General features: G+C 40.8%; 5 protein-coding genes across 5 annotated transcripts; all 5 read right to left on the bottom strand.

Annotated features, from left to right (window-relative positions):
* Positions 1–14,357: 14,357 nt before the first annotated feature.
* On the bottom strand, positions 14,358–21,052 carry LOC114583112 (vomeronasal type-2 receptor 26-like). Its single transcript, XM_077918198.1, has 5 exons — positions 20,891–21,052; positions 19,600–20,436; positions 17,319–17,546; positions 16,423–16,549; positions 14,358–15,259 (listed from the first exon to the last, which is right to left on the bottom strand). Exons 1-5 carry the CDS (start codon positions 21,050–21,052, stop codon positions 14,358–14,360), a joined length of 2,256 nt encoding a protein of 751 aa, XP_077774324.1.
* Positions 21,053–25,328: 4,276 nt separating this feature from the next.
* LOC114582400 (vomeronasal type-2 receptor 26-like) lies at positions 25,329–34,910 on the bottom strand. The gene is made up of 6 exons (XM_028703406.2): positions 34,651–34,910; positions 32,005–32,296; positions 29,254–30,105; positions 28,745–28,972; positions 27,330–27,456; positions 25,329–26,230 (listed from the first exon to the last, which is right to left on the bottom strand). The coding sequence occupies exons 1-6, from the start codon at positions 34,908–34,910 to the stop codon at positions 25,329–25,331; spliced, it is 2,661 nt and encodes an 886-aa protein (XP_028559239.2).
* Positions 34,911–37,990: 3,080 nt separating this feature from the next.
* Positions 37,991–44,157, bottom strand: LOC114583115 (vomeronasal type-2 receptor 26-like). Its single transcript, XM_028704462.2, has 5 exons — positions 43,810–44,157; positions 42,065–42,919; positions 41,094–41,321; positions 39,610–39,736; positions 37,991–38,892 (listed from the first exon to the last, which is right to left on the bottom strand). The coding sequence occupies exons 1-5, from the start codon at positions 44,155–44,157 to the stop codon at positions 37,991–37,993; spliced, it is 2,460 nt and encodes an 819-aa protein (XP_028560295.2).
* A 2,791-nt stretch (positions 44,158–46,948) lies between these two features.
* LOC114583116 (vomeronasal type-2 receptor 26-like) lies at positions 46,949–60,847 on the bottom strand. The gene is made up of 7 exons (XM_077918197.1): positions 60,842–60,847; positions 58,993–59,096; positions 57,887–58,262; positions 55,158–56,009; positions 53,785–54,012; positions 48,540–48,666; positions 46,949–47,850 (listed from the first exon to the last, which is right to left on the bottom strand). The coding sequence occupies exons 1-7, from the start codon at positions 60,845–60,847 to the stop codon at positions 46,949–46,951; spliced, it is 2,595 nt and encodes an 864-aa protein (XP_077774323.1).
* A 141-nt stretch (positions 60,848–60,988) lies between these two features.
* On the bottom strand, positions 60,989–69,035 carry LOC114583117 (vomeronasal type-2 receptor 26-like). The gene is made up of 6 exons (XM_077918196.1): positions 68,815–69,035; positions 66,769–67,060; positions 64,776–65,630; positions 64,215–64,442; positions 62,652–62,778; positions 60,989–61,890 (listed from the first exon to the last, which is right to left on the bottom strand). Exons 1-6 carry the CDS (start codon positions 69,033–69,035, stop codon positions 60,989–60,991), a joined length of 2,625 nt encoding a protein of 874 aa, XP_077774322.1.
* Between the last annotated feature and the right edge of the window lie 2,111 nt (positions 69,036–71,146).

Raw genomic sequence — 71,146 nt, 5'->3', positions numbered from 1 at the left:
TTAGCGGATCAGCTGATAAGCGGCTTAGCGGATCAGCTGATAAGCGGCTTAGCGATCAGCTGTTCAGCGGCTTAACGGATCAGCTGATAAGCGGCTTAGCGATCAGCTGTTAAGCGGCTTAGCGGATCAGCTGTTTAGCGGCTTAGCGGATCAGCTGATAAGCGGCTTAGCGGCTTGGGAAAAGGGGGGGGGGAAGGAAAAAAACCCTGCAGGAACTCGCAAGACATTTTCGTCTTGCGAAGCAAGCCCATAGGAAATTCGTTTTGCGAAGCACCTCCAAAACGGAAAACCCTTTCGTCTAGCTGGTTTTCAGTCTTGCGAGGCATTCGTCTTGCGGGGCACCATTGTATCTCGTGCTAATATGTGGGAAGTTTTTTCAGCGTGAACTGTAAAAATCTGATCTGATATTTTAAGCAGTGTAGTTAATGTGTTGTTTGTTACGTTGCTTTATGTGTGATGTGCAACTTGAACATGAATAAAAATATTGTTAAAAAAGAAGATCACGTCTATATCTATGGCTATAAATGTGGTTTTCTATCTAACTACATATATTAATTAACATGGCAAATTAAGGCCAATTATGTTACCACTAATTACTTTTGTTGTGAATGATCACTGTGTTTATGTTCCATACTTTAAACTCAACCACTTAAGATATTTTCTTTACAATTAATTGGCATGCAAATTCAGTTAAATGCATAATAAATTCATAATAATATTATATACTTTCCATAGTCATTTTACTCCAATGTTTAAAACATTTTAAATATTAGTATTGCTACCTATATGACTTATTAGTCACTTACTACAAGAAATCTCTAAACAACTTATAAAAATGTTAAGGCACAAATGTGTAGCACAAAACCGTAACAATACATTTCAGTAACACCATTTCAATAATCCATAAACAAACCCAGCAGAACCCCCTCCCTGCAGAATATTTCATCAAATTGGCCATTATCCAGCTAATCATAATCCATCAGGTTTTAGCTTAGTGCCAGAAAGATGGTTTATGATGGTGCCAGGTGGACCCCTAAATAAATTTGTTAAAGTGGTCCTGGATTCTTCATTCTTTTAGCAGCTTCAGGTGTTTTAATAAGACATTAGTATTAATAGGGGGTCTTGCTTCTCAATAATCATGCATAGGATCACATTGTACACCTAACTATTTTAACGCCTGCAAAACAGAACCTTTTCCAGCAATGTACTTTTTATAAGATGCTGCTGTTTCTTTTTCTTTTTAGTGATTGTAATTTTAAAATCGCTTTTAATGCTGTATTTTAAATGGCTGCAACCTAGCACAGGGAATTAGAGCAAAGGGTGGTTTACAAAGAAGAAGAAGAAGAAGAAGAAGAAGAAGAAGAAGAAGAAGAAGAAGAAGAAGAAGGGGAAGAAATGGAGACGAGCTAAACTTGGTGCTCAGGTTTCCGAAAGAAATGTATTGTTGGTGTCTGTAAGAGACTTACGATTTGCCCAGCCTCCCCACCTAGGGATTAGCCTTCCTCCATGAATCCCAATGTGCCAGGATTGGCTGCAGTTACTGAAGAAAAAGTGCTGTTTGCATGTACTCAGGAGTACTGTTGCTTGCAATATTTCCATGAGTCCGAGGTGAAGCTGGGCAGGGGGAGAGGGAAATCATGCAGAAAGGGACGGCCCTTTATTTTACTTTTTTACTTTTTGCATTTATACGCCACCTCCTGCAAGGTCACAGTGGCCTGTATGGCTCTCCCTGCCCACTGGCCGAGTGGGGATTCGAACCCTGGTTCTCCCAGTTTCTAGCCTGACTCCTAATTCCTCTTCCCCTTCCATCTCTCCTCTGAGGAGTCCCAGCAAGAGGCCAGCATCCTGTTTTCTTGCCTCTGGGGAGCCCACAAGAAGAGCACCAGAGTGGGGGGGGGATGATGCAGGTGACCCCACAGGACTTTGCCCTCCAGCCCAAAATAGCTGCCAAGAGAACAACAGTAGCATTAAGTTCTATTTAAGGAAAAAAGGAGAAAGGTATCTGATCTGGCTCTTCCTTTTAAACTATTATCAGTGCAGCCCCTACAAATGTTTACTCAGCAAGTAAATCCAACAAACTTCAACCAGGTTTACTCATGGGGAAGTGTGCATAAGCTTGCAGCCTGGCTCCTCCAACCCTCTCCCTCTAGTCTAGTGCGAAGGCTGAGGAGAGGAAAGAAAGCAGACCGTACCATTAGCAGCTCATGATGCAGGGGATGCCCGGTCTTTCCCCAAACAGTGTCCTTGAGCTTATTCACCCCTGGAAGCACAACTTTAAAGCAGAAAGCTTCCAGGGGCGAATAAGCTGAAGAATAGTGTTTGGGGAAAGACTGGGCATCCCCCGTACCATGAGCTGCTAATGGTATGGTCTCCCAGCAGATCCTGTAGCTGGACAAGGCCACCTCACTCACTTGCCCTATGGGGAGTTGCGGGGTGTGTGTGTGTGTGTTGAATGTGACAGGCTGAAGGAGGGTGACATTTGGTGTCACTTTGCAGCTCTGCCGTTCACTGCGTTTGGGGGAGTAGCAGGCAGGGGGCACGCCAAATGGTACCCTCCATCACCCTGTCACCGGGAGTGCACCGCCCCCCACGAGCCCTGTCACTATGCCCCTGCATCCAGGGCTGGGCAATGGGCTCTTGCTAGAGTGGTACATACTCTAGTTATCTCTCACTTGGATTATGGCAATGGGCTCTGTGTGGGGCTACCTTTGAAGGTGACTCGGAAACTACAAGTAATCCAGAATCCAGCAGCTAGACTAGTGACTGGGAGTGGCCGCTGGGAGCATATAACACTGGTCCTAAAGGATCTACATTGGATCCTAGTACATTTCAAAGCAAAATTCAAAGTCTAAAAGACCTCAGCCCAATACAGTGGTACCTCGGGTTACAGATGCTTCAGGTTACAGACTCCACTAACCCAGAAATAGTACCTCGGGTTAAGAACCTTGCTTCAGGATGAGAACAGAAATCGCGTGGCAGCAGGAGGCCTCATTAGCTAAAGTGGTATCTCAGGTTAAGAACAGTTTCAGGTTAAGAACAGACCATAGCTGCCAACGTTTTCCTTTTTTTAAGGGAAATTCCCTTATTCCAAATAGGATTCCTTGCAAGAAGAGGGAAAAGTTGACAACTATGGCACGGACTTCCAGAACGAAATAAGTTCTTAACCCGAAGTTGCACTATATACCCAAAGGAGCGTCTTCACCCCCTTTTTCAGCCCAGCTACTGAGGTCCAGTTTCAAGGACTTTCTGGTAAGATGTGAAGTTACACTTAACCAGGCAGTGGGCCTTCTTGCTAGTGCAACCTGACATGTGGAACACCCTCCCATCAGATGTCAAGAAAATAAACAAATATTTGACTTTTGGTGACACCTGCAGCCCTGTATAGTGAGCTTTGTGGTGTTTGATATTTTATTATATTTTTAATATTTGGAAGGGAGCCACCCAGAGTGGCTGGGGCAACCCAGTCGGATGGATGGCATTATAACTAATAATATTATTGTTACAGTTACAGTTACTGTTATTGATATTCAGTCTCCCACCTTTCTTATCAGAGATCATCCCTTCTGGACACAGCACACAATCATAGCAGCAAAATTTCGCTCCCTCCTTCTTTTTCCTGCTGTAGCCAGGATAGCAGTTGTCATTGCACACAGAAAGTGGCAGTACCTGCGCAGACACATGATGGATGTTCAGAAATAATGTAAAGAGGGGGAGTTTTTTTGTGGTTTTTTTTTTTTTGAGAATGGTATGTTTACAATTAGTGAAGGGAGCTTTACTTCATTTACTCTTATAGTACTGACCATCCACTGAAGCTATGGACTGATCTTCAGGGGGAAACTATAAGTGAGGGTGGTATGTGATTCCATGTCTGAGCTATTTCTTTTCCTATTTGGACATGATTTACCAATGAAATGACATTTATAAAGCCAAAACCTATTCAGAGCTGCAGTCCCCACACCCAGTTAAACATGATTAACTAGAATAATGCTCCTTAGGATGACCCTTTAAACTATATTGCTGCTCTTATGCCCAGAACATAGACATAACTAGCAAGGTGAAAAAGGCCCCTTTTAATTGAGAATGAGTTTAGGAAGCATGAAGAGATTTCAGTGATCCTTTTCAATAAGATTTAACAAAAAAAATTGAATCTGCTTCATATGACATGACCTGGTTATACAGGAGCAATTCTAACACAATTTGCAGAGGTGTGTGTGTCAGGGTTTCCTGTTTTCTTTAAAAACTGAGATAATGCAGTAATCTGGAAGATTCTCTGAAAAATGCATGTAAAGATTAAAGAGATATCACTACTCTGTCTATACGTCTTTAGAAAGATAGGGAGGATCTTTAGAGTAGCAAGCAAATTTTAGTATCTAAAGAGGAGTCAGAAGAATGAACTGATCCGATGAACGTTTTGTCTCTTACTGTAAATACTCAATAGTTTTTCAATATGTCTCACCTGATTAAAGCTTTGGTGCCAGACAATTTGGTCATCATGAATGGTTAACTCTTTGCCTCGAGGAGCCTGAGGATCTAGTGTTCCAACTTTTACTCTAACCACTGACGCATTCAGAAACATCATCCAATTTGTAACATCAAAGCCTGTTACTAATTCTCCATTGTCATCAAAACGTATTGTTTCTCCAACACTGTTATTGAATGTGATGAGCTTTAGAAAGTGATGGATCTGTATTCAAAGGAAGTACTAGGTTTTGAAACAATTTCAATGAGCTTCACAAAGGCCTATCATACTACTCTTTCTTTTCCCCTTTTCTTTTGGACAGCATATGCTGTGATTGTGATTGCTAGTAGCCTTCATTTGTCGCAATTTCAACCTTCACTATTTTATAATGAAGCTAGCATTAACTAGCCATATGGATTCATAAATAAGAACAGCATAAAACAGAAAACACCAAAATATTTTGAGTGAATAGTTTTATAAATTTTGGTTCATTAATGAGCTTTTAAGAGAGAGAGAGAGAGAGAGAGAGAGTGAGAGAGAGTGTTGTAATAACCTGCCATGGTTGCACCTTCTGAAACACCAATCTCCAATCTTCTAACAACCTTCTCTGCTTCAATCTCAACCTGTATAGGTCGTGCAAAGCATGTGCCACAGCATAGACAGCATTGTAGACACTGTAACTATGGCCAGTCATCTTCATTTCAAACAAAATACCAGGAATGCTCTCCAGCTTCTCTTCCCCAGTGCATGTTTCCTTATAGGCTTCCTCCTGCTTCTTTAATGAACAGCTGAATGCCTGTTCCCAGAAGTCCTGGATAAATCCATCTCCTTTCACTCCAAAAGGTGTTATCTCTTCAATAAACTTTTGGAAGCCTGGTGGCTGATTTGAATGAGCAGTGAAGGATATGGAACCATGGAAGGTTTGCATATCCCATGTCTTCTGAATGGACACTGATGTGAAATCCCAGTGAGATGTAATAATCCACACTTTACCAAGAGGAGGCAATTCCATATAGGTTGCTAGGAAAATAAATATCCTCATAATCTGAAAGGATGGAGGTTCTCCATATACAAAAAATATATTGGCTTTTTCCTGAAAGATAACTTCATATTTTTTAAACTGCTTTAACACCAAGTCTATCATCTCATCCACATAATCCCATTTTGGCATTCTTATTATGGAGGCATAACAGATTCCATTTTGAGCAAGCATTGGCATCATTGTCTGTAAAAACCTGTCCCCTTTGTCATCATTCACAGCACCAACCCAAACCCATTTCCATCCAAAATGCTGAAGTAATCTCACAACTCCCATTTGCTGGTAGGATTCAGTTGGGACCATTTGGTACAGAAAAGGGAATAGCATTTTGGAATCTTTTAATGGCAAGAATGATCCATAAGGGAGCTGGAATAAAATGTAAAATAATTTTTGGAATTAATCTTATCCCTTTGAATTATAGAGTTGTACTGGATTGCATTTATCCAGTTGTCATTCATGTATGTTAACGAACATGGTCATTTGGGTTTACAAATGCAAGCAAAAGGAATTTCTGGAGTTTTGTATTTCTGGATCAGAAACCAGGCATTGGGCTGGAGTGGGATTGTCTCAGGGAGGGTTCGGTCTAATTCAGATTACTATCCAGATTACAAGAGGGGGATGCCCAGCCCTAGCAGCTGATGAACAGGAATTGAGTAAAGTTTTCAAAGGAGCTGTGAGTCCGCCTGCAGTTATCATAATTAAGACTCAATTTAAACAGTGAATGTGAATGAGGGTGTAATTTCAACTGCATCACACATCATTTTCTGGGAGCAAAGGAAAAGAAAGAGCGGAAGTAGTGATGCTGTGCAGGACATGATGGAGAACGGGAAGAATGAAGAAACAACATGGATAAGATAAACATCACACGCAAGAAATATATGGGATAAAGAACTTTTTTTCAGATCTAAAAGCTATTAAATGTGTCAATACGATTGGAACACCAAAACTCTGTAGCTGCTGATAAGGGATCAAGATCAAGACTGAATGTTGTTGTTGTTTAGTCGTTTAGTCGTGTCCAACTCTTCGTGACCCCATGGACCAGAGCACGCCAGGCACTTCTGTCTTCCACCGCCTCCCGCAGTTTAGTCAAACTCATGCTGGTAGCTTTGATGTCCAACCATCTCGTCCTCTGTTGTCCCCTTCTCCTTGTGCCCTCAATCTTTCCCAACATCAGGGTCTTTTCCAGGGAGTCTTCTCTTCTCATGAGGTGGCCAAAGTATTGGAGCCTAAGCTTCACGATCTGTCCTTCCAGTGAGCACTGATTTCCTTAAGAATGGAATCTGTCCTTCCAGTGATCACTGATTTCCTTAAGAATGGAGAGGTTTGATCTTCTTGTAGTCCATGGGACTCTCAAGAGTCTCCTCAAGCTCCAATACTGGATTAATTAAGACTTGGGAAGCAGGGTGAAATAAAATTATCTCACCTTGAAATGTAGCATGCGGGAGGCCACAAAAAATGTATCATTGGCTTCATAATTGATAAATACTTGAATCTGAATAGCAATTTGAGATTGATAAAATGTGTTTCATACTGGCTTTTAGTAATAGAAAATTAATAAAAAATATTTACAAAAAAAGTCTGGATTTAAATCATCTACTTACCAAAATATCACCAGGAGCATGGTTAAAATTGCTTTCATAAGAGCAAGATAATATGCCATATGTGCATGCTTCATACCCTCATACACACAGCTTACCTGTGGAGTTTTGTGGGTTGCTGAAATGAAAGCCATATTGACAGAGATCTCTGAGAAACATCCGCCAATGATAGCTATCAATTGGTTCTGCTTGTCACAAGTGAAGTTGGGAACAAACATCTTTTGTGTGGAAAGCAGGCTCAGTGTGGCCTTATAAGTCATTCTTGCAGTCAAGTAACTATTGAGGATGCGGATACCCAGAGAGACGTTTGGCAAGATGTTGGGATTCTCATTGATCTCTTTGACAGCAAATGCTAAGGCCAGGATGTGCTGGTAGTTCTTAGGCACTGAACTGTAAAAGAAGTGAAAGCTGTTTAATAAAATCACTACCACTACCACAAAAATGCATTTGTACTCTTTAGCATATTTTATCCAAATGTTTCCAAGATGGTGGCAAACTTTAGAACCACTTTAGAAAATAATAGATTTAAAAAGAATTGAGAGAAAACAGAAATTGTCTTACACAGGTTCATCAATCAAGATCTGTGTAGGCTGTTCCTTGAAATTGAGGCTATTATAGTTTAAGAAGACTTGGGAAACCATCTCCCCAATGATGAGGTCACCAGGCTGGTTAAATTCATGTGGAATAGGGAGAGGATCATCATATATGCTGCAGTTAATGGAATACTTCTTGCATACAGCATGAGACAGAAGTACAAGCAGCAACACCACCAGAAGCATATTCCTATTGAAAAAGTTTCACCTATAAATGAACATTCTCGTGTTTACATCTACAGCAGTATATGTAGCTATTTTCTTTTTACCTACAGACTGACTCGAATGTATCTAATGATATCCGTAAACCATCTCCTGGTTTTATATTCTATAATGGTTCTCTTTAATCGGTGTTTCCAAATAGCATACTCTATTTATCGCCTCACTTTCCCATCTGTATGAATTCAAATCTTCATATATTCCTGGTCAAGTAGAAATATCAAAGGTTTTCATTGGTGTACAAATAAAGTGTAACCTTGAAGATTCTCCATGGGTTTGTTCAAAAGAATGTGAATTGCATTATAAGGAGGTGGTCTTATGGTTCAGAATATGTCCATGTGATTTTATTCGTACCTAACCAAAGAGGTGAAGATTTGCCCAGTCAATATTTGGGAACTGGATTATTCAGTTGGCAAGGAGAAAGGATGAGGACAGGAATATTCCCACTATACTTTTTGGCGTTTAAAAGTGTGACAGAATCAGTTGATGAGAAACATACTCTAACATGTATAGGGGAAATTATCATAAAAGAAAATGAAAGAGCCCTGCCTATGCCTATATCCAGTGATCAAGAATATAAGGTATTTATATGTTCTTTTCCAGATTTTGATTGTTGAACTTGCTGAAGACACCCGTACCTCCAATCTTTAAGAGGATGGATGCTAGTAATTTTGATTATGATTGGAGTGATTAAAATCTCCCCTGTGTATTGATGTTCCTTGAAGTTGTGCCATGAATAACAAAAGCACTAAGTGTATTTTTCTACCTAAACTCTACAGACATTATTTTCTTTTCTGAGGGGCAACAAATGGCCAGTGGCCCTTAGCCAGAAAGTTGTACCCTCCTTTTGTCCTGGACTAGAGTTAAATTCACACAAACAGACCACTCGCTTAAAGGCCAGGAAATCTAAAGCTCAATGTTTTCATGATGGGAATATCTTTTTCTATTAGATTACTTCAAATTCTTCCTTGTCCCATTTATTGTTGTCATTACTACAATTTTTAAATTATTAACAGTATGTATTTATCCAATACTATATATGTTTGTTCATTTCTTTAATACATTTATATACCACCTTTATCTTCCAAGGATCTTAACGTGGTGTACATAGTTTTCCTCCCCCCCCCATTTCATCCTCACAACAATACTGTGAGGTAGGTTAGGCTATAAGATGGTGACTAGCCCAAGGTCCCCCAGTGAGCTTCATGGTTGAGTAGGGATTCAAACCCTGCTAGTTCCTAGTCCAACACTCTAACCTTTATACCACACTGTGTGTCCATTGCATAACGTCAGGAAGAAAGATTTTCAGTCCTAAATTTTGACTCTGTGTATGTTTCAACAAAGTTTCAATTCCTTGGGGTTTCACATAAATCATTCTATGCATTGACAAAATGAACACACATGGCTGCATGGGCCCAATTCAAAGTACTAATTTTGACCTATATAGCCTTAGGACCACAATACCTCAAGGACCACCTATCTCTTTCTGGATCCTGTGGTTGTCATCTGAGGCCCTTCTTCTTGTGCCACCTCCACAAAAGCTCTGCAGTGGTTCCTCATTTGTGGAATGCTCTTCCCAGGGTGGTTTGACTGACACTTTCATTATACACCTTTAGTGTGCGATGAAAACATTATTCATCAAGCAGGTCTTGGACTGATTAACATCCTATAGCCTTTTAAATGTGTTTGTTGGAGGGGGTGAGGGTGGTGAGAAAGGAGGTTGTGTATCCATTATTGTTTTTATTATATGTATTGTGTTTTTATCTTGCAATTTTATGTTGTCAACTGCCCTGAGATCTACGGATGAAGGGTGGTATATAAATATAATAATTCCAAGGTCATGGGATTATGAAATTGTAGAGCTGGAAGGAATCTTGGGTGTCATCTGGTCCAACCTCCTGCAAAGCAGGTCCATTGACTGTGCAGACCATGGGGGAGTATTGCAAAGGCAGGTGAGTACATTGCATGGCATCAGTTATTTGTCTGTGACAGATTGTTTGTCCACATGGTCAAAGGAATGGGGAAGGATTTAGTTTGCTCTTTGAGTACTGGAAAATTGCCAGAATCTTGGAAAGCAGCATATATTACTGTCAGAGACTGCCTCCAGGTCCCAGCTCACAGAGGACCAACGCTAGTAATAATGTACAAAAGTCTTTATTGAAGTACAGTTTCCATTTTCAAACCCTAGCGTGCATCTCTACGTCTAGAGGTTAGACCGGCGTAGCTCCATCTGAGTCTCCGCCCCCTGTACACCAGTTTAAGACTCTAACCTTACTCCACCTCTTCCGTCTCTCCTCTCTCCTCTGGGTCCTTCTACCCCCCGGGGTCCCTTCCGTCCTGGACTCTTCTGACGCTGACGCTGACCCCCCTGAGTCTCCTCCCTCCTTTCGGCGGGCTTTAGGACCTGGCTCCCTATCCGGGCTGCCCACTGCGCCGCCCTCTTGTACATTTGAACTTGGCACGCGCGCCCAGTCTCCGACCTTCCTTTTGACCGTTTCCTCACTCTCCGATGGAGGTGTGGCCAATCCTGACTCATGTCCTCCCGCTGGCGGTGCGCCGCCTGATCCCGATGCCTGGGACTCCTCCCCCCTACTGCGCTCTGGTGGAGAAGCTGGTCCTGATTTCCAACTGCTGCTCTCTGAGTCCCCTCTTGCCCCTTCTTCCTTGGGTGTCCCCCTAGGCACCCCCTTGCTCTGACCATGGGGGCCCCTTTCTGTGAATCCTCCGAGTCGCTGGAGAGACTCAGAGACCTCGGACGGCTGTCATCGCTAACATTTCCTTCAGATTCCTCCCCCTCGGTCTCTATTTCCTCCCTCTCCTGTGCCTCTGCTCCTGAGCCCCTGACAATTACGTTCATTCTGAAACAACGTTCATTCTGAAACTGCTAACTCTCCAAGCATCACCTCTTCCAATATGAAGCGACCCAGACATAAGGTTCTTTTTAATGTGCCCCTCCACTGGAGGGTGGCAACACAAGTATGGGCCTTTTCTGTGGTGGCTCCCCATTTGTGGATTGCTCTCCTTAGGGAGTCTCTCCTGGCACCATCAATATATATCTTTAGATACTAGGCAGAGGCATAGGAAGGTCAGGTGGTACCTGGTGCAGAAAATTTCTTGTCACCCCACCCCCAACATTGTTTGTTTGGGGCGGTTTTTTTGGCTGAAAAAAATGATTTTACCTAAAACTCTGCAGAAGCCTGCACCAGAGAATTATATAGTTGGAAGGGACCTCTGAGGGTCATCTAGCCAAACCCCTGGGGCAATGCAGGAATCTCAATTAGACCATCCCTGACTGATGGCCATCTGTCTTCTGTTTTTCCCCTCCACCAGGACACACAACAACGGAGACTGGAGGTGGGGGAAAAGATAAATTTTGACAATGGGTCAGATTTGTCAGGCGCATGCAGGAACATCTTGAAGACTTTACACAGAGAGGAACCCCACACTGGTTTCCCCGCATGTTACATTACAGACAGGGAGCCAGCTCAGACAGAGAGAAAGACATGGGGGAGGACAAAAGAGTACCAAAGTCCACTTAAAAAAAAAAAAAATAAAGTCTTGTGTCTAGGAATATTTTTCTGCAAAAGCATCAGACTGGTTGTCAAAAGTGTGAACTTCATTAATAGACCCTTTTAAAGAAATTGGTCAATTAGCCACAGAATTGCTTTGCTGATTTTTCTCATCTTCTTTGAATTACACAACTGCTTTTGGGGGGTCCTAGCTTCATGCAGGGGAGGCTGGGGGCACAGGGGAGGCCGGCCTGCCGAGCGCCCAGGGCAGCACTGAGTTGCTCCTCCTGGCACCACGCATGGGCAAAACGAGTGGCAGCACTGCCATTGTCCAGTTCACTCCACTTTCTGGGGCAGCAGAGGCTTTTTGGAGGGGGATTGAAGCAGGACAGGCAGCGGCCTTGGCAGGCTTCCCCAGTAGCCCGGAAAGTAGGCCTGAAGTGAAATTTCAGCCTTCACGACATAGGAAAACGGCCAAGTAAACAGCTATTTTCGCGGAGGATGGTGAAGATATTAACTGATATACATGAAATTTCATATATAGCTATATAATCATTAGTGTAGTAAGAGAAGACCTTAGGAGTAGGCATTTTTTTAAAAAAAGTTTTTTTATTAACCACCCTAGTAGGGCAGTAATTGTTCTTTGATAATTTGTCACCTTCCTCCATGATGGCACCTAGGGTGACCTGCCCACCCTGCCCACCACTGGTACTAGGCAAAAGCTTTATAACCAGGCTTTGGGCCTTTGTCTGTGGCCTTTTAGAGTTGGGCAGGGTGTTTTTAATGTATTTCTTTTTCCTCTCGGTTTTATTATATCCATGGGTGTGTTTTTTTTTGTTTTTTTTGTATGTCTATTTGTTTGCTTGTAAATCACTTAAAGGAGACAAGACAGAGGTGATCTTAATCAGTTGGAAGGTAGAAGAGAAAATCTGCAGGCTCCCTTGTTAGAGCAGCTCCACTGACTACCGGTCTGTTTTCGGGCACAATTCAAAGTGCTGGTTGTTACCTATAAAGTTACATGAAAGATAATTCCTTTATATGAGACTTGATTTGTCTTCTATATCTCACAATGAACAACATTCCACACTAGAACTTTAAACTTTTTTATGTTGATACCTGGTCTCAAATCAATCCCCTACTACATTTTCTGGGACTTTTTTTTTGGGGGGGGGGTCACTGCTGGATGATAACATGGGAGTGATTACTTATCAACTAATTCTGGTTTGAATGCATTGTGTTAGATTGGAACGAGTGATATTGAAAGTAACTTGATTGAGTGAGGTTGCAAACCTCTGCATTCTTATTTCAGCCTCATTAAGTAGAACTTTCTTCTAAGTACAGTAGGATTGAAATATTATTAATTAAAATTACAACCACGTGTTCTTAGAGTTCTATTTATTAAACCTTCAAATGTCAACTTTCACCTAAATATAGGAGATAGGTGTCAGTGTTTTGGAGTGGAGGTTAATTACTGATGAAAAATTATATTCATCTTTGGTATGGGAGAGTAGACAATACAGAAAATGAAGGCATGCAACCTGCTTAAGGTGGGTTGTGCTTGGCTGATGGCTACTGAGAATTTTTTTTAGCAGATATGTTTCCTTGGATCCATTCCAGTATCGTTTAAGGCCTGGTCAAGACACAAAAACTGCCTTGGTCACCCTGGTTGATAACATTTATCAGGAAAGAGATGCAGGAAGTTCCATCCTGCTTGTTCTCATTGATTTCCCAGTGCATTTTGATGTTATTGAAGCTTCAATTGTCCAAATTGCAGCAGCCAGATTGTTGGCTGGGAATTCCTTCAGACCTGATACGACCTCTGTTTTAAAACAGCTGAACTGGTTGCCATTTTGTTTCTTTGCCCAATTCAAGATGCTCACATCAGCGTTTAAAATCCTGAACTACACAGGACCCCATTACTCATTCCCTACATACAATCTCTGGTACTGAAATTGGCATATGATGCCCTCTTGTTAATTCCACCAACCTTGTAAGTTTGGTAGCTGACAGCCTGGGTAAGGGCATTCTGTCTTTTCAAAATCTTTTTTTTAGGGTGCCTCTCCACTACTGCAGAAAGCCTGCTAGACAGATACAACAAGAACTGAAACTGGTGAGGTTTCTAGCACCGGCTTAATGCAGCTTTTGGCAAATGCTGGAGTTGTACCTGTTCACGCTGGCTTTTCACACTGCAGATGTCTATTTTTAGGACGCACCTTATCTTTATAATTCTGTTTTAAATGGTTTTTCATATTGTATATGATTGTGTTTTAATACTATTGTTGTGTTTTAATAGTTGTAACCAACCCTGGGACCCTAGGGTGAAGTGTGGGTTATGTAGTAGTAGTAGTATTATCATTATATCTCCACCTCCATCATTCAGCCTGGGCATTGAGGTCCTCCTCTGAGGGTCTTCTGCTGGTTCCCTCACTGTGAGAAGCAGAGTTACAGGGAAGCAGGCAGAGGGACTTCTCGGTAGTGGTGCCCTACCTGTGGAATGCCCTACGTTAAGATGCCAAGGTGACAAAGAACTATACAATATAGGCAGCCCTGTATTGGGAAGGTTTTAATGTTTGATGTTTTACTATGTTTTTATATATATGCCTTAAGCTGCCCAGAGTGGCTAGGGAAACCCAACCAGATGCATAAGGTATATCACAAAATATTAGTAGTAGTAGTAGTAGTAGTAGTAGTAATAGAAGAAGAAATAGGAATAATCAAGCACCCATGCTTGAATTCACATGAGATCCTTAGCAACAGCATTTCCAATGATACATTTAAGTAGTATTACAATAAAGAAATGGATATATGCTTTCATTTTGTTATTCCTATAACTCGCCCCCTACTGTTCAGATAAGGAGCAGAATTTAGAGAAACTAATAACGGTGGATTTCCAATAAACTGCATCTAAGAGAAAAATAAAAAGATGAAGACAGAACTCTTTCATATTTTCCTTTGCATTATATGTTCTTTACTATTTAGGTCAGGCCTCAGCACAATGATGTAGCATTTAGGGAAAAATATGCAACCCAGTAACCCAGCAGTGGAGCATAAGATGGAGAAGATCTCCACAGCCACCATGTATTTTCCTTTGGTGCTCAGATAGGTGGGAACAAAGGATAACCACACACTACAAAACAGCAACATGCTGAAAGTGATGAACTTGGCTTCATTGAAACTGTCAGGTAACTTCCTGGCTAGAAAAGCCACAATGAAACTGATAATGGCTAGAGAGCCCATATAGCCCAAAACACAGTAAAACATGGTAGCTGAATTCTCATTACAAACTAGTATGATTTCCCCATAGAATGAATATGGGTCTGTATCTGGAAATGGAGGAGCGGTACTTAACCAAAGAGTACAAACACCAGCTTGAATAAAAGTGGAGAGAAGGATAATAGAATTTGCTGTTCTTTTGCCAACCCATTTCCTCATTTTGGCACCTGGTTTGGTTGCCATGAAGGCCAGAACCACGGTGATAGTCTTTGCCAATACAGAAGAGAGGGCCAAAGAGAAGATGATGCCAAAGGCCGTTTGTCGGAGAGGGCAGGTTGCCTTTCCAGGCTGTCCGATGAAGAGCAGGGAACAGAGGAAACAAAGGAGGAGGGAAACAAGAAGGATGTAGGTGAGGTTCTGGTTGTTAGCTTTTACTATTGGACTCTCCTTATGCTTCATAAAAATTCCAAGAACTAAAGCTGCGACAACAGAGAGAGAAATAGCCATAATAAATAAGATGATCCCCAAATCTTCGTTGTAAGTAAGGTAGCTTATAATCCTTGGAATGCACTGAGTTTGGTTTTCATTGGCATACTGGTCTTCAGGACAATTGATGCAGCAATCCATGTCTTCAAAAATAAAAATTAAAGAAGAGGAAGAGTGATTTTAATATTCTCAAATGCAGAACAACATCTGTCTGAGGAAGCCTTAAAACCTCATGAGAGGTTTTGTTCTTTTACAATGATAAAAAGTTGTACTGTGTTGTTTTAAAAATATTTATTTAAAATTTAAAACACCATTATATTCATGCAGTTTACAGTCTCCTAAGAAATAAATACTAGATATCTTTTGTTATGAAAATGGCTTGATATTTCAATATATATATATTTATTTTTGGGAGGGTCTAGCATTTTCTAAATTAGTTAATTTTATAAATTGTTTTTAAGGGGAGGATAGGAAGGCTGCTATGGGAGTAAGTCCTGGTCAGCAGAATGGCTGGGGCAGGTTCCGGTAGGGGAGTTTTATTGGGACATCTGATCACAGTGATCACAGGCAGGAGGAGTTGTCTGAGGGCCAGATCATGTCATTACCAAGGAGGTAGGTTTAGTCATTATCTGAAGAATATTCTTACCTCTGGGTCTGACCAGAAGGATGCATGTATTAACAAGGGTGTCCCATATGACCTTAAAGTGGCACTGTGCAATGCCAGGTCAATGATTCACAAGACCACTGCCCTCCAGGGTGGGCAATGGTCCCTTACCAGAGTGGTACATACTCTAGTTATCACCCACTTGAATTACTGCAATACGCTCTGTGTGGGGCTACCTTTGAAGGTGACTCAGAAACTACAACTAATCCAGAATGCAGCAGCTAGACTGGTGACTGGGAGTGGAATCTACATTGGATCCCAATACATTTCCAAGCAAAATTCAACATCTAAACGGCCTCGGGGCTATATACCCAAAGGACCGTCTCCATCCTGGCTACTGAGGTTCAGTTTCACGGGCTTTCTTGTACGAAGTGAAGTTACAGGCAACCAGGCAGGGGGCCTTCCTGGTAGAGGCACCTCCCATGTGGAATGCCATCCCATCAGATGTTATGGAAATATTTGACTTTTAGAAGACACCTGCAGCCCTGCATAGTGAGGTTTGTCATGTTTGATTTTTTTTGTATTTTTAATATTTTGAATGGAGCCACCCAGAGTGGCTGGGGCAACCCAGTCGGAGGGGTGGCATATAAATAATCATCGTATTGTTATTGTTGTTGTTTTTGCTATTATTCTGTCTCTCACCTTTCTTATTAGAGATCATCCCTTCTGGACACGGCACACAATCATAGCAGCAAAATTTTGCTCCCTCCTTCTTTTTTCTGTTGTAGCCAGGATAGCAGTTGTCATTACACACAGAAACTGGTAGTACCTGCACAGAAACATGATTGATGTTCAGAAATAATACGAAGAGGGGGAGTTGTTTGTTTTTTAAGAATGGTAGGTTTGCAAATAGGGAAAGAAGGGAGCTTTAGTTCAACCAGTCTTATAGTTCTGTCCATCCACTGAAGCTATCGGTAAAGGACTGAGCTTCAGGAGGAAACCATAAGTGAGGGTGGTATGTGATTCCATGTCTGAGCTATTTCTTTTTCTATATGGACATGATTTACCAATGAAATGAAATGAAATGGCATTTATAAAGCCTAAACTTTTTCAGAGCTGCTCTCCCCACACCCAGTTAAACATGATTAACTAGAATAATACCTCTGAGGACAACCCTTTAAACTGTATCGCAGCTCTTATGCCCAGAACATATACATAACTAGCAAGGTGAAAAAGGCCCCTTGTAATTGAGAATGAGTTTAGGAAGAATGAAGAAATTTCAGTGGTCTTTTTTCAGTAAGTTGTACCAAAAACAATTGAATCTGCTTCACATGACATAACCTGGTTATACAGGAGCAATTCCATCAGCAATTTGCAGGGGTGTGTGTCTCAAGATATCCTGTTTATTAAAAAACTGAAAAAATCCAATAAACTGGAAGATTCTCTGAAAAATGCAGGTAAAGATCAAACAGATATCACTAGTCTATATTTCTTTAGAAAGAAAGGGGGTTTCTTTAGAGTACCAGGCATATTTTAGTACCTAAAGAGGAGCCAGAAGAATGAACTGGTCTGATGAACGTATTGTCATTATGTCTTACCTGATTAAAGCTTTGGTGCCAGACAATTTGGTCATCATGAATGGTTAACTCTTTGCCTCGAGGAGCCTGAGGATTTAGTGTTCCAACTTTTACTCTAACCACTGACGCATTCAGAAACATCATCCAATTTGTAACATCAAAGCCTGTTACTAATTCTCCATTGTCATCAAAACGTATTGCTTCTCCAACACTGTTATTGAATGTGATGAGCTTTAGAAAGTGATGGATCTGTATTCAAAGAGAATCCAAAGAAAGTAAGAACTAGGTTTTGGAATGATTTCAGTGAGCTTCACAAAGGGCTATCATACTAAGTTTTAATTCTGGACAGTATATGCTGTGATTCTATATTTGCATGGACAGGCGGAGTCCCCCCAACCCCAGGTGACCCCTGAGCAGAATACTGTCTCAAGACAACATGCTATGGGATTAGAATTGGCCACAACTTTATTAAATTTCAGATGTAGGGAGACCTGGGCTCAGGCATTGAGCGTTTATTCTTCCTAGCCCCCAGCCGGGGATCTGGGAGACATCAGGGTTATCCAGAATGTGTGAGGATTGGGCTGGCTCTGGAGAACATATGTTCAAGCAGAGAGCCCGCCCCCTGCTTCGCCTCCATTGGAGGAGAGAGCAATGACAACCTCTTGGCGTATGGCCAATGCCTCCCCTCAAGACCCCTTTAACGGGGAACTCTGGTATCACCGCCGTGGTCTCCTAGTTGTGTTTATTTGTCCCAATTTCAGCCTTCACTATTTTATAATGAAGCTAGCATTAATTATCCAAATGGATTCATAATCAAGTACAGCATAAAACAGAGAGAACACCGAAATATTTTGAGTGAATGGTTTTTTAAATCTTGGTTCATTAATGAGCTTGCCTAAAAGGAAGAGAGAGATAGATAGATAGATAGATAGATAGATATATATATATTTGCTTTCGTAGATTTTCATGGGTACAGGAATGCAGGTTTTGGTGTCCTCGGGTGTCTTCCCGTGTAAAAGTTGGGGTGTCTAGGCGACGTTTCGACGAGGTCTCACTCGTCATCTTCAGGCTGGTGCTTTCGGCTTCTTGTTACTGGAACAGAGCAGGATCTCAGTGTTTGAGTTCCTATAAATACTGTTGAGGAGGTGTGGTGTATAGCCTCCAATGTTCTGGGCAGAGAGGAAGTTCCCAGGCTAGTGTGCCTTTTCTTCTTTTGTTCCTTAATTGCTTGAGGGATATCTTGAGTGATTTCTTGAGTGATATCCTGAGTACCACTTAGGTGGGTCATTAGGTGTGGATTAGTTGCTAAAGCCTTTGTGTCTTGACCTCTTGAACTTTGTGAAGAGTTTTTCTGAGAAGATGGCTGTACTGCACTTAGTTGTGCTCTGGCTTGGCTTCGTGTATAGGGGCGAGCTGTGGTTTTGTGGCCTGTGCCAGCCAGATCTGTGTAGGGATTGCAGGGGGGTGCAGCATCCGGAGGTGCCACCATGGTTTGGCTACTGGATGGTGTCTGTAATTTATCTGTGGAGAGGGTCTGGGTTTGGGTCTGGTGTGGTTGATTGGTTAGCCAAACCATGGTGGCACCTCCGGATGCTGCACCCCCCTGCAATCCACCATGGTTTGGCTACTGGATGGTGTCTGTAATTTATCTGTGGAGAGGGTCTGGGTTTGGGTCTGGTGTGGTTGATTGGTTAGCCAAACCATGGTGGCACCTCCGGATGCTGCACCCCCCTGCAATCCCTACACAGATCTGGCTGGCACAGGCCACAAAACCACAGCTCGCCCCTATACACGAAGCCAAGCCAGAGCACAACTAAGTGCAGTACAGCCATCTTCTCAGAAAAACTCTTCACAAAGTTCAAGAGGTCAAGACACAAAGGCTTTAGCAACTAATCCACACCTAATGACCCACCTAAGTGGTACTCAGGATATCACTCAAGAAATCACTCAAGATATCCCTCAAGCAATTAAGGAACAAAAGAAGAAAAGGCACACTAGCCTGGGAACTTCCTCTCTGCCCAGAACATTGGAGGCTATACACCACACCTCCTCAACAGTATTTATAGGAACTCAAACACTGAGATCCTGCTCTGTTCCAGTAACAAGAAGCCGAAAGCACCAGCCTGAAGATGACGAGTGAGACCTCGTCGAAACGTCGCCTAGACACCCCAACTTTTACACGGGAAGACACCCGAGGACACCAAAACCTGCATATATATATATATAGAGAGAGAGAGAGAGAGAGAGAGAGAGAGAAAGGAAGGAAGAAAGAGAGTGTTGTAATAACCTGCCATGGTTGCACTTTCTGAAACACCAATCTCCAATCTTCTAACAACCTTCTATGCTTCAGTCTCAATCTGTATAGGTCGTGCAAAGCATGTGCCATGGCATAGACAGCATTGTAGACACTGTAACTATGGCCAGTCATCTTCATTTCAAACAAAATACCAGGAATGCTCTCCAGCTTCTCTTCCCCAGTGCATGTTTCCTTATAGGCTTCCTCCTGCTTCTTTAATGAACAGCTGAATGCCTGTTCCCAGAAGTCCTGGATAAATCCATCTCCTTTCACCCCAAAAGGCGTTATCTCCTTAATAAATTTTTGGAAGCCTGGTGGCTGATTTGAGTGAGCAGTGAAAGATATAGAACCATGGAAGGTTTGCATATCCCATGTCTTCTGAATGGACACTGATGTGAAATCCCAGTGGGATGTAATAATCCACACTTTACCAAGAGGAGGCCATTCCATATAGCTTGCTAGGAAAAGAAATATCCTCACAATCTGAAAGGATGGAGGTTCTCCATATACAAAAAATATACTGGCTTTTTTCTCAAACATAACTTCATAATTTTTAAACTGCTTTAACATCAAGTCTACCATCCCCTCCACATAATCCCATTTTGGCATTCTTACTATGAAGGCATAACAGATTCCATTTTGAGCAAGCATTGGCATCATTGTCTGTAAAAACCTGTCCCCTTTGTCATCATTCACAGCACCAACCCCAACCCATTTCCATCCAAAATGCTGAAGTAATCTCACAACTCCCATTTGCTGGTAGGATTCAGTTGGGACCATTTGGTACAGAAAAGGGAATAGCATTTTGGATCCTTTTAATGGCAAGAATGATCCATACGTGAGCTGAAATAAAATGTATAAGAAATTTAGGGATTAATCTTTTCCCTTATGGAGTTGTACTGGATTGCATTTATCCAATTGTCATTCCTGTATGTCAGCAAAAATCGTCATTTGGGTTTACAAATGCAAGCAAAAGGAATTTCTGGAGTTTTGTATTTCAGCCAGGCATTGGGCTGGAGTGGAATAAACTCAAGGAGAGTTCAGACTGATTCAGATAACTGAACTATTACTATCCAGAATAGAATTAGAGGGGCATGCCCAGCCCTAGCAGCTGACGAACAGTAATTGAGTAAAGCTTTCAAAGTAACTGTGAGTCCAGCTGCAGTTTTCATAATCAACTCAATTTAAACAATCTGCTTACCAAAATATCACTAGGAGTATGGTCAAAACTACATTCATAAGAGCAAGATAATATGTCATATGTGCACGCTTCATACCCTCATACACAAAGCTTTACCTGTGGAGTTTTGTGGGTTGCTGAAATGAAAGCCATATTGACAGAGATCTCAGAGAAACATCCTCCAATGATAGCTATCAATTGGTTCTGCTTGTCACAACTGAAGTTGGGAACAAACATCTTTTGTGTGGAAAGCAGGCTCAGTGTGGCCTTATAAGTCATTCTTGCAGTCAAGTAACTATTGAGGATGCGGATACCCAGAGAGACGTTTGGCAAGATGTTGGGATTCTCATTGATCTCTTTGACAGCAAATGCTAAGGCCAGGATGTGCTGGTAGTTCTTAGGCACTGAACTGTAATAAAGGTGACAACTGTTTAATAAAATCACCACCACTATAACAAAAATGCATTTGTACTCTTCAGCATTTTTTATCCAAATGTTTCCAAGATGGTGGCAAACTTTAGAACCACTTTAGAAAATAATAGACTTAAAAATAATTGAGATCTGAAATAAGTTTTATATACTGAAAGGGAGAGGAAACAGAAATTGTCTTACACTGGTTCATCAATCAAGATCTGTGTAGGCTGTTCCTTGAAATTGAGGCTATTATAGTTTAAGAAGACTTGGGAAACCATCTCCCCAATGATGAGGTCACCCGGTTGGTAAAATTCATGAGGAATAGGGAGGGGATCATCATATATGCTGCAGTTAATGGAATATTTCTTGCATACAGCATGAGACAGAAGTACAAGCAGCAACACCACCAGAAGCATGTTCCTTTTGAAAAAGTTTCACCTCCAAATCAACATTCTCATGTTTACATCTACAGCAGTATATGTAGCTATTTTCTTTTTACCTACAGAATGTATCTGATGGTATCTGTAAACCATCTCCCGGTTTTATATTCTATAATGGTTCTCTTTAATCGGTGTTTCCGAACAGCAGCTCTGTTCATCTCCTCACTTTTCCCCTGTGTGAATTAAAACCTTCATATGTTCCTGTTCAAGTAGAAATATCAAAGGTTTTCATTGGTGTACAAATAAAGTAAGTGTAACACTGAAGATTCTCCATGGGTTTGTCCAAAAGAATGTGAAATGCATTATTGTTAGGTAATGTCATGGTTCATAATGTGTCCATGTGCTTTTATTCATACCTAACCAAAGAGGTCAAGATCTGCGCAGAAAATATTTGGGAACTTGATTATTCAGTTGGCAAGGAGAAAGGATGAGGACAGGAATATTCACACTATACTTTTTGGCGCTTAAAATTGTGACAGAATCAGTTGATGAGAAACTTACTCTAACATGTATAGGGGAAATAATCATAAAAGAAAATGACAGAGCCCTGCCTATGCCTATATTCAGTGCTCAAGAATACAAGGTATTTATATGTTCTTTTCCAGATACTGATTGTTGATCTTGCTGAAGACATCTGTCCCTCCATTGTTTAAGAGGATGGATGCCAGTAATTTTGACAATGATTGGTGTGATTAAAATCTCCCCTGTGTATTGATGTTCCATGAAGTTGTGCTATGAATAACAAAAGTACTATGTGTATTTTTCTACCAGAACTCTACAGACATTATTTTCTTTTCTGAGGGGCAACAAATGGCCAGTGGCACTTAGCCAGAAAGTTGTACACTCCTTTTGTCCTGGACTAGGGTTAAATTCACACAAACAGACCACTCACTTAAAGACCAGGAAATCTAAGGTTCATTGTTACTATGATGGGAATATATTTTTTATCAGAACTCTTCAAATTCTTGTTTGTCTTATCTATTGTTTTTGTTACTATAATTTTTAAATTATTTACAGTATTTATTTATGCAATACTATATATGTTCGTTCATTTCTTCATCACACTTTACATCCTACCTTTATCTGCCAAGAATCTCACTGTGGTGCACATAGTTTTTCTCCCCCCATTTCATCCTCACAGTGAGGTAGGTTAGGCTAAGTGATGGTGACTGCTCCAAGGTTCCCCAGCGAGCTTTATGGCTGACTAGGGATTCGAACCCTGCTCTCACAGTTCCTAGTCCAACACTCTAACCATTACACCACACCGTCTTCACATTGAAAACTTCAGGAAGAAAGGAAGAAAAATCTTCAGCCCTACGAGTTTATATATTCTAAATTTTAACTGTGTGTATGTTTCAACAATTCCTAGGGGTTTTGCATTCACAAAATGCACACATACTGTATGGTTGCATGGACTCAATTCAAAGTGCTAGTTTTGTCCTATAAAGCCTTAAACGGCTCGGGATCACAATACCTCAAGGACCACCTCTCCCTATATGAACCTACCTGGATTCCGTGATCATCATCTGAGGCCCTTCTTCTTGTGCCACCTCCGCAAAAGCTCCAGAGGGTGGCAGCATGAGAACGAGCCTTTTCTGCAGTGGTTCCTGATTTGTGGAATGCTCTTCCTGGGATGGTTTGACTGATGCCTTCATTATACACCTTTAGTGTGTGATGAAAACATTCTTTTCAACCAAGACTTGGACTGATTAGCATCCTATAGCCTTTTAAATGTGTTTGTTGGAGGGGGTGAGGGTGGATGAAAGGGAGGTTGTGCTTTTCATTATTGTTTTTATTATATGTATTGTGTTTTTATCTTGCAACTTTATGTTGTGAACTGCCCTGAGAACTATGGATGAAGGGCGGTATATAAATTTAATAAATAAATAATAAACCTTTACTATGGGCACCAACAATCAGACTAGCCCACACACCACCAATGCCAAACTCACCCACATCTTTTGCTCTAGCAGAACAAGCATTGGAATGAGTTCTATACAGCTACAACTGTTTGTGTGTAGAGAACTGCCAACCTAGCAGTTCGAAAGCACGTCAAAGTGCAAGTAGATAAATAGGTACTGCTCTGGTGGGAAGGTAAACGGCATTTCCGTGTGCTGCTCAGGTTCGCCAAAAGCGGCTTAGTCATGATGGCCACATGACCCGGAAGCTGTCTACAGACAAACGCCAGCTCCCTCGGGCTATAGAACAAGATGAGCGCTGCAACCCCAGAGTCATCTGCGACTGGACCTAACAGTCAGGGGTACCTTTACCCTTTACCTTTATTGTAGAGCAAACATGCTGTATTTAAACATCTGGGCCCTCTGAGTGCACCAGAATGTAGATATGCAGAATGTATGAATCAATTTGCACACAGCTCTGACAAAACTGTCCCATCTTGAGAAATTCTACCAAAAAAAAAAAAAAAAAAAATTAAATTTCCCCCCCCCCCTTACGTACTTGTCACCTTGTAAGCACAGTACTCTAATATTACTTTGATAAATGTATGGTATTTTAAAACTGATTTTCTTATTAAAAACAAACAAGCACACGCCTAAATGGAATTAAACAGAGCATGATTATGTGAATGTGAAATGTAAACTGGGCAGACATAAGTAGGTTTTTCAATCAAAATCCCTGTGTTCCTTCAATGTGTGCAGGAGTTCATATGAACTTCATAATTCCTTTGATTATGGAGCTCCTGCTTAATGATCACTGTGTGGGATTAGAAGAATATTATCTGAACCATGAGTAATGGACCAAGAACTATAACATCAACTCAGAGGATAAGCTTTTCACTCCATCCTGTTTGAAATATGGCAAACTTAACAGAGGACACAATCTTGCTGCTCTTCTCCGACTGAGAGGAGAGGTCTCCTATGGAACCATTTTCTTTCCAGCCAACTGGAACAACTGGTGGCTGACTACAGTGAGGGCCCTTCAAAAATCATCCAGATCCCCTGAGGAAGTGGGACTTACTGCACGGCAATTAAGCCAACATCTGTAAGGCTTCACTTGGAGATAGGCCTCTGCAGAGTTAATGGTTCACAAAGCTACCATATCAGAGCCTTAGGTGGTCTTAGTGCCTTAAGCAGCTGACAGGACACTTTTGGAGCACCCAGTGAGCTTCATAGCAAAAGGCAGTTAGTGTTGCTTTCCTTTCTGGTTGGTTGTCCCCACCCACTTTTTGTTGCCACCTCAGTCTCTGTCCTCTCATCAAATCAAAATCTTATCAAATGTCCCTTATGTCCCTCACAGCAGTGCCTAATAACCAAAAGGTACTCTGGTCATAAGCATTCCATGCAACACTTGTGTGTGTGTGTGTGTGGGGGGGGGGGTGTAATTCTATGCCATTAGTATGTGGGCACAGGGTGGTATACAAATAAAAATAATAATAAATCTAAAGTTTGCTGCCATGGCAACACACACACAATGGAGAGATGGAAATATATTATTTCATTTTCTTTTCCTTATCAGTTCCTCCCTACTGTTCAACTGAGGCCTCAGCACAATGATGTAGCATTTAGGGGAAAGATGCAACCCAGTAATCCAGCATGTCTGAGGTGGGTTCAAGTCTATTCACAGGAATTAAACAGAGACGTCTGCACCCTTGCTTGAATTTTGTTGGGATCTCTACCAACACATTATTCCTCTGCCTCCCAGCCTCAATATAAATTAAAAACAAAGAGATGCACACATATATTTCATTTTATTTTCCTCATAAGGTGTTCCCTGCTGTTAAGCTCAGGCCTCAGCAGAATAATGTAGCATTTTGGGGAAAAGATGCAACCCAGTAATCCGGCACTGGAACATAAGATGGAGAAGATCTCCACAGCCACCATGTATTTTCCTTTTGTGCTCAGGTAGGTTGGAACAAAGGAAAGCCACACACTACAAAAGACCAACATGCTGAAAGTGATGAACTTGGCCTCATTGAAGCTGTCAGGTAACTTCCTGGCAAGAAAAGCCACAATGAAGCTGATTATGGCCAGGGAACCCATATAGCTCAAGACACAGTAAAACATGGTAGCTGAACCTTCATTACATTGCAATATCATATTTCCATATGATGAGTGCATGTCTGTATCTGGGAACGGAGGGTAAGTACATAACCAAAGAGTACAAATGCCAGCCTGAGCAAAGGAACAAAAAAGAACAATCAAATTTGCTACTCCTTTCCCCACCCATTTCCTCATCTTGGCTCCTGGTTTGGTTGCCATGAATGCCAGAACCACAGTGATGGTCTTTGCCAGCACTGAAGAAAGGGCCAAAGAGAAGATGATGCCAAAAGCTGTTTGTCGGAGAATGCATGTCACCTTTCCAGGCTGTCCAATGAAGAGCAAGGAACAAAGGAAGCAAAGAAGAAGAGAGATGAGGAGCATGTAGGTGAGGGTTCGGTTGTTGGCTTTCACTATTGGGGTGTCCTTGTGTTTAATAAAAGTTACAAATACAAAAGCTGTGATCAAAGAGAAAGCAATAGCCAAGGTAGCTAAGATGATCCCTAAATTTTCTTTGTAAGAGAGGTAGCTTACAACTCTTGGAATGCATTTAGTTTGGTGCTTGTTGGGATACTGATCTTCTGGACATTCAACACAGGCATCCACATCTGAAAAATGAAAGAGACATTTGTTTATATTAAAAAGCAGCAGTGGTTATATTTCCAGGTGTCAAAATGCTGATGATGCCTAAATCAAGCTTAAACAATGCACCTATGTGAAGAAGGGATAGGATTTGTTACTCCATATGGCTAGCAGTGCTGGTTGAGCTTTGTGAGTTCAGAATATTTAGGCTGTCATTTGGGATCCAAAAGAGCATCTACTCTGTGTTGAAGCTCACTTCTTTCACTTTGCTTATTTTTGGCTTCACTTGAAGTTTCTCACACACACGTGGGCATGAGTGCACATGAACACTTGTTTCAAAGCCTTTGGGGACCCATTTGCCTTTTGGGGGTTTAATACTATGAACTTGTCCATTTGGAAATTGTTTGGACTTATTTTTTTCTACGCAAGTTCTTTGGGGTTGGCGCTTGGGCCTATAAACAATTTTGGATGTATTTTCTTTTTGATTTTGGCTTGTTTTCAGGTGAGTAATTGAGTCTGTCCTTTGACAGGTAGGTATCATATTCTTTCCATTTTCCTTAATATTTTGCATACATTACTATATAGATGGAACATGCAAAGCTTTTAAGCAGTTTGCGCAGGTGGAAATTTTAGGTGATAAGTAGAAGTGAAGCTGTATAACAGTTTAAAAATATTATTTTTGCATGCCAGAATTATTGTGTTCTTCCATGTAATCATTATTTGCATATATGGCTCAATATTTCTGCCTTCCTTAGTTTTAATCCATGTTTATTACTCTTTGTTATTATTATGCTATTATTATTCATTGATCTTCCACTGATGTATTCAAAATATACATTTCAAAATGGTTCTTAGCCTTTTGATTTCTGTGTCATCAACACCCTTTCCCCTATTTTCACTGCAATGAATAAATAAATATATTACTTTATGGAAATCGTTTGGTACGTCTGTACATTATGGTTAGATCTACTTAGCTATAAAAACACTCTGAAAATGCTCTGTAAAAAGTGGTTGATATTGAAAATATCATTGAGTTGTGATTTCAACTGCACTGCTGTCACAGTGTTATAACACATTTATAATGCTGTATTTTGACTAATGCAGCTGAGTCCACATGTCTCCTACCTATTTTGCTGGAGATCATTCCTTCTGGACATGCAGCACAATCATAGCAGCAAAATTTCTCTCCCTCCTTCTTCTTTCTGCTGTAGCCAGGATAACAATTGTTGTTACACACAGAAACTGGGAGCACCTGCACAGAACCATGAAGGATGATCAGCAGTAAAAATTGGGGTTTGGGCTATAGAATGATGGGCCTCCAAATAGTGAGGCGAGCTTTAGATAATTTATTTATATTTCATCTTTTATTTATTGCATGTTTATACTGCCCTTCCTCCAAAGATCACAGAGTAGCTAACAATAGAAAAAAACAATTTGGAAGGAAATGCCAGAGACTTTTGAAAAACTCGTTAATGGGGGAGCTTCAGATCACATAGTCTGATAGAGCTGTTTTTCAAAGTGGAAAAAAGAGAGTAGACAAAACTCAAACCTGTGCAGAGCTGCTTTCTCCACACCTAACCAGAATTACATCTGAGTAACAAGTTTTATTACTAAGAGTAAAGCTCCAACTCTGAAGATGACCATTTAAAGTAACTGCTGCTCTGATGCCCAGGATATAGAAATAAGTTGGGAGGTGATAAAGGCACTTTGCAGATGAGACTTAATTAATTATGTAAGGATAGATCCTATGACTTTTTGAAGGATTATTGATGGTTTGGAATATGATTTTTCAAATTCCTTGATGTAACATAGCAGCAATTTTAAAGATGACTGTTGGGGATGCATTTCCTGGGTTACTTGTATATTAAAGGAAATGCAATCATGAGCTTAGAAAAACAAATAAAGGACCTACCAGTTAATTTGGAAGTAGAAAGGTTTGATATCATAACACTTTGATTATACATTGAGAAAGAAGAGGATTATGATTATACATTCAGAAAGAAGAGGAATAAGGGGGGGGGGACCCTAAGAATAATTCTGTACCTGAAGAGATGGTAAAATGATGAATTGACATTTTCCCTCTTATACTTGAAGGAGCGTCCCCACCCTCATCAGCTCCAGACATTGAGGTCCAGCATCGATCAGATGTCAAGGAAATAAACAACTATCTGACTTTTAGAAGACATCTGAAGGCAGCCCTGTTCAGGGAAGTTTTTAATGTGTGATGTTGTATTGTATTTTTAATATTTTGTTGGAGGCCGCCCAGAGTGGCTAGGGAAACCCAGCCAGATGGGCGGGATATGTATAAGTAAATAAATTATCATTATCATTATCATATATCCAAGCATTTGCCATGGGAGATGTTTGCAGCTGAACAAAGTCACATAGAGAGAATGCAGTGAAAGATCAAGACAGAAGCAAGGAACATTGTGATTTTTAAAATCAATGTGTGTGGAATCTTCCTTAAGTGTAGTTGAAGTCAGATATGGGTTACTTGTACTAAGGTACAACATAATATGTGAATGCACCTTATGTCTTACCTGATTAAAGCCATGATGCCACATAATTTGGTCATAATTAATGGTCAGTTCACTGCCTGGAGGAGCCTGAGGTTCTAGCTTTCCAACTTTTACTCTGACCACTGAGCCATTGGGGAACATCATCCAGTTTGTAATATCATAGCCTGCAACTAATTCTCTATCTTCGTTAAAGTGGATAGTGTCTCCAACACTGTTATTGAATAAGATGCTTCTAAGAAAATGATGAACCTCAAAATGAATATGAAGAATGGGGTAACTGTGTTTTAAATGATTTCAATGAGATTCACAAAGTGCTTTTAAACAAACAAATATTGAGTTTTCATTCTTACCTAAGAATAGTTGCAAATCCTAGAATACCCACCTCCCACATTTAAAGCTGCGTTAATACACAACAAAAACATCCATGAAACAACTTTAGTAGACTCTTTCGTGTAACTGTTCCTTTTACCTCTGCATTAAAAGGTAGCTTACCTTCCTACCACCCTTTTAAAGAAGAGAACTATAATTACCTGCCACGGTTTCACGTTCTGTAATAGCAATCTGTTCCTTTTATCCAAACTTCTACGCTTTGAGGTGGATTTGTAAATGGCTTGCAAAGCATGTGCAACAGCATATACAGCATTGTAGATACTGTAGCTGTGACCTGTCATTTTCATTTCAAATAATATTCCAGGAATGCTCTCCAGCTTTTCCTCTCCAGTACAGGCACTCTCCTCATCCTCCATGAGCATTTTTAATGAACAGTTGAAGGCCTGTTCCCAGAAGTCCTGGATAAAACCATCTTCTTTCGACCAGGAAGGATTTAATGTTTGAATGAATTTTTGGAATCCTAATGGCTGATCTGAGTGAACAGTGAAGGATAGGGATCCATGGAATGTTTGCATTTCCCAATTCTTTTGAAGGGACATTGATATGAAATCCCAGTGAGATGTAATAATCCATACTTTCTCCAGAGGAGGCCAGCTAGTGAAGTGCATTAGAAATAGCAATATTCTCAAAACTTGAAAAGATGGGTTTTCTCCATATATAAATAATACATTTGCTTTACCCTGAAAGATGGTTGCATAGCTTTGCACGTGGTCCAGAAACAACTCTATCAGTTGGTCCACAAAACTCCATTGTGGTAGTCTAATTACGAATGCAGAACAGATGCCATTCTCAGAAAGCAAAGGCAGCATTGTCTGCAAAAACCGGTCCCCTTTGTCATTGTCCACAGCCAAGAGCCCAACCCATGTCCATCCAAAATGCTGAAATAACCGGACAGCTCCCATGTACTGGTGGGCTTCATTTGGGACCATGCGGTACAATAAAGGGAAATACATTTTCTCATCCCCTGATGGTAAAAATGTTCCATAAGTGAGCTGAAAGAAAAATTAACACATTTTTTCAGACAAAGAGAATGTTATATCTTAGAATAATAGAGCATCCCTAGCAGATGTCGACCTAGCTTTCACTTGAAAACTTCTAATGTAGGAGAGCTGAAGTACTACATTGGTTCCACTTGTGAACTTCATTTAATATTAAAATGGTTCTACAAATGATGAAACAAAATCTAGTAATGTCACAGAGATAGTCTAGAATGACCTTTAGCCTGATATATGACAGGTATTCTGGTTTTCACATGTACTATAACATCCCCTCCTCAATTTCTATTTTTCATGCACAGAATCTCAAATGTAAGATGGGAGCTGGTGTTTAAAAATCAGCTCCTGCCAGTGGCTTGGATAGAGACAGGCCAGATATCGCTCACCTCAGCTTGCCAGAGAGATCCCAGTCACATGGACCAACATCACATTGGGTCTTCTCAACTGGTAAATTTCTGTGGGCATTCCTCAGCTCGTGAGCTGGGTTGAGTTGTATCAAAAATAACACCGATATTCAAAAAAGGGAAAGCCACAATGCCACACCAATCCAGCTTACAGGTTGTAATCAATAAAGATTTGACCCACATTGACCTTTTGGTCATTCCTGTCCTGACATAATGGGCCTGACCCACAACTACAGCCAGGTTCTTCAGCCATGGATAGGAAGTCCCTACAGAGGGTGGTGAATACAGCACATGATATCATGGGCTGTCCCTGGAGTTTGCTAGATGACATCACGGGAGACCACTGCCTCAGGAGAGCAAGGAAAATTCTTAGGGACATCTCACACCCTGGCCAGCACCTCTTTAATCTCCTAACTACGGGCAGGAGATACAGAAGTATAGTCAGCCGCACCAACAGGTTAAAGAACAGTTTTTATCTGTGGGCTGTTGGGTTGCTGAATGGAAAAAAATAGTGGTGTAATTGACTTCCAGCAAGCACAAAGAACACAAACAAGACTGAGTGTATGTGTGTGGGGGAAGGGGGCTCATTTAATTTCACTGCACACAGGTGGTGTAGTGACAATAAAGGTTGTTGTTGTTGTTGTTGTTGTTATTATTATTATTATTATTATTATTATTATTATTATTATTATTACTACTACTACTACTATTATTAATTATTATTATTATGTTTGACCATGAGGCAAAGCTGTTGCAAGGCACTCATTACCACTTAGGCCATCTGAGCCATAATTAACAACACTCGATCCAGGATGACCACCTAACTCTTCCCAGTGTTTCATAGGGAGAATAATCGATCTCTAGAGCAAGCTACATACCATTCAGGTAGACAGCAGAACCACCCACAGGCAGAACCCACTTCATGTTTGGATTAACCTACAACTTCTTGGTCCTCTTCCAGTTTCTTATTGCAACCAGTCAGCAATTTGGCATATCCACCACCTGGCCAGCAAATTTCAGTTTTACCCCTGCATTCTGAGGTGTTTATTTTTCTTCCCAGTTTTATGACATGGGAATCACTTCCACCTCTTCATCTAAGTCACTTAGAATTCTTGTTCTGTGTGGGGTGTTGGTTTTTTTTTTTTTTGGGGGGGGGGAGATGTTTTGAGTTCAGTACAGAACCCTGTACCACTCCCTTCATTTGAAGAGGACTAGCAGTTCGAAAGCACCCCCGGGTGCAAGTAGATAAATAGGGACCGCTTACAAGCGGGAAGGTAAACGGCATTCCATGTGCGGCTCTGGCTCACTAGAGCAGCAATGTCACGCTGGCCACGTGACCCGGAAGTGTCTCCGGACAGCGCTGGCCCCCGGCCTCTGGAGTGAGATGGGTGCACAACCCTAGAGTCTGGCAAGACTGGCCCGTACGGGCAGGGGTACCTTTACCTTTACCTTTAACAGAGTATCCTGTTCCACCCTCATGCACTAAACATACCTGAGGAGTCTTCTTGCTTGCCAAAATCACTGCAATGTTAGCAGAGATCTCAGAGAAACATCCTCCAATGAGTGATATCATATTGTTCTGGTTGTGACAGCTGAAGTTGGGGACAAACCTTTGTTGTGTGGAAAGGAGGCTCAGAGTGGCCTTGTAGGTCATCCTTGCATTGAAGTAACTATTGAGGATGCGGAAGCCAAGAGAGATATTTGACAAGATTGTGGGATTCTCATTGATCTCTTTGACCGCAAATGCTAAAGCCAGAATATGTTGGTAGTTCTTAGGCACTGATCTGTAATAAGCAATGACAACAAGGATCTGCAATTTTCTTCATCATCTGAATTCTTTCAAGGTTGAGGCAAATAATAGAACCATAGAAGACAATAATTTTTTTTTAAAAAAATTACATCTGAAGTAGATATTTCTCCCATGAAAAGCCACATTCTCTAAATCTGTTGGGATCATTCTGGAGGTTGATAAATTGTCCCCACATACTTATCCCCCACATTTCATTACATGCCCTCACTGGCAACCACAACAATCCAAAGTGTCTCTCTGTGTGTGCTTATATTCATGCTGATTTTATACAAGATTAATCATAGTAGGCCATTTGAAATTAATGGACATGACTAACTGGGGCTTAATGAGTTCAGTGAATCTAACTTAGTGTATGTGTATTAGGGGATATGTGTTGCATTTGAATGAAACCTGCATATGAGGCCAAATCATTAATAGAGATTCAAGAGATATCCAAGATAAATCAGGCTCCCTCCACATTGTTCCAAACCAAATCTAGGTCCTGCAAAGTATCCTGATAAATTTGGAGACAGAGGGTGATTGCCATTGCCTCTGAATGAATTACAACATTTTTTTTCTGAATTTCCACACATATTGAGAACATGGGGGTCAGGACAGGGGAGAAGAACAGATGAAGGATAAAAAAAGAAATATAAAATACCATGAATATCAATCAACTGATAATGAATTATTTGTATGGTGCCTGCAGGCCACCTCACAAATTACTTTCTAAAACCACATATCTCTTTGATATGCCCCGTTCTGTGCCCAATAAGCAAGGGGCATCTTTGCCCGGTGGTGCTATGGCCCATAGATAGCAGCAAAATACTGGGCAAGGTTTTGCCCAGTATCTTCTCTGTGTGATGGACTCATGGGGGAAAGCTGCCCAATGAACCCTTGCAGAAGAATGTAGGAGGAAACCTATGTAAGGCTGCTTCCCATGGAGCTCAAAGCTTTTTTGCTTTAAGAGCTTTGTGTCCATCCTCCCTCTGCATAGAGTCTTCACTGAGCAATTTTGGGTCGTTGGTTGACAGAGCTGGAAAGCATTTTTTTCTTTTGGGGCACTTGGTTGGTTCCCCCCCCCACACCTTTCCCTCAGTTAAATTATGGCTTTTCTTTGTTAGGTGGAAGAAAATGTTTGTAAGAGGACAGAAATGGCATTGGGCAGGATCAGCATAGTACAGTGCGTCCCCATAAGGGGCCTGAGGAGAGGATTGACCATGGCAAACTCAAGCGTGTGTTCAGTATCTGCCTGGTTGGAATCTGCACCCTGGTCCCCCAGTGAGACCTTGCTTGCTTGGCTTGCACCACGGCAAGATTCAACACTGCCCAACTCCCATTGTACAGGTTTGGAACAATCCAAACCCAGCTCATCCATTCCATCAACATGGGGCTTGTGGAATGGTGAACTGATCCTGGGACCCAATGCCATGCCAACCCTTGCCCTGCCTGCTGCTGTCAATAAAGATTTGGCCTGATTTTATCCCATCACCATTGTACAGTCTTGTTATTTTGCTGCTCTTATGGGTCACATAATGTGCCTGCCTGGGCAAATTACTTGTGCAATTTTCATTGTAGAAGTATGAACAACAATTGGGGCAAGACTTTGCCAATACATGTGGCATACACTTCCTGTCATTGAATAATCAGATATGATTGTGGACCCCTTTTTATAGTTTGCAATAAACTGGAGTCTGACTGGGCAAACGACAAGGCTGAAAATAAGAGGAAGGATAAAACATAGTGGTATTTCTCAAATTTAATAATAGGGAACAAAAAGACCAGAGGTCTGGAACTGTATGAGAGTGGGAAGAGATTGAGGCAAAGGACGAGAACAAATTGAGAGGAAAACAAAAGTAGCAAACCCCTCTGCTTTTGTATATTGCATTTCTCATAATAGAGAACAAAAAGACCAGAAGTCCAGAACTGTATGTGAGAAGAAAGAGATTCAAGCAAAGGATAGGAACAAACTGAGAGGAAAACAAAAGTAGCTAAATCCTCTGCTTTTGTATATTGCATTTCTCATAGTTTTGTGGGCTTTTCTTTAATTGAACAGCTTTCATATTTGTCAAGGGCACCAACAAACAACAAACAAGTAAATCCTAGAGATCTTTCTGTTATTAAGATGCATATAAATGTAGTTATTCATCAGTAGCCAAATAGAAATAAACTGGGGGGAAAGGTATGGCACCCCACCCCCAATGATTAACAGTTGGAAGTTTGCAGGTTCCACTTTTCTCATGGTATATAGCAAACAAATTCTTACAGCACAGCGTTGCATTATTGATATGTTCTCAGTTAATGTGGCCTGAACATAGATTGAGAGAGAGTAAAGAAATTATGACTTACATAGGTTCGTCAATCAATGTCTGCATAGGCTGTTCTGTGAAAGAGAGGTTATCGTAGTTTAGGAACACCTGAGAAACAATCTCCCCAATGATTATTTCACCTGTCTTATAAAAGTTATGAGGAATAGGGAGAGGATCATCATATATGCTGCAGTTAATAGAATGTGTCTTGGATGCAGTTTGACACAACAGTGCAAGCAGCAACATGACCACTAGCATGATGCTGTTGAGAAAACTTTGCCAACCAACATAGGTTACCATGTTTCATATGTGACTATTTTCAGTTTTTTTAACAGCTTCCCTCGAATGGTGGTAAGTAGTCATACTGCACTGATTTACAGCTTAGCATCTTAGGAAGTCTGTGCACTGTATCTTGGTCTTATATTTAATTATCGCTCTTTATTCATTAGTATCTCTGAGCAGTATATTCTTCTCACTTTTCGCTATAAGGCTGATTGAATTAAAACCTTCATGAATGCCTGTTTCAGATAGAGAAATTGTTGTGCAAGCAAAAATAAAAGAGTATCCCTGAAAAATCATAATGACTGTATACATATATAAAATTAAGATTCATTATTATGAGACAACTTTATGATGCAAAAGGTCCAATTTTCCACTGTAAAGTGGGATATTAACTGGGCAAGGAGGAAGGATAGTGACTAGGGAAACTCCCTGGGAATTATTTGGGGTTAAAAATCATGGCAGAATCAGCTGATGGAAAACATAACTGAACATAAAAAGGGGAACGGATCATATAGAGAATGACACAGTCCTGCCTATGCCTGGATCCACTTCTCAAAAACACAAGGTTTTATATCTTCTTTTTTCAGATGCTGGATGTTCAGATTGCTAATTACTTCTCTCTGTCTGTTGTGTAAAAGGATTGAGACTAGTGATTCTGAGGAAGATAGCTGTGATTAGAATTTCCCCAGAGGGATTATGTCCTTCAAAGTTGAATCATGCTTGACAAAAAAATATTAGGATTTCCCCTCCGGCACTGTGTACAGCTCCATTACCTGATCTAGGACTGTGGATCAGTCCAGACATAACCTGGTCCTACCTGGTGGGGACACAACCCAAATCCAAGCTTGACTTAGTCTGGGGGTGGGACTAATAGTTAAATCGGTTTTTTAAAGACCACATAAAAACAAAGCTGGTGGGGCAGGGGGGAAGACAACATTACATTTCGTCCTTTCATATCTTACCACACTGAGAACAGGGGGATTCTGTAAGCATCCTCCCTGAGCAGAAGTCATTTGCAAAGGAGCACACGACAGCTCACAGGATTGATTCTTCTTTCCACCATCTGGTGAGCGGAGGATTCAATCCTTCTGGGGTTTGGGCTTCCTGCTCTATTCTTCCAACCTGTTGTTTCATCTGCAGACAGCCTTGGATAATTCCAGGTGGCTTGATCTGATCAGGGGGGGTCTTTAACCAACTTGGATGGAGAACCTTGTGCAAAGCCAGGAAGGTGGCAATAACATTTCTCTTGGACCAGAGTTAAGTTCACATATACAGCTCACACATACCGGTATTTGGCGTAACTTGAAGGTCTGTCCTTAAATCAGGGGTTGCCAAAGTGGTACCTGTGAGCTCATGAAAAGTTGTAATAAATATCTTCTAAAATAATCCACAATGCAAATATTATCTTAAAAGAAATCTACTGCTCAGTCCCTGGTTATACAGGTATGACCTCTTTTTCACAGTCCATTGGATGCCAGGGCTGGACCCCCACCATCCGATCTGTTCTGAGCAGAGGAGAGACACAGGGTGCTATTCTTTCTAGGTATTGAAATGGTTCCCACCCACATTGATTGAGAGGAGGGGTATATGTGCACTATTTTGTGGTCATCTTTCTTCTGCTTTCTTGTTCTTTCAGAGGAGGCAATTGATGATGATGATGATGATTATGTTATACGCTTACATTAGCCATTAAAAAAAAGTCTCACACTATGGCAGCCATTTCTTTTTAATTTCACACACATCAGCCATTTTGTAACTTGTAGCTTATTAGGCAATGCAGGTAAAAGTAAAGGTAAAGGTAAAGGTAAAGGTAAAGGGACCCCTGACCACTAGGTCCAGTCGTGGCTGACTCTGGGGTTGCGGCGCTCATCTCGCTTTATTGGCAGAGGGAGCCAGCATACAGCTTCCGGGTCATGTGGCCAGCATGACTAAGCCGCTTCTGGCGAACCAGAGTAGTGCACAGAAAAACCGTTTACCTTCCTGCTGGAGCGGTACCTATTTATCTACTTGCACTTTGACGTGCTTTCGAACTGCTAGGATGGCAGGAGCAGGGACCGAGCAACGGCAATGCAGGTACTCCCAGCCAAAGAAGACTCTAATGACAAAAAAATGTATCAAAGAGGTACCGACTTACACATTTAGAGGAAGTGCAACCTGTCCTGAATGGGCAACCAGCATATCTTTCAAAAATAGAAAGCACCATGCTCCAAACATTTTAAAGATTCCTCCCAATGGCTCCAGGCAAATGTTAAATAACACTGGGGGGGGGGTCCCCAAAGAGCCAGGGGGTTGGAGAACACTTTCCTAGTATTATTCTGTGAAGTCAGCCATAAAGGAGTACAGCTACTGTAGTCTAGCATCTCTGGTAGGCACCCCAACGAGTTAAATCTAGGACAGGCTTCCTCGGACCTCCAGATGTTTTGAAATTACAATTACCAGCATCCACTGGTCCTGCTAGCTAGGGATATTGTAGGCCAAAAACATCTGAAGGGCCGAGGTTGAGGAAGCCTGAACTAGGAGGATACCAATAAGTGAAAAGCTGCTGAGAGATTAAGGAAGAGTAACATGTTGACATTCCTACCATCCTTCTATTGATAAAAGTGACCCACCTGGTCAATAAATTCTGATTCAGTCCCCAAACAAAGCCTAAATCCAGATGGAAGTGGATTCAAATAATCAATGTAATTTAGGAACACGTGAAGTTTCTCTCCCTCTCAATCACCTCACCCCCCTCCCCCGCTGAAAAAAAGGTATTTTGGAAACTGGCCAGTAGATGTTAAACACCATTTGGTCAAGGATGATCTTTTTAGGGATGGGATACACCTAACTATCCCACTCCAATTGGTTTAGCTAGTCAGGGAGGTAAAATGTCCAGAAGGCATGTGTTCAGATGCATCACTACATGTATCCTTTCCACATTAGACTGCACTATTTGGAAATGATCCCTTAACTCTAGGCCAGGTACAGCACTGGAAACCTCAGTGAGATTTGCATAGATGTTTGCACCATTGCTAGTAATCTCAAGAAATATCACAAAATCTCTCTCTCTCTCTCACTCCTTCAATATAAATACAAAAAAGGAGATGGACATTTATATTTCATTTCAATTTCCTTATGAGTTGTTCCCTGTTGTTCAGCTCAGGCCTCAGAACAATGATGTAACATTTTGGGGAAAAGATGCAACCCAGTAATCCAGCAGTGGAGCATAAGATGGAGAAGATCTCCACAGCCACCATGTATTTTCCTTTGGTGCTCAGGTAGGTTGGAATAAAGGATAACCACACACTGCAAAACACCAACATGCTGAAAGTGATGAACTTGGCCTCATTGAAGCTGTCAGGTAACTTTCTGGCAAGAAAAGCCACCATGAAGCTGATTATGGCTAGGGAACCCATGTAGCCCAAGACACAATAAAGCATGGAAACAGAACCCTCCTTACATTCCAGTATGATTTCACCTTTCACTGAATGCATGTCTCTACCTGGGAATGGAGGAGCAGAACTTAACCAAAGAGTACAAATGGCAGCCTGAATAAAAGAGCAGGAGAGAACAATAGAATTAGTGAGTCTTTTCCCCACCCATTTCCTCATCCTGGATCCTGGTTTTGTTCCCATAAATGCCACAACCACAGTGATGGTCTTTGCCAACACAGAAGAAAGGGCCACAGAGAAGACAATGCCAAAAGTGGTTTGACGTAGAAGGCAGGTTGCCTTTCCAGGTTGTCCAATGAAGAGCAAAGAGCAGAGGAAGCAAAGGAGGAGGGAGACGAGGAGGATGTAGGTGAGGGTCCGGTTGTTGGCTTTCACTATGGGAGTTTCCTTGTACTTCATGAAAATTCCAAGTACTGAACATGTGGTCAAAGAGAAAGAAATAGCCAAGGTAGCTAAGATGATCCCCAAATCTTCTTTATAAGAGAGATATGTTACCAATTTTGGAATGCATTTAGTTTGGTTCTTGTTTGGATATTGTTCTTCTGGACATTTGACACAGGCATCCATATCTGAGAAATGGAAGAGGTGTTTTAATATTTTAAGCATATAACAAACAAAAATGCAAGAAAAGTTACCGGTATATTTCCAGATGTCTAATTAACTATAGAAGTTATTAGCAATTCATCATTTCATCTTCTTGCACTTTTTACCTGACAACAAAATAGTATCATCTCTTTTCCTCGATCATGCTTTCCCATTCTCTGTCTAAATGACTCTCTGTGTTTTCTTTTTAAAAATATTTTTAGGAATCTTTAATACAAACTATCTTCATAGATATTCAATGAATCTATGTTCTCTGTTTTACTGAGGTCAACCTGGGTGGTGAATGATAAAGGTTGAAAAAGTTAACCACACCAGGCAATGTAGAATGGAAGAGAACTTTGATCAGTATATTCTTTTTCATGATTGAAGTAGATCTGAATGTCTGTTTTGGGGGGCGATTCCCTTTGCCTAGATGGCTTATTATTTCTGCCTTCCACTATATTAATCCATGTTTAATATAGTGTTGATTGTTCTTTGTTATTATTATGCTGATATATTTCTTGAGCCGAAATGCATTCTCTGGTCTCCTGACTATTTAAAAGAAGTATATTTAAAAGGATGTTAGTCTCTCTCTTTGGGCACTACCCTCTCACCCACTGGAGCAAGTGAAGAATCTCATTTTCACTGTGAATATCTCAATAATAAATATCTAAGCTTATTAATATCAATTGTTCTCTCAATACCCTTCTTGTTGGAGATCATCCCATCTGGACACAGAGCACAGTCATAGCAGCAAAATTTCTCTCCTTCCTTCTTTTTCCTGCTGGAGCCAGGATAGCAGCTGTCAGTGCACACAGAATGAGGCAGAACCTGTATAGAAACATGATCAGCAATAAGAGTGTTCTTTTCTTTGGAGTGGTGGATCTGCAAAGAGTGGGTAATCTGACCAGATGCAGTGAAGGATTTGAGAGGACTGTCTCCCCACTGCTCCATGGTTTAAATTCCACACAGTCATGCCCTCTGTCGGTACTGATTAGTTAGCGTGGCCCGGCCTCTGTGTGGGGCCCCACCCAGCTCCACCGGTGTGGGCAAGAAGCGGTGAGGAGGGTGCCAGTCTCCATCCCCGACCAGATCATCTGCTGGGCCTGGGGCCCGGCTTTACCACTGCCCACCAAATAAAGTAAGCAGACTTCCTGGTACTGAAGAAAGTCATTAGACATGCCAGCAAATTTTCTGAATTTCAGTTTGGAAGGAAATTTCAGAGACTTTTGAAGGCCTGCCTCAAGAGTGAGGGAATGTTAGATCACAGAATCTGATGGAGGTGCCTTATCTGTCTTATCACATCGCACCACTCTGCTGAATAGTGAGGGTTGGTTTTATAGGGGGGGGGGGGAGGGAGGGATAAGAAGTTGGGAAGATGTGTGCTTCTCCAATTGTGCTGGTTTTCTCAACCAAAATAAAAAACAGATCAGTGGATACGTGCACAGCTGCCATATCCACAACTAAACATAATTACATTAGAGTATACATTTGAGTTTTATTATTAACAGCATGCAGGATAATCTTTGAACACTTTCCTGGTTCATTTATTTATTTAAAGATATATAATAGTGAAAACAGGGGAAAAAATCATGAACTACTCCGAAAATATGGGTTAATCCTCATGAAGTAGAAAACTTTGATTTCCCGACTCTTCAATTACATCAAAGAAAGAAATGGAGGAAGTATAGGAATTTAAAATAGCAGCAGCAACAAGAAAGAATGCTTCCAAACACAATTCAGTAACTTAAGAGATGACAGAATGCTGAATTGGCTTAAATGACATTTTATTTGTTATATATTCAAACATTCCCCACAAGAGAAACTTGCAAATGATCTTGGAGAGAATGAGAGGAAATATCAAGGTGTAAACAGAATACCACTTTCTTCAGGGAAGAGATACATATGGTAATTTATAAGTTCACTATATGTAGACTGTTTCTCAGCAGCACCTGGACAGAGGTACAGATTACTTGTTCCCAGGTCTAGATAACTCTAGAATTATTATTATTATTATTATTATTATTATTATTAAAAAATAGAGGGATGTTATTGTTTAGTTTCATTTTGGGTTTTTTAAAATGTATTTTGTGTTTTGGTATTTTTATTCTGCGAGTTCTGAGTTCTATGGATGAGGGGAGCTATACAAATTTAATAAAAGATAAATGATAATAATATTATGTCTTACCTGATTAAAGCTTTGGTGCCACACAATCTGGTCATAGTTCATGGTCAATACATTTCCCAGAGGAGCCTGAGGTTCTAGCCTTCCAACTTTTAATCTCATCACTGAGCCATTTGGGAACATCATCCAGTTTGTAATATCAAAGCCTGCAACTAATTCTCTATTTTCATTAAAGTGGATTGTGTCTCCAACACTGTTATTGAATATGATGTTTCTTAGTAAATGATGAACCTAGATTCAAAATGAGTATGAAGAATGGGGTAACTATGTTTTAAATGATTTCAGTGAGATTCACAAAGCGCTATCTTATTACTATTATTTTTTACTGTAGGAAAGCAATTGAGAGAGAGATCTGCTTTTTCAATGGGACTCTCCTCCCTCTACTCTCAGCTGCACCTCCTAAATCTGGAGGAGTCCTCAGAACAGATTTAAGAAAAAGCAGAGAGAGAACAGGGGGAAGAAGACATTGTGCACACCCCAATTTAGCACCAAGTCCTCTCTACATGTCGGGACCTATCCACCAAGCTGTCATTTCCTTTCATTTGCTTTGATGTGAGTTTTTGATTGGGAATAATTTTGAAATGGACTACATCATAATGAGAACGGCGCTATTGATCAATATGGATTCATAAAATACAACAAAAGAATCTGAGTGAATATTTGTTTAATGGAGACATATAGAGCCTTAAATCTCTGCTTGTTTGCCTGAATAAATAAATAAATAAATAAATAAATAAATAAATAAATAAATAAGTAAGTAAATAAGTAAATATTGGATTTTCATTCCTACCAAAGGACAGTTGCAAAATGAGAAATTACCCATTCCCAATAATGTTCTGTATTTGGAGCTGGATTAACACACAGAACAACAATAATCACCTGAAAAAAACTTTAGTAGACTCTTGCATGAAACAGTTCCTTTTACCTCTGTATTAAAAGCTAGCCTACTTTATCTAAAATAGAATTATCATTACCTGCCACGGTTGCATGTTCTGTAATAGCAATCTGTTCGTTTTATCCAAACTTCTACGCTTTGAGGTGGATTTGTAAATGGCTTGCAAAGCATGTGCAACAGCATAGACAGCATTGTAGATACTGTAGCTGTGACCTGTCATTTTCATTTCAAATAATATTCCAGGAATGCTCTCCAGCTTTTCCTCTCCAGTACAGGCACTCTCCTCATCCTCCATGAGCATTTTTAATGAACAGCTGAAGGCCTGTTCCCAGAAGTCCTGGATAAAACCATCTCCCTTCGACCAGGAAGGATTTAATGTTTGAATGAATTTTTGGAATCCTAATGGCTGATCTGAGTGAACAGTGAAGGATAAGGAGCCATGGAAAGTTTGCATTTCCCAATTCTTTTGAAGAGACATTGATGTGAAATCCCAGTGCGATGTAATAATCCATACTTTCTCGAGAGGAGGCAACTCAGTGAAGTGTGCTAGAAATAGCAACATTCTCAAAACTTGAAAAGATGGGTTTTCTCCATATACAAATATTGCATTGGCTTTCCCCTGCAATATAGTGGTTACAGAGTTTTTCACATGCTTCAGAAGCAACTGTATCATTTCATCCACATAACTCCATTGTGGTAGTCTAATGACGAATGCAGAACAGATGTCATTCTCAGAAAGCAAAGGCAGCATTGTCTGTAGAAATCTGTCCCCTTTGTCATTGTCCACAGCCAAGAGCCCAACCCATGTCCATCCAAAATGCTGAAATAACCGGACAGCTCCAATGTACTGGTGGGCTTCATTTGGGACCATATGGTACAAAAAAGGGAAAATTATTCTCTCATCCCATGATGGCAGAAAAGTTCCATAAGTGAGCTGAAATAAAAAATAAAGGGATTATTTTAGTACGAGGAAAACAACTATATTGTAGAATCATAGCACAGGCACTGATCACCTGGTCTTATTGTAATGCAACACTCCTTCCTTAGGCATATTCGAGTGCCTGGCATACATCTGCAGCCAATTAATTATTATTATTATTGTTGTTGTTGTTGTTGTTATAAATTTCATTTCTATACAGCTTTATTTTTTTAAAAAAACCCTCAAAGTGGTTTACAACATATTATATGGTACCTCATAGCCATATGGGTGTTTTATAGCTGGACCACCAACCAAAGATGTTGAATGGCACCCTTCAGTATCTATGCCATTGAGCCTTTAATAACAACAATAGAAGAAGGATGACCACCAAACTATGGACCCACTCTTTCAGAGGGAGAGTGGTCTCTCTCTAGTGTGTGTTGCTTTCCAATCAGCCATAAAGCATACACACCCTGTAGCAAAAACACATTCTTGTCTGAATTAAACTTTTCTTTTTGCCCCTTATCCAGTCTATTACTGCAACCAGACCACAATTCAGCACACCCAGGACCCCACAGGAAAAGTTTCATTTCATTCTTGCCTATGGGCGTATCAGCGATTCTTCCCAAGTGGATGACACTGGATTCTTTCCAGCTCTTCATGTAAGTATTTGAAAAAAAATGCTGAAGTCTTCTTGGTGAAAGACAGAACCCTGCACCACACACCTCAAAACCTCACTTCATTTAAATCACTCCTTTAGTATCCTGTATCACCTTCTATCACCATCAAGCATTTAACCAATATTCTCATCAAATAATAAAAAGGAACTTTGTGTAATGTGTTCCTGAAATCAGGTGGGTATATCACCATTGTGAAGTCTCCATATCTTTATGCACCAAACGTACCTGTGGAATCTTCTTGCTTGCCAAAATCACTGCAATGTTAGCAGAGATCTCAGAGAAACATTCTCCAATGAGTGCTATCATATTGTTTTGGTTGTGACAGCGGAAGTTGGGGACAAATCTTTGCTGTGTGGAAAGGAGGCTCAGAGTGGCCTTGTAGGTCATCCTTGCATTGAAGTAACTATTGAGGATCCGAAAGCCAAGAGAGATATTTGACAAGATTGTGGGGTTCTCATTTATTTCTTTGACAGCAAATGCTAAAGCCAGAATATGCTGGTAGTTCTTAGGAACTGAACTGTAATAAGGATTATAGCTGCTTATTAAAATGACCACAGCAATGACAACAAACATCTGTACTCTTCATCATAATCTGAAACCTTGCAAGGGACCATAGAAGACAATAGATATATATATTTTTTAAATGACATCTGAAGCAGACATTTCCCCCCTGAATAGTCATGTTATTTAAATGGGTTGGGATCATTCTGGAGGTTGGCAAATTGTTCCACAAACCTATTCTCCACATTCCATTACATGCCCTCACTGGCAACAGCAACAATCCAAAGTGTCTCTCTCTGTTAGTGTGCTTATCTTGATGCTGATTTCATACAAAATCAATCATAGTAGTTCATTTGAATTTAATGGACCAGACTAACTGGGGCTTAATGAGTTCAGGGAATCTAACTTAATGAATTAGGGATACTTGCTGCATTTGAATGAAACCTGCATATGAGGCCAGATCATTAATAGAGATTTAAGAGATATTCAAGATCAATCAGGTTCCCTCCACATTGTTTCAAACAAAATCTAGGTCCTGCAAAGCATCCTGCTAAATTTGTAGACAAAGGGAGTGATTGCCCCTGCCCCTGAATAATTTGCAAAATTTCTTCCCAAGTGTTTATAATTGATTATTTGTATGGTGGCTGTAGGCCACATTCTCAAATTACTTTCTACCCAGCACCCCACCCCACGATTTATAGTTGGAAGTTTGCAGGTTCCCATTTTCTCATGGTATAAAGTTAACAGATTCTTACAGCACAGCATTGCATTATTGATATGTTTTCAGTTAATGTGGCCTGAACATAGAATGAGAGAGAGTAAAGAAATTATGACTTACATAGGTTCATCAATCAATGTCTGCATAGGCTGTTCCATGAAAGAGAGGTTATTGTAGTGTAAGAAAACCTGGGAAACAATCTCCCCAATGATTATTTCACCTGGCTTATAAAAGTTATGAGGAATAGGGAAAGGATCATCATATATGCTACAGTTAATGGAATGTGTCTTGGATGCAGTTTGACACAACAGTGCAAGCAGCAACATAACCACTAGCATTGTCCTGTTGAGAAAATATTGCTTCCTAACATAAGTTACCATGCTTCAGAATCAGCTGGTGGAAAACATACCTGAACATATAAAGGGTAACATACCATACAGAAAATGACACACTCCTGCCTATGCCTGGATCCAGTTCTCAAAAACACAAGGTTTTATATCTTTTTTAAAGATTTTGGTTGTGGAGCTTGCTAATTAGGTCTGTATGTCTATTGTGTTAAAAGGATTGAGACCAGTGATTTTGAGAAAGATAGCTGTAATTAAACTTTCCCCAAAGGGATGGTGTCGTTTGAAGTTGAATCATGCTTGACAAAAACTATTAGGAATTTTGTAAGTATTGTGTACAGTCCCTCTACCCAATCCGGGGTGTGTGGATCAATACTGACATGACCTGGAACAACCTGGGGAACACACAACTCAAATACAACCCTGAATCAATTTTGGGAGTGGAGCTAATAGTTAATTAGAATTTTTAAAGCCCACATAAACACACAGAGGAGTGGCAAAGTGATATTTTCTCCTCCCAGATCCAACCACACTGAGGACAGGAGGGCTCTGAGCTATCTGTAAGCATACTATCTGAACGGATGTCATTTGCAAAGAACATCCAGCAGCTCATAGGATCAACTCTTTTTTTCACCAGCTGGTGAGCAGAGAAGTCAATTGTTATGGGGTCTGAGCAGCTTGCTCTGTTCTTCCCACCTGACTCACATTTTGCATAATTTAAAGTCTGACCTTAAATCAGGGTTTGCCAAAGTGGTACCTGTGAGCTCATGAAAAGTTGTAATAAATAGCTCCTAAAATTATCCAGAATTCAAATATTCAGATTTCATAGGATGACAGAACTGGATACCCACCACCCCATCTGTTCTGAACAGAGGAAAGATGTAGGGTGCTATGCTCTGTAGGTATTGAAATGGGTCCCACACACATTGATTGAGAGGAGGGGTATATATACTCTATTTTGTTCTCCTCTCTCCATTTTTGTTGCTCTTTCAGAGGAGACAATAGAACTTACCTACTTACAACTTCAGAGGGAGTGTTTAAGTGGTCTGAATGGGAAAACAACATATCTTTCAAAAATAGAAAGCACAATACAAAATTTTTAAAAATTACTCCCAATGGCTCCAGAAAAATGTCAAATGACACAGGGGGCAAAATGGTTTCCCACAGAACCCTATCACATAAGTACCAGGGGGTTGGATAACACTTTCCCAGTATTACTCAATGAAGTCCGCCACACAGGAAAACAGCCACTTATTTGGCAATGCAGGTACCTACTCGACAAGCTACTTTTAATTCCAGATTTAAGTGTATTCAAATAATCAATGTAATTCAGAAACACATTAAGTTCTTCTCTCAGCACCCTCACAATCACTGTCCCCCAAAAGGAATAATGGGAAGTGGCAAGCAGATGTAAACACCATTTGGTCCAGAGTCAGCTTTTTAATAATGGGTTGCATCACCACTTCTTCAATTGCAGGTTGCACCACCCTGTCATTCAGTGATGTGTTCCCAACACCCTGGTTACATCCAGCCACCCCACTTCAGCTTGTTTAATTAGTCAAGGATGGTCAAAGGTCCAGAAGGCATGTGTTCAGATGTATCACTGCACGTATCCTTTCCACATTAGGCTGCATCATCTGGAAAGGATTCCTTTACTCTAGGCCAGGCACAGCACTGGAAACCTCAATGAGATTTGCAGAGATGTTTGCACCCTTGCTTGTAATCTCATAGAAACCATGAAAAGACTTTCTCCCCCCCATTGAATATAAATATATAAAAGAGAGAGATGCACATTTAAATTTCATTTTATTTTCCTTGTGAGTTGTTCCCTGTTGTTCAGCTCAGGCCTCAGCACAATGATGTAACATTTTGGGAAAAAGATGCAACCCAGTAATCCGGCACTGGAACATAAGATGGAGAAGATCTCCACAGCCACCATGTATTTTCCTTTGGTACTCAGGTAGGTTGGAATAAAGGATAACCACACACTGCAAAACACCAACATGCTGAAAGTGATGAACTTGGCCTCATTGAAGCTGTCAGGTAACTTCCTGGCAAGAAAAGCCACCATGAAGCTGATTATGGCCAGGGAACCCATATAGCTCAAGACACAGTAAAACATGGAAACAGAACCCTCCTTACATTCCAGTATGATTTCACCTTTCACTGAATGCATGTCTCTACCTGGGAATGGAGGAGCAGAACTTAACCAAAGAGTACAAATGGCAGCCTGAATAAAAGAGCAGGAGAGAACAATAGAATTAGCCAGTCTTTTCCCCACCCATTTCCTCATCCTGGATCCTGGTTTTGTTCCCATAAATGCCACAACCACAGTGATGGTCTTTGCCAACACAGAAGAAAGGGCCACAGAGAAGACAATGCCAAAAGTGGTTTGACGTAGAAGGCAGGTTGCCTTTCCAGGTTGTCCAATGAAGAGCAAAGAGCAGAGGAAGCAAAGGAGGAGGGAGATGTGGAGGATGTAGGTGAGGGTCCGGTTGTTGGCTTTCACTATGGGGGTGTCCTTGTGCTTCAAAAAAATTCCAAGTACTGAACATGTGGTCAAAGAGAAAGAAATAGCCAAGGTAGCTAAGATGATCCCCAAATCTTCTTTATAAGAGAGATATGTTACCAATTTTGCAATGCATTTAGTTTGATCCTTGTTGGGATACTGGTCTTCTGGACATTTGACACAGGCATCCATATCTGAAAAATGGAAGAGGTGTTTTAATATTTTAAGCATTTAACACACAAAAATGCAGCAATAGTTATATTTCCAGATGTCTAGTTAACTATAGAAGTGAGTAGCAATTCATCCTATCATCTTCTTGCACTTTTTACCTGACAACACAATAGTATCATCGCTTTTCCTCGATCACACTTTCCCATTCACTGTCTAAATGCCTCTCTGTGTTTTCTTTTTAAAAATATTTTTAAGAATCTTTAATACAAACTATCTTCATAGATATTCAACGAATCTATGCTCTCTGTATTAATGGGGTCAACTTGGGTGGTGAATGATAAAGGATGAAAAAGTTAATCACACCAGGCAGTGTAGAATGGAAGAAAACTTTGATCAGTATATTCTTTTTCATGATTGAAGTAGGCCTGAATGTATGTTTTGTGGGGAGATTCCCTTTGCCTAGATGGCTTATTATTTCTGCCTTCCACTGTATTAATCCATGTTTAATATATTGTTGATTGTTCTTTTTTATTATTATGCTGATATATTTCTTGAGCCGAAATGCATTCGCTGGTCTCCTGATGATTCAAATCATCTCTCTCTTTGGGCACTACCCTCTCACCCACTGGAGCAAGTGAAGAATCTCATTTTCACTGTGAATATATCAATAATAAATACCTAAGCTTATTAATATCAATTGGTCTCTCAATACCCTTCCTGTCGGAGATCATCCCATCTGGACACAGAGCACAGTCATAGCAGCAAAATTTCTCTCCTTCCTTCTTTTTCCTGCTAGAGCCCGGATAGCAGCTGTCAGTGCACACAGAACGAGGCAGAACCTGTATAGAAACATGAAAGATGATCAGCAATACAAGTGTTCTTTAAAGAAAAGTGGCAGATTTGCAAAGAGTCTGTTGATCTGACCCAATCTGGCGAAGGGCATGAGAGGACTGTCTCTCCATGGTGCCATGGTTTAAATTTCCTACAGTCATGCCCTCCTTTGGCACTGATTAGTTAGTGGGGCCCATCCTCTGAGAGGGGTCCCACTCAGCTCCACTGATGGGGCGATGCGGCAGTGAGGAGGGTGCAAGTCTCCGTACCTGGTCGGATTACTTGCTGGGCCTGGGGCCTGGCTGCAACTCCACACACCAAATAACGTGAGCAGACTTGCTGGCACTGAACAAAGTCATTTGACATGCCATCAATTTTCTCAATTTCAGTTTGGAATGGAATTTCAGAGACTTTTGAAGGCCTGCCTCAACAGTGAGGGAATGTCAAATCACAGAATCTGATGGAGCTGTCTGAGCTGTCTTTTGACATCACACCGCTTTGCTGAATAGTGAGGGTAGGCTTTATATTCAAGGGGGGGGGATTAGAATATGGGAAGATGTGTGTTTCTCCATTTGAGCTTGTTTTCTCCTCTAAATATATAATTTTAAAACAAAATCAAGAGCATATGAACGAATCTGTTCACAGCTGCTATATTCACAACTAAACATACCGGTAATTACATTTGAGTATACATTAGAGTTTTATGACTGACAGTAATGGTACAACTCTGGAAGTGACCATTTAAGTTATATCTGCCCTCATTCCCAGGATGTAAAAATAACCAGGAAGGTTATAAAGTCCCTTTGAAGATAAGACCTGGTTAATGATGTAACAAGAGATTCTGTGACTTTTTTGAAGTCATGATAATTTTTGAACAGTTTCCTGGTTTATTCATTTATTTAAAGATATGCAAGCATGAACTCAAAAAAACCCCACATGAACTACTTTGAAAATATAGATTAATCCTCATAAAGAAGGAATTTAAAATAGCAGCAGCAGCAAAAAAGAAAAAGAAGAAAAAAAGAATGCTGTCAAACACAATTCAGTACCTTAAGAGATGACAGAATGCTGAATTGGCTTAATTGACATTTTCCTTCTTAAATATCCAAACATTCCCCACAAGAGAAACTTGCAGATGATCTTGGAGAGAATGCAAGGACATATCAAGGTGTAAGCAGAATACCCCTTTCTTAAGGGAAGAGATACATATGGTAATTTACAAGTTCACTATATGTAGATTTTGTCTCACCAGCAACTGGACATAGCTACAGATTACTTTTACACAGTTCAAAATAATTACATTATTATTATTATATAATAATAGAAAGGGATGTTATTGTTAGTTTTTTGTTTTATTATGCATTTTGTGTATTTATCTTGTATTTGTTGGAATCAAGCCTTGTCAGAGGAATTGGCCACTCTCCAGGCACCCGGCTTGAGTTCCTTGTTGACCTCCCCGTCTGCGACTCCAGGCAAGATACAGGCGAGGCCTCTATCTATCGACGATCCTCCTCAAACGTGAGAAGAACACACCACTCTTCCCCTCTTCCCTGCCATCCCCAGGGAGGGGAAAGAGACAGACAGAAATGTATTTACATGCCTTTATTTCTGTCTTTTGCAGCAGTACAGAGAAACATGTCTGCACTCTCTTAACACCAACAGCAGAGAGAGAGACTCCTCCCCTGTACTTCCAGTACAGGTCAGATGACACTCTGAGCTAACATCCGGTGCTCAGTACAGTGAATAGACTGTCCCTTTGTTCCCACGGTACAGTCCCAAACATTAACATCCTGTTTGGCTTTCCAGCCATTTGCAGCTCGCTGCTGCATTGCTACTTTTTCGTAACATACTCCCCCAAAAGAATCAATGCGTGTTGCAAGCAAAGCGTGATCCAGAGAAGAAAACAAGCAGTTGTTATACATATAACACTCCCCTGTTGTTTCAGTTCCACCCTTGGAACTCCCCGCCACTGGTTTCCCCAGTGTACCTCTCTGGTTGTCTGGCTTCCAAGGAATGAGTGCATCTGCATTACCTTGGCTAGCAACTCTCCGTTGTGTCTTTGTCTCTGACTTAGACACCGCTCCAACCTGTCCTCGGTTGTGTACAACAGCAACACATGCAACAGCTAAGTTAGCAAATTCTTTTGAGTACCTCTTGGGTGGTACACCCTTTGTAACCCTCTCAGACCTGCGTACGAGGTGCTGATCCTCTCTGCTCACTGGTTCAGCCTCTGGACTCTTAGGAGAACCAGTACCAATGGTAAACAGTGGTTCATCCTTCATCTGTGAAGGTCTATCCATTGTGTGAGATTTCCTCTCAATGAATGTGTCAACTGAGCTCTTTGAGCTACTACTGTCATCATCAGTACCACTGTAATCAGTAAAATCATCATCATCATCTGAATTGTCCTCTGTGGGAAATGTGTGAACAAATACTCTCTCCTGTTCAGGAGCACTCTCTAGAAATTTTGTGAGAATCACCTGACCAGATTCAGACAAAATTACTTTGTAGAGACCCTTTTCATAACCCACAAAAATGCCTCTGGCATTCTTTACTCCACCTGGAGCTTCTGTCTTCACATGAGACCCAAAAACCTTGAAATGGGCTACAGAAGGTTTTCTGTGGAACAGCTTCTCAAAAGGAGAACTTCCCAACTCTTTTGAAACCTTTCTCAACCACGTGTAACAATAAGACATCATCGACTCCGCCCAGAACACATGTGGCAGATGTGAACTAAGCAATTGTGCATTCATCCCCTTTTGCAATTCTTTGTTCACCCGTACACAGACACCCCTGTTCCACGCTTCCGCTGAAACAGCAACCTTGTGCCTTATCCCTTTCTTCTGCAGGAACTCCTGAAAATCCTGTAAAAGAAAAACTGGCTTTTCATCTGTGAAAAGACAATCAATGTTAGCATCATGCATATTTTTAACCTTGTCACAAAACTCCTGAAACCTTTCTAAGGTTTCTTGTGGTTTCTCCATCATAAAAACCCAGACATAATGAGAGAAATGATCCACACACACAATATAATATCTTGCATTGCCTCTAGATGGTGCTAGAGGACCAATCACATCAGCATACACCCGCTGAAATGCTCTGTCGACCCTGGTCACCTTCCTGGCGTCCGTCTTGGTCACACCTGCAAGAGAGATCATGTTCGACTCAGATGAATTACATTCCATGTAATCACTTTGATCAAAAGTCAACAAATACAGTCCATCTTTCTCTCTGGCAGAAAGATACAACTCTCCATCTTTGAAGATCTCACAGCTTTCATCATCATAGGGCAGTTTCAGTCCTTTCTTTGCAATCTGCGAAACACTCAGCAGATTGATCTTCAACTCAGGAACCAAGTACACATTGTTTATAGTCAAGTTCAGACTCTCAAGATACACAGTCCCAATCCCGGTCGCTTCCAGCTCCTGGCCGTTGGCCTGCTGCACGGTGAAGCTTTGCTTCTTAAACGTCGAAAACAGTCCTCTGTGTGACGCCATGTGCACGGTCGCTCCAGTGTCCAGAACAAATGAGTTCCCCACTTCTGGTGTGGCTTTTAGCGACATTAAAGCCTTTGCAGGTTTCCCCTGAGGCTTGGTACGGCTCTTGCCTGATGCCTCAGGCGTTGTAGAGCTACCCTTTGCTCTATTTTGCCGACGTGGCTTCTTACAGTTCCGCTGAAGATGCCCAGTCTGTCCACAATTGTAACATCGGACAACGTTCAAAGCTACAGCATGCTCTCCAGTAGCAACATCATTGGGGGAATTAGAACTCCGTTCCTCCCTCCCCCTGTCTTTCACTTCCAGTGCAGCTTGAACAGGAACAGCAACAGTTCCTTCACTCCCCCATCTGGGGTCAAAGCTCTCCTCAGCTTTTGATGAGCTCTTAGGAACCTGACCAGCATCATCTTGGCTCACCCCTTCTGGGGTAGTCATCCATCCAGACCATGATGAATAACTGTCTCTAGTCAGGGGAGATGAGTAAGGCAAGCCTCCCCCCTTCTTGGCATCCATTTTGAATCCAAGCCTCAGCTCTCACTTCCAAGCCTGCTAAAATCCAATAGCTGGCTGTTTACGCTCTTGGCACCTGGCAGCTAAACGCTGGCTGCTATGGAAAGTCCCCTCCAAGAGCTCGTGAGACTGTAGTCAAAACAATCCATTGTTTTCTTCCGCCTCTCTCAGGCCCTCACAGTCCAGCCCCTTTGTCAGTAACTTTCCACTTTACTGACGGTTGTTGCTTACCAACTGTGCATTCCAATCTTTGAACAGGAAATCTTATCAACCACAAGAATTCCTGGTATGCAGGCCTTCTCTCTCGGAGCTGTTTTTTCCAAACGCAGCTCCCGTGAACCAGAGAATGAATCAATCTGCGTTCACACTTTTAGCCCGAAATTCAGCATACCTTGGGGCTCCGTTGCTTGGAAAACACTTCCTCTCGGTGTCCAGCCGTCTGTTCAGCCTCCAGCTGCACGCAGACGTTATCTTCTTTCCCTTGGTGCAGAGGATGAAGAACGATCCATCAACCTCTCATGCAGATTTCCATGGATCTAAAAACCACCGGCATTGGTACCAGATGTCAGAATCAAGCCTTGTCAGAGGAATTGGCCACTCTCCAGGCACCCGGCTTGAGTTCCTTGTTGACCTCCCCGTCTGCGACTCCCGGCAAGATACAGGCGAGGCCTCTATCTATCGACGATCCTCCTCAAACGTGAGAAGAACACACCACTCTTCCCCTCTTCCCTGCCATCCCCAGGGAGGGGAAAGAGACAGACAGAAATGTATTTACATGTCTTTATTTCTGTCTTTTGCAGCAGTACAGAGAAACATGTCTGCACTCTCTTAACTCCAACAGCAGAGAGAGAGACTCCTCCCCTGTACTTCCAGTACAGGTCAGATGACACTCTGAGCTAACATCCGGTGCTCAGTACAGTGAATAGACTGTCCCTTTGTTCCCACGGTACAGTCCCAAACATCAACATCCTGTTTGGCTTTCCAGCCATCTGCAGCTCGCTGCTGCATTGCTCCTTTTTCGTAACAGTATTTTTATTCTGCGAACTGTCCTGAGTTCTATGGATGAGGGGAGCTATACAAATTTAATAAAAGGTTAATGATAATAATATTATGTCTTACCTGATTAAAGCTTTGATGCCACACAATCTGGTCATAATTCATGGTTAATTCAGCACCTGAAGGAGCCTGAGATTCTAGCCTTCCAACTTTTACTCTGACCACTGAGCCATTGGGGAACATCATCCAGTTTGTAATATCAAAGCCTGCAACTAATTCTCTATTTTCATTAAAGTGGATCGTGTCTCCAACACTGTTATTGAATATGATGTTTCTTAGTAAATGATGAACCTAGATTCAAAATGAATATGAAAAATAGGATAACTATGTTTTATATTATTTCAATGACATTCACAAAGAGCTATCTTACAGCTACTATTTTTTACCGTAGGAAAGTAATTGAGAGAGATCTGCTTTTGCAATGGGACCATCTTCACTCAGCTGCACCGCCTAAATTTTCTCTGGAGGGTTGTGTCATGGTATTGATGGAGAATGAAGGGAAAGAGGAGAGACAGGCAGAGGAAGGGGGGCAGGAAGTGACGGTGGAGGAAAGAAGGGAAAGTGAGGAGGAACGACTCACAGATGTTGGAACAAAGCCTCAACACCGCACAGGAAGCTCTGGCATGGACAGTGAAGCAATGCCTGTTCCATCTGCCCAGGAAAGGAGAGTGTTAAAGAGGAGGGGACAGAAACATCACATGAGAATTTCACGCCTTTTCTACTGGAGAAGGGGCGGCCGTAAGGCACTCCAAGAATCTGATACGGAGGATTCAGATGCATGATTATGTGTGCTGCTTGTACATATGTAAAATAAAGGATGTATATATGTATCTCTGAGTGAGCAGAGGCATTTCTTGCGGATAGCGCTCACAAGCCATCACAGGTTGGAGGAGTCTGTCAAACAGGTTTACATAAAATGCAGAGAGAGAAGAGGGGGTAGGAGGGAGATGACCTTGTGCACACTCCAATTTAGCACTAGGTTGAATTCCTCTCTACACGTGGAGACCTATCCACCAAGCTGTCATTTCCTTTCATTTGCTTTGATGTGAGTTTCTTATTGCAAATAATTTTGAAATGGATTACATCATTATGAGAGCAACACTATTGATCAATACGGGTTCATAAAATACAACAAAAGAATCTGAGTGAATTTTTGTTTAATAGAGACATATGGAGCTGTTAATCTCTGCTTGTTTGCCTGCTTTCTAATAAATAAATAAGTAAATATTGGATTTTCATTCCTACCTAAAGACAGTTGCAAATCCAGAAATACCCACTTCCAAATAACGTTCTATAATTGGAGCTGGATTAACATATACAAGAACAATAACATGAAAACAACTTTAGTACACTGTTTTCTGAAACAGTTCCTTTTACCTCTGTATTAAAAGGTAGCTTACCTTTTAAAAAACAATCAAACACTGAATTATCATTACCTGCCATGGTTGCACATTCTGTAATAACAATCTGTTCCTTTTATCCAAACTTCTACGCCTTGAGGTGGATTTGTAAATGGCTTGCAAAGCATGTGCAACAGCATAGACAGCATTGTAGATACTGTAGCTGTGACCTGTCATTTTCATTTCAAATAATATTCCAGGAATGCTCTCCAGCTTTTCCTCTCCAGTACAGGCACTCTCCTCATCCTCCATGAGCATTTTTAATGAACAGTTGAAGGCCTGTTCCCAGAAGTCCTGGATAAAACCATCTCCCTTCGACCAGGAAGGATTTAATGTTTGAATGAATTCTTGGAATCCTAATGGCTGATCTGAGTGAACAGTGAAGGATAAGGAGCCATGGAAAGTTTGCATTTCCCAATTCTTTTGAAGAGACATTGATGTGAAATCCCAGTGCGATGTAATAATCCATACTTTCTCGAGAGGAGGCAACTCAGTGAAATGTGCTAGAAATAGCAATATTCTCAAAACTCGAAAGGATGGGTTTTCTCCATGTACAAAAAATGTGTTGGCTTTTTTTTGAATGATAATTGCATAACTGTTCCAGTGTTGTAGAAGTAACTGTATGAGCTCTTCTACGTAACTCCATCGTGGTAATCTTATAATAAAAGCATAGCAGATGTCATTCTCAGAAAGCAAAGGCAGCATTGTCTGTAGGAATCTGTCCCCTTTGTCATTGTCCACAGCTGAGAGCCCAACCCATGTCCATCCAAAATGCTGAAATAGCCGGACAGCTCCCATGTACTGGTGGGCTTCGTTTGGGACCATATGGTACAAGAAAGGGGAAATTATTCTCTCATCCTGTGATGGCAAAAATGTTCCATAAGTGAGCTGAAATAAAAATTAAAGGGATTATTTTCAGGTGAGGAAAACAGCTACATTGTAGAATCATAGCACTGGCACTGGACACCTGGTCTTATTGTAATGAAATACTCCTTCCTTAGGTATATAAGTGTGCCTGGTCTACAACTGTAGCCACGGTCTCTATAGCCACATGGGTTTTTATAGCTGGACCACTAACCAAAACTGTTGAATGGCACTCTTCAGTACCTATGCCACCGAGCCTTTAGTAACAACAATGGATTAATAATAATAATAATAATAATAATAATAATAATAATAATAATAATAATAATAATATATTTCTGCCCCGCCCATACTTTGGGTGGCTTTCAACTGAACATTAAAAACAGAATAAAACTTCAAACAGGGTTGCCTTCAGATGTCTTCTAAAAGCCGGATAGTTGTTCATTTCCTTGACATCTGATGGAAGAGTGTTCCACAGGGCAGGCACCACTTCTGAGAAGTCCCTCTGTCTGGTTATGTGGTCATGTTATATGGGAACAATTTCAATCTGTTACCTCCGATGATGTGGACAGGCTGCTTAGATGAGTGAAACCAGCCACCTGTCTCCTTGATCCTTGTCCATCCTGGTTGATAAAAGCAGATCTGCGAGGGAGCCTTCCCAGATCAGCTCAAAGAGGCAGTCCTTAAACTGCTTCTTAAAAAAACATCTTTAGACCCGGCCAATATGGCCAACTATTGCCCAGTCTCAAATCTTCTATTCTTGGGCAAGGTGATTAAGCGGGTGGTTGCTGAACAACTCCAAGCAGGATTCAGGCCTCACCATGGGACTGAAACTGCCTTGGTCGTGCTGGTCGATGATCTCCAGCGGGCTAGGGGAAAAGGTGAGAACTGTTTCCTAGTTCTGCTGGATCTCTTATAGGCCTTTGACACCATCAACCATAACATCCTTCTGGACCGTCTAGAGGGGCTGGGAGCTGGGGGCACAGTTATACAGTGGTTCCACTCCTTTCTCCTGGGCCGTGTCCAGAAAGTGGTGTTGGGGGATGAGTGTTCAGACCCTAGGGCTTTCACTTGTGGGGTGCCTCAGGGTTCCATCCTTTCCCCCATGCTTTTTAATATCTATATGAAGCTCAGGAGAAAGGAGCGGAACCACTGTATAAACAGTGCCCCCGGCTCCCAGCTCCTCAAGACGGTCCAGAAGGATGTCATGATCGATGGTCTCAAAAGCTGCTGAGATATACAGCAGAAATAGGAAACAGCTTCAACCTTTGTCCCTAGCCCGCAAGAGATCATCAACCAGCGCAACCAAGGCAATTTCAGTCCCATGATGAGGCCTGAATTGTGATCAAGGATGAGCACCAAACTATGGGCCCACTCTTTCAGAGGCAGAGTGGTGTCTCTTTAAGAGTGGGCTGCATATCAATCAGCCATACCACATGCCCACCTAGTAGCAGAAACACATTATTGTCTGAATTAATCTTTTCTTTTTTGGCCCTCATCCAGTCCATTATTGCAACCAGATAACAATTCAGAAAATCCAATACCAGCAGAATTTCAATTTTATTCTTGCCTACTGAGGTCTTAGCCATTCTTCCCAAGTGGATGACATTGGGATTCCTTCCAGCTCTTCATGTAAGTATTTGAAGAAAATGCTGAAGTCTTCTTGGTGCAAGACAGAACCCTGCACCACACACCTCTAAACCTCACTTCATTTAAATAGGAGAAATTGATAATCACTCCTTTAGAATCCTGTTGTATTGTACTGTAAGTCCACCTATTGGTATCGCCATCAAGTATTTAACCAATTTTCTCACCAAATCATCAAAAGAAACTTTACGTAATGTGTTCCTGAAATCAGGAGGGTATTGTGAAATCTCCATGCCTTCATGCACTAAACATACCTGAGGAGTCTTCTTGCTTGCCAAAATCACTGCAATGTTAGCAGAGATCTCAGAGAAACATTCTCCAATGAGTGCTATCATATCGTTTTGGTTGTGACAGCTGAAGTTGGGGACAAATCTTTGTTGTGTGGAAAGGAGGCTCAGAGTGGCCTTGTAAGTCATCTTTGCATTGAAGTAACTATTGAGGATGTGAAAGCCAAGAGAGATGTTTGGCAAGATTGTGGGATTCTCATTGATTTCTTTGACAGCAAATGCTAAAGCCAGAATATGCTGGTAGTTCTTAGGCACTGAACTGTAATAAGGATTATAGCTTTTTAATAAAATGACCACAGCAATGACAACAAGGATCTTCATCATCTTCTGAATCCTTGCAAGGCTGAGGCAAAACATGGGACCATAGAAGACAATAGATTTTTTAAAAAATAAATGACATCTGAAGTAGACATATTCCCCCTGAATAGCCACGTTCTTTAAATGCGTTGAGATCATTCTGGATGTTAATATATTGTTCCACAAACCTATTCTCGACATTGCCCTCACTGGCAACCACAACAATCCAAAGTGTCTCTCTATATGTGCTTATCTTCATGCTGATTCCATACAAAATCAGCCATAGTAGGATCATTTGAAATTAATGGACATGACTAACTGGGGCTTAATTAGTTCAGGGAGTCTAACTTAATGTATGTAGATTTGAGGTATGTGTTGCATTTGAATGAAGCCTGGATATGAGGCCAGATCATTAATATAGATTCAAGAGATATCCAAGATAAATCAGGCTCCCTCCACATTGTTCCAAACCAAATCTAGTTTGTTTGCTAAATTTGGGGACAAAGAGGGTGATTGCCACTGCCCCCGAAATATTTGCAACATTTCTTCCCAAGTGCTTATAATTGATTATTTGTATGGTGGCTATAGGCCAAATTCTCAAATTACTTTCTACTCCCCACCTCATCCCATGATTTACAGTTGGAAGTTTACAGGTTCCCCTTTTCTCATGGTATAAAGTTAACAAATTCTTACAGCACAGCATTGCATTATAGATATGTTCTCAGTTAGTGTGGCCTGAACATAGAATGAGAGAGAGTAAAGAAATTATGACTTACATAGGTTCAGCAATCAATGTCTGCATAGGCTGTTCCGTGAAAGAGAGGTTATCGTAGTTTAAGAACACCTGGGAAACAATCTCCCCAATGATTATATCACCTGGCTTAAAAAAGTTATGAGGAATAGGGAGAGGATCATCATATATGCTGCAGTTAATGGAATGTGTTTTGGATGCAGTTTGACACAACAGTACAAGCAGCAACACAACCACTAGCATGAACCTGGTGAGAAAATTTTGCCTCCCAAAATAGGATACCATGTTTCAGAATCAGCTGGTGGAAAACATACCTGCACATAAAAGGGGAACAGACCTAACAGAGAATGATACACTCCTACCTATGCCTGGATCCAATTCTCAAAAACACAAGGTTTTATATCTTTTTTTATATTTTGGTTGTGGAGCTTGCTAATGACGTCTCTCTGTCTATCGTGTTAAGAGAATTGAGACCAGTGATTTTGAGAAAGATAGCTGTGATTACAGTTTCCCAAGAGGGATGATGTCGTTTGAAGTTGAATCATGCTTGACAAAAACTACTAGGAGTTTTGTAAGCATTGTGTATAGCTCCTCTACCCAATCTTGTATACCCCAGGCCCCATCATCAATGGTAACAAATGCTGACAAGAGATCAAAATGCAGTAGTAAGTTTGCACTTCCCCTGTCCTGCTCTCTGCATAGGCCATCCATCAGAATGACCAAGGCAACCATGGCCAGGCCTGAACCCAGATTGGAATGGATTTAAATAATCTGCATCCTCCAAAAATGCTTGTAGCTGCCCACACGGTCCTCACCACCACTCCCCTCCCTCAAGGGGGGTATTGGCAACTGGCTGATACCTTTTGCAATCCAAAGGGATTTGAATTCCAATGTGGTTCAAACTTCTTTGCAGTCACCTACCGTGATGGTAAAAATTCATGTTGTTGGCCAAGAGGGAGTAGCCTGTAGTAGCACAGGCTCTTTTAAAGATAAAATATGCTTGCTTGGGCTCTCTTTCTGTTGCATCTATCCAGCAGGGAAACTCAGGCAAGTGGTTAAATTCACCACAGAAAACAACTATTTAGCAGAGTTGTCTCTACAAGACCAACATATACCACTATGCATACACACACTATTTACAGATTGTCCAAATAATTTGCTCTCACTGAGGCCATAGATGATTCTATGCTTCAAAGTCTTTGCTGTGTTAAAATCCACACCCAAGTCCTAAGTTCAAAGTCCTGCAAATGATAGAGCTTGCTGAAGGCAACCCTGTTTAGGGAACTTTTTTAAGGTTTGATGTTTTATCGTGTTTTTAATATTCTGCTGGGATTTACCCAGAGTGGCTGGGGAAACTGAGCCAGATGGGCCGAGTATAAATAATAAATTATTATTATATTATTATTTCCAAACCTTTCCCCCATTTGAATCCACAGTTTCCACAGATAGCCATCAACAATTCATGCAACCACCTACCACGACACACACAGCATTTTTTAACTAAGTCATTTTATACACAAAATTGCTTTCCAAATCCTCATAGAAACATAGGTAAGAGAGTCACAATATTTTTGCATGTGCATTGTGGGGAAAGAGTAATCTTTGCTGATTCATGGATAATTAACTCATTAACTGTATTCCTTAACACTTCATTTCCCTATGTTTCTAAAATAAAGGAGATACAAAGTATAATAAAGCTTGCCAACCTCTTCTGTCAGGGATGACAGGAAGTCAATGATACATGGTGAGGAAAGACTCCACTATTCTAGTATTGCCTCCATGTTTCCTAATAGCCACAGAGGAAGGTAGGGAGGTGTATTGGACCTCTCTTATCTTGGAAGGAGCTGTTAGATTCAACCATATCCTGAGCTTACCTTCATGATAGCACACAATGCAGGCAGATGCAAGGTGAATCAAATAGCAAAACCACATAAGACTGTGCTAGGTTCCCCTCACAAAAATATTTTCCTTTGCTCTTGCACTCTCTCTCTAAATATAAATATAAAATAAAGACATGACTTTCACTTGGTTTTCCTTATGATGTGCTGTCTGCTGTTCAACTCTGGCCTCAGCACAATGATGTAACATTTAGGGAAAAAGATACCAACCAGTAATCCTGCACTGGATGATAAGATGGAGAAAATCTCCACAGCTACCATGTATTTTCCTTTGGTGCTCAGGTAGGTTGGGACAAAAGATAACCACACACTGCAAAACACCAACATGCTGAAAGTGATGAACTTGGCCTCATTGAAGCTGTCAGGTAACTTCCTGGCAAGAAAAGCTACAATGAAACTGATTATGGCCAGGGAACCCATATAGCCCAAGACACAGTAAAACATGGTAGCTGAATTCTCATTACACTGCAGTATGATTTTTCCATGCAATGAGTGCATGTCTGTATCAGGGAATGGAGGGAAAGTACTTAACCAAAGAGTGCAAATACCAGTCTGAGTGAAGGAACAACAAAGAACAATAGAATTTGCTACACCTTTCCCCACCCATTTCCTCATATTGGCCGCTGGTTTGGTTGCCATGAATGCCAGAACTACAGTGATTGTCTTTGCCAACACAGAGGAAAGAGCCACGGAGAAAACAATGCCAAAAGCAGTTTGTTGTAGAAGGCAGGTCACTCTTCCAGGATTCCCAATGAACAGAAAAGAGCAGAGGAAGCAAAGAAGGAGAGAGATGAGGAGGATGTAGGTGAGGGTCCGGTTGTTGGCCTTGACTATGGGGGTTTCCCTGTGCTTAATAAAAATTAAGAGCACTGAAATTGTGATGAAAGAGAGAGAAATAGCCAAGCTAGTTAAGGCAATCCCTAAATCTTCTTTGTAAGAGAGGTAGCTTAGAAACTTGGGAATACACTCAGTTTGGTCCTTGTTGGGATACTGGTCTTCTGGACATTTGACACAGCTATCCATGTCTGAAAGAAGAGAATATTTCAATACACTATGGCTGAGAAAAGAAACAAAAAGCTAGAGTAGTTGTAAGTATTTCCATTTATTTACCAACATATACATTGGAACCTTGGTTCCTGAATGGCTTAGTTGCCGAACAAATAGGCTCCCAAACGCTGCAACCCCAGAAGTAAGTGTTCTGGTCTGCGAATGTTTTTAGGAAGCTGAGCATCCGACATGGCTTCCGCTTGAGTGCAGGAAACTCCTAGCCACTCCTTCATTTTTGAACAGTTTCGGGACTTGAACGGAATCCCGGAATGGATTAAGTTCAAGAACCAATGTACCACTGTATTTAAGAAGTCAATTCTATAATCTAGTGAGAATACACCCTTTTGTGCTGTTACAGGTTTTTGTTTTTTTGCCAACTGGCCTTTTTAATAATGTTTACAAAATGTCTAATTCATTTTTTAAAATTATTTTTAAAAACTACTTTCATATACATTAACTGGAAACATATTCTCCAAATAAATAAATCTACATTTTTAGCAGGATGTTTTTTTGGGTTTTTTGCTGTGTATTTTAAGATATCATAACCACATTTAACATAATGGTTCCTGAGATCAAGAAAATGGGTTTTGTCTCTGGTTGGATGCCATTTTGAAGTAAGACATTGGACTGAAACTATCAAAACTGCATTGATTTTTTGTTACTTGGAATTCCTGAGCAAAATCAGGTATGAGGCTTCTAGAAATAAATAATATTGTCTTATGGAAATTATGTCTCTTACCCTTTTGGTTAGAGAACATCCCTTCTGGACACGGAACACAATCATAACAGCAAAATTTCGCTCCCTCCTTCTTTCTCCTATTGAAGCCAGGATAGCAGTTCTTATTACATATAGAAAGGGGTAGCACCTACATAGAAACATAACAGATGTTAGCAAAAAAAGAATGTTTTTTTTAATGGAATGGTAGAACTTCAAATAGTGGGTATTGACATTAAATTATGACATTAGAGATGATAGCAAATTTCTCCCAACTTCAGTTTGGAAGGAAATTTCATCTGAAAGATGAGGCAATCTTTAGATTGCAGAAACTGATATAGTTTCTTTTCTACATAAATGATTTGATACAAAATAAAGTAAATTCATCTAGTCTAAACCTACACAAAGCTGTTCTCTCCCTAGAGAACCATAATTAAATTTCATTAAACACATTGGTTATGAAGAGAAGTGATCCACTGAAAAAGAATTGCTGCCCTCGTACAGGAATAAAGATGGATTGCAATGCAATGTTTTAAATGTATAATTTAAAGGAATAAAGATGGGTTGCAATGCAATGTTTTAAAAAGTATAGCAATTAACTTGCAGCAGGTTTTGAAGCAGTAATTAAGTGTCATGACTTTGTGCCATTTCCGTTAATTATCCCTTTATTAAAAGAGAAAAAAAATGAAATCAGAAATAAACTGTGAGGTCCCTCAGAACCACAGACTAATGCATATGAATTAGACAAATGCAGTATCACTATTGCTTCTTTAGAAAGATGGGAAAGAACTATAGGGTGTTTGTTTGATGGTTTGTCGGCTTGCTTTTTAAAAAAAGGTTGGCAAGGATACTACCAAGCATAATTCAGAATGTGATGATCACGTGGAATGATAAACAGAGCTAATGGACATTTTCTGTCATGGGCCAGGAGTCGGCTTTACCTGCTGAGCAGCAACCTGAAGGAGCAGACAGCAAAGTGACTCCACCTGCTGCTGATCAGCCTTCTTGCTCCTGATGAGAACCAGATGGCTCCAGCTTTCTTAAGCAGGGTTTCCAGCCTCAGTCAGTTGCTGGAAACAACATTCATTGTTCTTGACCAGATCTCGCTGCTTCTTGCTTATCGTGACTTTGAACCCTCAGCTTTCTTGACCCCCCGAATCGTCTGACTACATGAACTGGGATATTCCTGTCCTTAGGACTGGACTGGACCTTGTACAGTGGTACCTCGGGTTAAGTACTTAATTCATTCCGGAGGTCCGTTCTTAACCTGAAACTGTTCTTAACCTGAAGCACCACTTTAGCTAATGGGGCCTCCTGCTGCCACCGCATCGTTGGATCACAATTTCTGTTCTCATCCTGAAGCAAAGTTCTTAACCCGAGGTAATATTTCTGGGTTAGCGGAGTCTGTAACCTGAAGCGTATGTAACCAGAGGTACCACTGTATATGGACTCTGCCTCCAGGCAAGTACCCCCCACGACTTGGCTGGTTGGCTGGCTTCTCCCTCCACTGAGCTCTGCCGTGGCTGGCACCACAGGTCTACAGCATTTCCCCTCTGATATATTCAAATAATAGCCACTATGTCTCACCTGATTAAAGTGTTGATGCCATACAACTTGGTCATCATCAATGGTTAACTCTTTGCCCGGAGGAGCATGAGGTTCCAGTCTTCCAACTTTTGCTCTAACTACTGAGCCATTGTGGAACATTATCCAATTTGTAACATCTAAAACAGTATCTAGTTCCCCATTTTCATCAAAGCACACAGTTTCTCCAACACTGTTATTGAATATGGTGTGCCTTAAAAATTGATGGATCTAGAAACAAAGAGAAGTTGAAGAAAAGGCCAACTAGGTCTTAAATTTATTTCAATGAGCTTCACAAACGATGCCCATACACATTTTTTCCTTTTAAAGTATAGGTGGAGGCATCATCAATCTAGATGGCATTTCTTTCCATTATTGTATATGTGGGTTTTACTGTTTTGTAATGAGTTTCATACTGCTTATCCACAATGTATGTATAAACGCCAATAACAACAACAAAAAGCAAAACAAAGCAATTTTGGTGTAGTAGTCTTATTTCATCAGCATTCATTTTATCTATGAATGAAAACCTAGCCTCATGTGGGTGGTGCTAGTGGGGATTACCTGCCGTAGTTGCACATCCCGAAATACCATTCTCCTAGCGTCTACTTTTCTTCTGTGTTTGGAGATAGATTCAAACATGGCATTCAAAGCATGTGCCACAACATAGACAGCATTGTAGACACTATAGCTGTGGCCTGTCATGTTCATTTCAAACAAAATTCCAGTAATGTTGTCCAGTTTTTCTTCTCCAGTACAGATCTCCTCCTCTTCCGGCCCCTTATACATTCTTAATGTACAGCTGAATGCCTGCTCCCAGAAGTCCTGGATAAAACCATCTCCTTTTGCCCAGGAAGGTCCTATCTTCTGAATGAAATTTTGGAAACCTGGTGGCTGATTGGAGTGAGCAGTGAAGGATATGGAACCATGGAAAGTTTGCATGTCCCATGTCTTTTGAACTGACAGTGATGTAAAATCCCAGTGTGATGTAATAATCCATACTTTCCCCAGAGGAGGCGATTCCATAATTGGTCGTAGAAACAGCAATATTCTCAAAACTTGAAAGGATGGATTTTCTCCATATACAAATAATACATTGGTGTTTTCCTCAGTAATAATTCCATAAGTTTCCCAGCGCTGTACAAGCAACTGCATCAACTCATCTACATAACCCCATTTAGGCAATCTTATGATGAAGGCATAGCAGATGCCATTCTGAGAAAGCATGGGCACTATTGTCTGTAAGAATCGTTCCCCTTTGTCATTGTCCACAGCCAAGAGCCCAACCCATGTCCATCCAAAATGCTGAAATAACCGGACAGCTCCCATGTACTGGTGGGCTTCATTTGGGACCATATGGGACAAAAAAGGATAAATTATTCTCTCATCCCATGATGGCAAAAGTGTTCCATAAGTGAGCTGAAATAAAAATTAAAGCGATTGTTTTCAGATGAGGAAAATAGCTATATTGTCGAATCATAACACTGGTCACCTGGGCTTATTGTAATGCAACACTCCTTCCTTAGGCATATTAGTGTGCCTGGCCTACAACAGCAGCCAGGTTCCCCATAGCCATATGGGGCTTTTTTTTAATAGCTGGACCACCAACCAAAGCTGTTCAAAGGCACCCGTCAGTACCTTGGCCACTGAGCCTTTAGTAACAACAATGGATCAAGGACAACTACCAAACTATGGACCCATTCTTTCAGAGGGAGTGTGGTCTCCCCCTAGAATGGGCGGCATATCAATCAGCCATACATCATAACCACCCAGGAGCAGAAACACTTTATTGTAAGCTGAAATAAAAATTAAAATGATTTTCCTGCTAAAGATAATGTTGTACCTTTTTAAACAAAAAAGCTATTTTTATTAAAGCTTGGAGAAAAAACAATATATAGAAATCAACATCAAACATTTTTTAAACATAAAAACTGAAAGAAAGAAGAAAAAAGACTTCCAATTCTCTGTCTGCCAGATTTAAAAACTAATGCAAAACCTTTACTCCTTAATAACATCCAACACTTCAACTTTCCATAAACCAACCTTTATTTAGATCCACTTTTTCAGAATGGGTATGATCTCATCTAGACCAGGCAGTACACCACACAGCCAGACAGAATAACCACCGAGTAGCATCATCTCAGTCTTGTCTGGATTAAGCTTCAGTTTACTGGCCCTCATCTAGTCCATTACTGCAACAACCCAGTACATATGCCACCTTTACATATAGATTTCAACTTTATTTCTGTCTTCTGATATGTTATTAATCTCTCTGTTTTATAACATCTGAAATCTGAATCTTCAAGTGTACTGGACCAAGCACCAAGCCCTGCTACATACTATTCAACACCACCTTCCATTTGAAGGGAAATAATTGATGAGCACTCCTTGAGTACTGTTTTGTAATGAACTGTAAACCCATCAATGGTATCATTATCAAGTTTGCATCTAACCAACTGGTTACCAAAATCAGGAGCAACTTTGCAAAGTGCTTTCCTGCATTCCACATGGTTTGTCACAATTGTGAAATCCCTGTACCCCCAGAAATACAGCTTACCTGTGGAGTCTTTTTGCTTGTTGAAATGACAGCTATATTAGTAGAGATTTCAGAGAAACATGCTCCAATGACAGCTATCAGATTGTTCTGGTTGTGACACCTGAAGTTGGGGACAAACTTACGTTGTGTAGAAAAGAGGCTAAGAGTGGCTTTGTAGGTCATCCTTGCAGTGAAGTAGCTATTGAGGATGTGGAACCCCAGAGATATATTTGATAAGATGTTGGGATTCTCATTTATCTCTTTGACGGCAAATGCTAAGGCCAGAATGTGCTGGTAGTTCTTAGGCACTGAACTGTAAGCAGAGTTACAGTCTGTTTAATAAAACAAACACAGCAGCAATAACAAAAATGTTTTAGTGCACTTCATTGACATTCATCGGAATACTTTCAAAAGCAAGGTGTAGCTTTAAAACCCTAGAAGATAATAGGCTGAAGAAAAATTAGCACCTGAATAGATAGCCCTTTCATAAAAAATGGGGTGGGGGAGTTTTCAGATTAATTCTGGAGCTTAAAAAACTGTTTTATCAGTCTCTGAATGATATATGTGGGACCTTTTCCTAATCTTTTCAGTAGGGATGGTTGAATAAGCTTCTTATTTTTCCAATCTTAAATTCCATTCTCTACTTTTCCATAGTTTGCAATTTTAATCTACAAAACGTCTCATGAAAATTGATCCTCATTTTAGTGCAAATTTATCATATGATAAGTATGCAATTTTGCTACATGTTTGCAAATCAATATTCCCTAATATAAAACATTTTTATGTTATTTTCTCTAATATATGCATTTTTATGCACTCTTTACCCCTTTATATGAACTTTTGTACATATTATTTCACTGGAGAACTGCACTGCAAAATGCAGGTAAATAGGAATTTTGAGGACTATCTATGTTTCAGTTCACATATTGTTTTTAATTTGGAAAGTGCAAACTAGTTAGGTTCCTCTTTAAATGTGAACTGAATTAAATTTCTCTCTCATTCTTGCCCTTCAATGACAGCCATAAGGATATGAAATAAGATATGATACAAGTGGGAAGTGCAAAGTAGAGACTTAGGATTCTCCCACAAACGTAGCACAGTGCATGGTGCCTGAAGGCCAATTCCCAAAATTCTTTTTAAAACCACATGATATTTAACTTCTGCACCTTTTAGTTTAAAAGCATGAAAACCAGTGCTATTTTTTCTAGAAAAAGAGGTGCCAGAACTCCTCTTATAATGGCAATGGCACCCACCAGAGAGATGCTGGAACTGAGTTCCAGTGAGCTCTGGCTCAAAAAGAGCCCTGGTGAAAACCAGTTGGGAACAATAGTGTTTGCAAATGCCCACAGCATACACACCCTCTAACTTTCACAATATGTGAAAGCTAGATTTGATTGAGGATCCCCCTTCAGTGAGCTTTAAGTTTCAACAATAAATCAGAACTTGACTATACAAACTGCAGGCATAGGGGTGAGTAGGAAGAAGGAAGAACAGTGGAGTTTCTAAAGCATACTGAAAGCTTGATTTAAAATGCCAAAATTCTGAAAGTGCATGAGAAGGGACAGACATGGAGTCAAAAGATGAGAGCAAAGTGAGGGAAGAACAGAAGTGTCAAAAACTAGCACACACACACACACACACACACACACACACACACTCCACCATTTTGTTAATTAGCAGACACACAATGGAAATCTATTCATTTAGTGGAGCTTGTGGAGAAACCCTTCTAGTGGTTTCATAGAATCATAGAACTGTAGAAGTGGAAGGGACCCCAGGGGTCATCTAGTCCAACTCCCTGCAATGCAGGAATCCCAGCTAAAGCATCCATGACAGATGACCACCCAACCTCTGCTTAGAAACCCCCAAGGAAGGAGAGTCCACCACCTCCTGACTAAAGGTAAGGCAAAAAATGATTAAGGAAGGAACAGGAAAGTGGCTCAACTGCCACTTTTAGCACACTAGAGATTAAATCAATTCTTAAGGGAACACAGTGTAGCATTACGGCATATTCTGTTATTATGATCTGAATGTATTACACAATGAAATAAATAAATAATGGCTTACATTGCTTCATCAATCAAGATCTGTTTTGGCTCTTCCTTAAAAGAGAGATTATTGTAGTTGAAGAAGACCTGGGAAACAATGCCCCCAATGATGAGGTCACCCGGTTGGTAAAAGTTATGAGGAATGGGGAGAGGATCATCAAAAATGCTGCAGTTAATAGAATGTGTTTTGCATACAGTATGAGACAGCAGCACCAGCTGCAGCAGCAGCACCACCAACATGATCTTATTGAAAAATATCAGCCATCCAGGATAGATTCCCATGTTTGAACCACAGCATTCTGTGTGGCTATTATCTGTTTTGGCACAGCGTCTGGTGACAGAATGTGATGTTATACATCTTAGGGAATATGTGCCCCATATTTCTGAACAGTGTAGTCTATTTATTTACTCCCCCCCCCCCAAGGATGAGACAATTAAAAATTGTTCATCTACAAGTATCAGTAATACTTCCTTGGTGTGCAAAGAAAGCAAACATATAACTGAAAATTATCTATGATTTTGTGCAAATGAATTTATTTATTTAACAAAATTTAAAGACTCCTTGATTATATGAAAGCCTCTAAGTTAACAAGAAACACGTAAAACTATGATTTTTTTTTAAAAAAAGAATGTGTGGTTTGTTACAGTGAGGCAGAGTTATGGTGCAGCAGTGTGGATAGCTGTGTGTGTGTGTGTGTGTGCACGCGCGCGCACTAATTCATATCTAGACAAAGAGGTCTGCCCAGTAAGTATCTGGGAAGAGCAAATTAAATAGGTATGCACATAGGATGAAGAAAAAGGGTAGTCACATTATAATTTTTGTGGGAAAATAATTGCAAAAGCAACTAGTGGGCGACATATTCTAAGATGAAAAGGAGAAATGGTCATACAAGAAAAATGGCAGACCTCTGCCTATGCCTAGATCCAATTCTGAACAACACCAGGGTTTTATGTCCTTTTTCAAATGCTCATTTTGTTGCCATCTGCATATCCATTGTGTAAAGGGATAGAAGCCAGCAGTTTTGACAATTATGTGTGCAATTACGATTTCCCAAGTGTGTTGATGTCCTTTGGAGTTGCATCATGAATGGCAAATCAACTAGGAGTGACAATATTTTCTTTAAGGGGTAATAAGTGATGCTTAGCCAGAAAGTTGTAGGCTGTTTTTGTCCTTGACCAGATTTAAGTTACACATGGATCACTCACATTTAGATTAATTGGAAGGCCTGACCTTAAAAGCTGGGAAATTTGAGACTCAGTTTTATAATGATGATGGGTATATATCCTTTAACAGCTAACTTCTAACTGTTACTTGTCCCATTTATTATTGTCATTATTATTTGTAATTAAAAGTATGCATTCATGCAATATAGTCTAAATATGCAGCTGTCCTGTATGAGGATTGAATCTGCGACCTTGGTGTTATCAGTACCACACTCTAACAAACATATGCTATATGGCAGTTTAACATTTTTATCTTTATTTTTAAAAAATATAATTGTTTTATGCTCACAAGGTATATTAGGAATTATAATTTTTGCTGGTCACCCCCATAGTTGTTCATTTCCCCACAAACCTCACATTGCTAACTGTGTACAATGAGAGGAAGGAGGCTAACAGGCACGCCTCAGCCACATCTACATTAAGAAAAGCATGACAAAAACACTATGACTCACCTATGGGTGGGGATGGACAGACTCATTGAAGTCTGGTCCATTCCTGTATTACAGTGGGAATAGACTAAGTCCATCTCACCTGTTTCTGTGTGTATTTAAAAAGGGAAATCCTTAAAATTCAATGCAGAAGTACAATTTTTAAAAGTTCATTTTTTAAAAGCAACTAGCAGGCAGTCCAAGCATGCAGCAGTGCCCCATGCCTTCCCCCCCTTTCATAACAAACAAACAAACAAAAAGCCCAGAATGGTTATCTAGCTGCCCACAGGTTGGAGCGGCTATCGCTTAGGAGTTCTTGCCTCTGCAGAGTTTGAATTGTAATAGAGCAAGTCTTGCAGGGAGTACTCTGTTCAGCAGTGTTGCTCTCTGTGAGAATTGTATGGCAACAAACTATGGCTTTCTTCAATATTTTCAAAAAGCACTGAAAGCTGTTTCTGAGCTTGACCATTTGTGAAGCTGAGCTCAGGTATTGCCAGGTACATGCAGGATGTAGTGTGCAGCTAGGTACACTTGCCCCAGGCCTTGAGGGCTAATCCAGCAGGTGAGCCCCTCTGGGGGCCTGCCGGACTTATGCTATCATGCCAAGAACAAGATTCCTACCCTGGGCCTCAAAGAAGCTCTGTATGGGCCTGGGTATAACCACCATGTTTCAATTGTTTGTGTTAAATTATACAGTTC

Source organism: Podarcis muralis, chromosome 13 (genome assembly GCF_964188315.1).
Source record: "Podarcis muralis chromosome 13, rPodMur119.hap1.1, whole genome shotgun sequence".
NCBI classification, from domain to species: domain Eukaryota; kingdom Metazoa; phylum Chordata; class Lepidosauria; order Squamata; family Lacertidae; genus Podarcis; species Podarcis muralis.
Note: the sequence above shows the minus strand (reverse complement) of the source record. Positions and strands in the feature narration are given on the sequence as shown.

Coding starts and splice junctions, on each gene's coding strand:
- LOC114583112 (XM_077918198.1), bottom strand. CDS start 21,052: ATGACTTATAAGGCCACACTGAGCCTGCTTTCCACACAAAAGATGTTT. Junction 16,550..17,318: donor GGCACCAAAGCTTTAATCAG/GTAAGACATAAT, acceptor GTTTCTGTGCAG/GTACTACCAGTTTCTGTGTG. Junction 15,260..16,422: donor GATGATCTCTAATAAGAAAG/GTGAGAGACAGA, acceptor TTATTTTTGAAG/ACATGGATTGCTGCATCAAT.
- LOC114583115 (XM_028704462.2), bottom strand. CDS start 44,157: ATGTTTGTTGTCATTGCTGTGGTCATTTTAATAAGCAGCTATAATCCT. Junction 41,322..42,064: donor AGAACATGCAACCGTGGCAG/GTAATGATAATT, acceptor TTTTGAATCTAG/GTTCATCATTTACTAAGAAA. Junction 39,737..41,093: donor GGCACCAAAGCTTTAATCAG/GTAAGACATAAT, acceptor GTTTCTATACAG/GTTCTGCCTCATTCTGTGTG.
- LOC114582400 (XM_028703406.2), bottom strand. CDS start 34,910: ATGGTAACCTATGTTGGTTGGCAAAGTTTTCTCAACAGCATCATGCTA. Junction 28,973..29,253: donor AGAACGTGAAACCGTGGCAG/GTAATTATAGTT, acceptor ATTCATTTTGAG/GTTCATCATTTTCTTAGAAG. Junction 27,457..28,744: donor GGCATCATGGCTTTAATCAG/GTAAGACATAAG, acceptor GGTTCTGTGCAG/GTGCTCCCAGTTTCTGTGTG.
- LOC114583116 (XM_077918197.1), bottom strand. Junction 58,263..58,992: donor ACATTGATTGCTGAACCTAT/GTAAGTCATAAT, acceptor GTTTTGCCTCAG/CCTTGCAAGGATTCAGAAGA. Junction 47,851..48,539: donor GATGATCTCCGACAGGAAGG/GTATTGAGAGAC, acceptor TCCATTTTTCAG/ATATGGATGCCTGTGTCAAA.
- LOC114583117 (XM_077918196.1), bottom strand. CDS start 69,035: ATGTTGGTGGTGCTGCTGCTGCAGCTGGTGCTGCTGTCTCATACTGTA. Junction 65,631..66,768: donor CAAGCAAAAAGACTCCACAG/GTAAGCTGTATT, acceptor TTTTTATTTCAG/CTCACTTATGGAACACTTTT. Junction 61,891..62,651: donor GATGTTCTCTAACCAAAAGG/GTAAGAGACATA, acceptor CTCTTCTTTCAG/ACATGGATAGCTGTGTCAAA.